The sequence below is a fragment of the Chelmon rostratus genome, chromosome 9 (genome assembly GCF_017976325.1).
Source record: "Chelmon rostratus isolate fCheRos1 chromosome 9, fCheRos1.pri, whole genome shotgun sequence".
Taxonomy (NCBI): Eukaryota; Metazoa; Chordata; class Actinopteri; order Chaetodontiformes; family Chaetodontidae; genus Chelmon; species Chelmon rostratus.
This window is the reverse complement of record NC_055666.1, coordinates 50,201-122,289: the sequence shown is the minus strand read 5'-3', so window position 1 is coordinate 122,289 and position 72,089 is coordinate 50,201. Positions and strand designations below refer to the sequence as shown.

Sequence of the window (72,089 nt, the reverse complement as noted above, 5' to 3'; positions counted from 1 at the left end):
GTCTTGGCCCGCAGGCTCTGCGGTCTCCTCCCTGATGGCAGCAGGCTGAAGAGGCTGTGTGACGGGTGGGTGGGGTCTCTCGCAATGCAGAGGGCGAGTGAGGCGGGAGGTGTAGAGGTCGTCGAGGGAGGGGGGAGAACCAACGATCTTCTCAGCTGCTCTCACGATGTGCTGTCCGCCTCAGTCTGCCTCATCGTCGTTGCTGATGAGACCCACCACAGTTGTGTCATCGGCGAACTTGACGAGGAGGTTGGAGCTGTGCGACGGTGTGCAGTCGTGGGTCAGCAGAGTGAAGAGGAGGGGGCTCAGCACATATCCTTGGGGGGGCCCCGTGTTCAGTGTGGTGGTGCTGGATGTGTTCCTGCCGACCCGAACTGCCTGAGGTCTCCCAGTCAGGAAGTCCAGCAGCCAGTTGCACAGTGAGGTGTTTAATCCCAACTGGTCCAGTTTTGTGATGAGCTGTTGTGGGATGATTGTGTTGAATGCTGAGCTGAAGTCTATGAGCTGCATTCTGATGTAAGAGTCTTTTTTGTCCAGATGTGTGAGGGCTGAGTGGAGGGCAGTGGAGATGGCGTCATCGGTCGAGCGCTCATATACAGATAGTGTTGCTGATTTATATTTTAGTTTCCTTTCACATATTGTGCAAACAATTTTTCAGTTTCTGGACAATAGATTACATCAATCTATTCACATACATATAATACATTACATGTTACATTCAGTAAAAGAGAATCTTGGCAACTGATGCATAATTAATTAAGGAAGTGTAATTGATATGATTAGTTGTTTAAAGGTCAGTGATTTAATTGATGATTGAATACTGGTATGGTGGATTTATTCCTTGGTTTTTCAAGTTGATCAGACCACTCTGCTGATTGGATCAATTAATTTAATGATCCAGTCCAAGGTTATGTTTTTATTATAATCATGGTTTGAATTATTGGGGTTTAAACGTTACTAAGAGTTGCAAGTAGTTGGTTTCATTGTTTGAGCATGGTCCAATTGGATTTAAGGTGATTTGGGATGAAGATATTGAAAATTGTTCAGCGACTTTCAGGTGAACAGCAGAGTATCAAACAATAAGTAATTGCTTGGTTACACCTGTTTGTACATTTGGAATCAGTTTGTTGGTTCCTTGTTGGAAAGCATGAACCCTTGAGCTTCTATTCTCATTATACTGATCTTGACTTCTCTTAATGAGAACCTTTAAACTTATAAACTTATTAAACTTAAGTATAATACTTAAACAAAGAACAAAGGATATATCAGAGTTTGATTTTAAAGTATTATACTCTGTGTGGTTTTCTGCTTTTGCATCAAATTCCGATTACTTTTCTTTGAAGTTGGTAGAGCTACTCTGCCTTTTTTGGTTGGCTGTGGTAGTACAGTGCCTTTTAAATATAGGTTAATTGATTTGATTGCATTTGAGTAGTTTTGTAAGAGAGTTTTGTATTGTCTTTATACAATGTTAAAGCGGACACTTTGGCTGCGAAGGCAATTACCCCAGTGGAAGTGGTGCGGAGGAGTAACCCTCTTATTAAAGGTATTGAAAAGATATCGAGAAAATGGCATAAACGGTGGCCTGAAATTGACCAACCTTGGCCTATAGAAGGAACGCTTAATCCAGATGTAATGAAAACCATACAAGATTCAAGATTTCTTTATTGTCATTGAGCATGACATGTCAATGAAAGTTAGAAACAAGATAATAAGAAAGGATCCTGCCCTCTTCCTGACCTTCATATATATAATTACAGAATAACAAAAGATGTTTAGATACAATGGTGTTTCTGCAAGATACTGGTGAACTGGTGTACTTTATCTTCCCTGGACATTGGGGAGACCAAGTTGAGAGTGATTGGATGTTCAGGGGCCCCTGTCTTGTAAATGGAATCAGAGACTAAAACAGGGACGATGAAAATGGACGGTGGGCCCAGAACTTGTATATCCTGTTTCAGGATATCATGGACAGTAAATTACATTAGGAGGCAATGCTGCTGAAGCATTAGTGGTTTGGATGACATGTTAGATGATGTGTAATGGTTGATGCACAAAGTTGATCTATTTTTATGTGTATTTCTAGTTTGTTTGTTGTTTTTAGAATCTGTGAACATTTATGTAATCCTTTGTCTTTATTGTTATTAGTCTTTTTCCCTGCATGAGTAATATGTAAGTTTATGATACTCTAATAGTGGACAGTTGTGAAGTTGAATGACTGGCAAAGGGTCATCAAATAAGTGTTTGGTAATTGTTACTTTTAATAATAATAATAATAATAACAGTAATAAATTTAATTTCTAGTGCACTTTACGGCAGGATCTCAAAGTGCTACAAAGTTAAAAACGTAGACAAAAAAAAGAAAAAAAACGTTAAAGCAATGCTCAATGAAATTAATAAACAGGTTAAAATCAGGCTCTGACTAGCCCTCAGCTGGGTTGGGAGGCTGTTCCAGAGGCGTGGTGCAGCCGTGCAAAAGGCTCGGTCTCCCATGGTGGAGAGCCTGGTGCTGGGGACTTGGAGGAGCAGGGTGTTAGTGGATCTGAGAGTGCGGGTGGTGTACTGGAGCATTATTAGCTGATCCCACAAACAAAGATTTTAAAATGATTTTGAAATTAGATATAGGATGGGTTGAAGAGGACTTTGTTGAGCAAGTGTGTTCAAGATCTATAACAGAAACCACAAATTTTTCCTTTCACATGCCATTACACTGTACAAGAACAGCTTTAAAAAAAATCTGTTTGTACAATACTTTTTATTACTACTGTTTGCTATTTTTGCTATTTTATAATTATGTATATAATTTTTACTGCTTACTATTTTGATATTTTATTATGTATATTATTTTCTTTATAGTCCTATTTCACAAATTTTCACTTTTTTCACTGTGTGTCATGCTTACAGTCACAGTGTCATGACCCGTGCCATGCACACCGTTTTTGTTTAGTTTTCCTCTTCTTGATCCTTGCTGTTGCCCCATTCTGTTATTAAGTGTTTGTCCATGTGCTGTCTTTGTTCACATCCAGGTCACGTTTCATGTCAGTGTATTCCTAGTGTTGTCTCAGCCATGCCTTGTTTCTTGTAAGTGTTTCTCCTAATGTCTTCTAAGTCATGCCATGTTTTATGTGCTTGAGTTTCTAGTCTTGTCTTAGTCTATAGTCATGCCACGTTTTATGTAAGAGAGTTTTTGTATTGTCTTAATCTCTACCCTTGCCCTGTCTTGTTGGTATTTTTGTTAAGTTTCCCATTGTGTCTTGTCTTTGCCTGGTTTTGGTTACTTCCTGTTTTATTTTGAAGGTTCATGTTATGTGTCTTTGTGTTGCTTTACTTCCTGTGTTTTCCCTCCTGTGTGATTGTCTGAATGTTTTCACCTGTGTCTCATTAGTGTTCCTCCCTAGTGTATTTAAGTCCGTGTCTTCCCCTTTGTCCTTGTCAGGTCGTCGTCTGCATTACCTTGTCTTGTCCCCTTGCCATCTACCACAGCCACAGTCCTTGTCCTAGCCTTAGTGTCCATAGTAAGTGTTTGTCGTGTGATTTCTTTGTCTTGTCCGTGTCGTGTTTCAGGTAATTGTCTCCTTGGTTTGTCTTTGTCCTTTGTTTGCTACAGTCCCCGTAGGTTTGTTTCTTGTCTTTGTTCTAGTCCATGCCTTGTTTCATGTTAGTGTTCCTCAGTCTTTAATGTTTACCATAATCCCTCAGTGAGTGTTATTTTGTTGTGTTATCTTTGTTCATGTCCGAGTCTCTGTTAATGTCTGTGTCAACCCTCGGTTTGTCTGCGTTCATGTCCATGTCGTGTTCTCTGTGAGTCTTCCTTTTCTTATAATTTGCATAGTCAAGCTTTGTTTTGTTTTCGCTAATTATAGCCGAACTTCAGTTCTTTCTTAGATTGTTCCTTGGTTTTCTTTTATTTTATAGTAGTGTTGTCTCCCTCAAGGTCCTTCATAGCATGCCGATTTGTTCTCCTCGTTAAAGAGTGATTTTCTGTTTTATTACTTTTGTTATTTAGATTTGTGTTCCTCCATTTGCCAGGAGCGTATTTTGAGTTGTTTGTCTAGTTCCTTCAGTAGTCAGTTCTGTTTTCATAGCCCATTGTCCTTTCCTCCGTCGGGAGTGTTTTCTGTTATTTTCTATTTGTTGTTAGTTATTCAGTCTTGTCCCTAGCTCTGTGTCTCGTGTTCATGTGTGTACATTCACTGTGTTGTTTCACTGTATTGTTTTTGTGCAATACTTTTTATTACTACTGTTTGCTAATTTTGATATTTTATTATGTATATACGGAGCCCCTAAAGGGACATGGTTAAAAAAAAATAAACGTTTCTCGTGCACACGAGAAAGTATCGCGTGAGCACCATAAAGTATCGCGTGCGCACCAGAAAGTATCTCGTGACCACCAGAAGGCATTGCTTGCGTGAATGATGTCTTGGAGACCATCCACTGCGTTTCGGTTTGTGTTTGTGTGTGAAAATGACAGTACAGGAGTTAGTTTGGCTATATTTTAACCTGGGACTGCATTATAAGGACATTGCCGCATTACTTGCAAGTTGTCACAGTCATGTTGTGTCTGAAAGACATTTATCACGTCGTTAATTTCATTCATGATCAGTTACAAACATCTGGCCAACTATGTGGGTATAGGTGGATGTACACGACAAGAAAGAAGAGGTACACTTAATTCTAAAAGAACTTGACCCGAGGGGTGTTGAACTCAGAGGAAGGAGACGGCTCCATCGCCGAAGCTATTTTGCAAAAGGGCCCAATTATATTTGGCACTTGGACTCTCATGACAAACTGAAGCCATTTGGTATCTGTATCAACGGCTGCATTGACGGCTTTTCACGGAAAATTATCTGGATGAATGCATTTACCACCAGCAGTGACCCAAAAATCATCGGAGGCTACTTCATGGAGGCCGTCCAGAGATTGGGTGGTTGTCCAAGGATTGTCAGAGGTGACCGGGGCACAGAGACTGTTAAAGTCAGAGACTTTCAGCGTTTTCTCCGCCGCAACATTCACAACGGCTCCGCGATTGACAGCTACATTGAAGGGGCAAGCACAGCAAATCAGCGAATACAGAGTTGGTTGGGCTTCCTCAGAAGGGAATCCATGGAATTCTACATCTCTCTGTTTAATGATCTGAAGGACCGTGACTTGTTCGATGGAGCACATTTGGACAGAAGTCTAATTCAGTTCTGCTTCAAGGGAATCATTCAGGTACAAATATATACTTTAAGAACATTTGCAGTGATAGAGTTTTTCAAGCTACTTGGCAGAAAGGTTTTGCTTGTTATGGATAACCTTTAGTAGTTCTTGTGTGGATTTAGGTTGTCTCAGTTGCCTCTGTCTCTTCAAGTAATCCCAGATTGTCTGGGACTGATTGTTTGTTGATGAACAGGAAACAAATAAACTCACAAAAAAGACAAACAACATGGAATTACATTTTTATTCAACAACATGCTTGACAACTTGACTGTTATTGTCTGTATCTTAACCATATGATGCTCTAACAAAAACAGCCACAGAGCTTGTTTTCTTAATAACTTTCTTAGTTACGCAAATATGAAAATGAAAAAGGATGTTCACCTATGAGAGCAGACTTTTCTGACTTATCAAAATGAGTCTTCTGGAGTTAAACAAAATGTAAAACTGAGTGTACTGACAGATATTACAGCAACATCATTAACAATAATAAAATAACAAAACCAAAAAAATGTAAAAACTGTTTTTTTAGTTTGAAGTGTAATACAGCAATGTGATCAGATAATGCATCTGATTTTATCTCCTCTCCTTGTGGATTTTTTTTTCTTAGTTTTAATACTTGAATGAACAAATAAAGTTTTCCCAAACGTAAATCTGCAGAAAAAGTTTGTTTCAGACAAATGCCATAACAATGCCAGTAGAAGAGGAACATGTGTAAGATGCCTTACATTCATTACACAATATCCATTGTAAAGCAATCACCTGACAGGACATTGTCAAACTCTTGAGGAAACTCTGGGTATGAGCTGTAGGTGCATGGTAACTCAAGAACTGCTCCACATGTGTGTGCAACAGGCCTGCGACTTAAACCACACAATCTATTAAAAATTACCTCGATTGTGTCTGTGCACAGCACAGTGGATGCTGTGCAGAACCGTAAGAAGATCTCCAGTTTTCTTTGGTCGATGCTTCTCACATACCGTAGCAGGTGGTTAAGAGCTGTCTGCTCCTGTGGATTTAGGCTTTCAGTTGATGGCTTTATCATCTTGGCCACTTTCTTGTTAGTTGGCCGCTTAGATTCATAAAGCTCCATAATGCTTTCTTTGGTTATGAGTGTTAGCACAGCATTGTGAATGCCGGAGTGGAAACAGTCAATTATGAACTTTGGCTCTTGAAGAAGAGCTTTGTGTGCCATTGTTAAAATGGCAGCCCGTACATTGTCTTTAGAGGGCAGGCAGTGTGAGCCCATTCTTGAGAAGACGTCGAGTAAGTCCTCTTCAACAGTTTCATCAATGTTGCCCTGTAGTGCTTTTTCAAGTGATGCACGTTCATTCTCTGACAGAAATCTGGCAAATGACATCATCAAGAGTTCTTCATCCACTGAACTAAGTCCTCGACAACAGGCAAGAACAAAAGCCGGTGAAAGCCTGATTGGTATGATTTTGTGGTCCAGGTATCCTTTCAACCACACTCTTCCAAGAGCTTGCCATGCTCTCTCAGAATAGTGGGTGTAGTCTGGGTACTCGTTCATCTTCCCCCTCACACTGTTCCAAGAAATGTTCCCAGAACGCGGAGTATACCTCTCTTGTCACACCATCACTGTCCACAGCTTTCTCATTTGCAAACTCCATTTTTAGGTTAGCATTCAGTAGTTTTGGTTCCATGAAGATATTAAGGACATCTTCAACTATGTTAACTCTTCTTAATTTCACAAGAAGGACTTCTTTTTCAAATGGGTCTGGTGAGGCATGTTAGATCAATGTCTGAATCATAAAATATCGTTGTTCTGGTGTCACTGAATGTATGGATTTCACAAAAACATCCCCACTGATATTCTGTTTGTTGCCCACAGCTTTTTAGAGCATCACAAGGCAGCTGAAACTACACCCCCCACCCCAACCCTGACTTCACCCTTAATATCAATCAATATAAAATCAGTATCTACAGTATATATTGACAACAGAAATATGTCTTGTCTTGATCTGGTGATATGTGCCATTATCAAAGTGGAGCCATCCCATTTCAACGCGCTGGGTGGTTTTGACTGCATGTTTATTGCCAACAATACCAGAGCCTTCTGCGTCTCTGTAGGCAGAAGTTTTCCGTTGTTCCCCGAGCCTGTCTCTTACTCTCTGCATGAGAGCAGACTTCATTGACTCCACTCCATCTGACTTTTCGTTTGTCACAGTTCTTTGACGACAAAATGCTCTGAGTGCAAGTCTGTCTCCATATCGCTTGATATACTGTTCTAACTCCTCATCTGTCATAACACCTATGACGTTGATGTCGATCTGAAATAAGCAAGGCACACATCAAAAACGCTTGGAAATTACATTAACATGGCAGGTAGAGAAAGCTAGCATCATTAGCATAGACATCTATTGCTTACTTTATGTCAGTAAGGTCAACATCTATCTTTACCTTATCATCTTTTAGTTGGTTAATGACACTGTCAGGTATATTACGCGTTTTCATGAAAGAGAGTAAGTCCACCTCAGCAGCCATTCTTCGCCCGTGCTTAAACCGACGTTTCTCCAATGCACAAGATTTCTGGTGCTCACGCGATATTTTCTGGTGCGCACGCGATACTATCTGGTGCGCACGCGATACTTTCTTGTGCTCACAAGATACTTTCTCGTTTTGTTTTTTTTTTTGGAGCAGATTTTTTTTTCAATAAAACTTTATTGAATGCTGAACAGAACAATACAATTCAAGAGAAAAGGGTTTTGCCAGGGGGCCACATACAAGTAAAGACAGTCTACAGAAAAATATTAAAAAGATTACACAAATGCACAGTCTTCACAGCCTTGGTGTTGGTTGAGTACTTAAGGGTCTGAATATACTGTTTGGTTTCATTGTTAAAAAAAAATAAAAGAAGGATTTTTATTTATATATCTGCATTTGTGAATATGATATTTAGATAATAAAATGATAAGGTTGATTATATAATACTGTTTGCTTTTGGAAGGAATAAAAGAAGTGAAACCAAACAGTACATTTTCAAAACAAAGAGTAAAGCTATTCTCAATAAATATAGAAATAAAATGACAAACATCTTTCCAGAAATTATTTGAAACAGGGCACGACCAAAATAAATGAGAATTATCTTCAGGGCATTGTGAACAGAAAGAGCAGTTGGTATCAATATGTTTTCTAAAACGCTGTAAAAGAAATATTTTAGAAGGATAAATTTTATGAATTAATTTAAAAGATACTTCTTTTATTTTGTTGTTAATCATATATTTGGTTGGTAAGATCCAGATTTTTTTCCAATCAAGGTTAGGTAATAAATTATTCCAGTAAAATGTTATATAAGGAAGAGACACTTTGACCCTTTGAAACAAAGTACGTATAACACGATTGCTGTTGCGTGTCGTCGAGAAACAAATCCTGCCTACTTCGCTTTTTGATGGATCCAGAGGCAAAGGGGCTGGTATTTGGTTCACTGAGCTTCTAAATAATAAAGAGACTCCAACAGGAATTGCCTTAATAATTATGTTAAATTCCTCAGCAGGGATTGAGATGTTGTATTTTAAAATAAAATCTTCGTAAGTAAGTAATAGACCATTGGAATCAAACAGCTGGTGAACCAGTAGTATATTATGAGAAAACCAGGCAGGGTAAAATAAGGGTTTTGTTTCTGTGTGTTATGTCTTTGTTGTTCCATATGTAATATCTGTGTGGAGAGAAGTTGTGTTTATATATTAGGAACCATGAAAGAAGCATCTGTTTATTGAAATGTGATAATTTCAATGGGATTTTTTTCAATTTTATAGTTACACAGTAAAAGAAAGTGTAGGCCGCCTACTTTAGAGAAAATAAAATTTGGTATAAAATTCCAAATTGAGGAAGGGTTTTTAATTAATTGCTTCAGCCAATTAATTTTGAAAGTACTGTTAATGTTTGGAAGTCTAAAAAGTTGAGGCCACCTTTGTCATAAGTATTCATGATCACTGATTTTTTAATATAGTGAGTTTTTGTTTTAAGATGTTTTGTTGACACCAAGCGATAGGGCAGCATAGGTGAGCCGGGAAATGCCTTCAGCTTTAGTTAATAAAATTCTGCCCCTCAAAGTTAAATCCCTTTGCAGCCATTGATTAAGCTTTTTCTGAGTTTTGTTGAAAACAGGGTTAAAATTTAAATCACATCTAGTTTTCCGATCTTTATTGATAAGTATGCCTAAATAGGTGACACAGTTTTTTTACAGGTATGTTACATATAGAGGGGATATTACAAGTCTTGAGGGCGAGTAATTCACATTTATTAATGTTTAAACAAAGCCCGGAGGCAAGAGAGAAAGTGTTGACCACATCAATAGCAAGAGGTATCTGACAGCTATTTTTTTAAAAAAGTGTTGTATCATCGGCCAGCTGACTGATGACAATTTCCTTGTCTGCTATTAGGATACCTTTCAATGGACTAAGCTTAATAGAGTGGGTGAGAAGCTGTGTGCGAAGAAGAAAAAGATAAGGCAAGATCGGGCATCCTTGTCTTACCCCACGTCTGCGAGGAAATCGAGGGGAAGTGCCAGCATGCAGTTTGATAGAGGAGTTTCCATCTTTATACATTGTTTGAATAGCACTTCTAAAAAACGGGCCAAAATTGAACTTTTCTAATGCATGGAATATAAAGTTATGTTCAATTGTATCGAAAGCCTTGTAGAAATCTAAGAAGAGGATGAAACTTTTGTCTGGACATAAATCTGCATAGTCAATTAAATCTAGAACTAATCTTATATTGTTGGAAATATGTCTATTTCTCATGAAGCCGGATTGGGTCTCATCAATTATATAATCTAAAACAAATTTCATTCTATTCGCAAATATTAAGGCAAAGATTTTGTAGTCATTATTAAGTAATGATATTGGGCGCCAGTTATCGATGAGGAGTAAATCTTTTTTGGGTTTGGGGATTAAAGTTATAAGGCCTTGAGTTAGAGTGGGAGGGAGGGATTCATTATGAATACATTCTGAGAAGAGAGCAAGGAGGAAGGGTGCTAATTGCTTAAAAAAGGCTTTGTAAAATTCAGAGGTAATACCGTCTGTACATGGAGATTGATTTAATTTGAGATGATCTATTGCAAATAGAATTTCTTGTATTGTTAGTGGTTTGTCACAAGATTCTTTTAGGTCGAGGTCAATAGACTTAGTGTTTGTGAGAGATACCATAAAGTGGCTGGTCAGGTCTTCACAGTACATCACAGTAAATCATAGAGTTTAGTATAAAAGTCCGAGCAATATTTGGCTATCTTTTGGGGGTCGTCTGTGATGTTGCCATCAATGTTTAGTTTTTGTATAGTATTAAGTTTGGCATGAGATTTTTCAAGTTGAAAAAAATAAGCAGTATTCTGTTCTCCTTCCTCCATCCACCTCCTTCTACTTCTAACAAAAGCCCCTTCAGCTTTCGCCCTATATAATTCATCTAATTTGAGTTGTAACTGTATTAAAAGATGAGATTCACTTTCCGATAAGTTAAGCTGTTTTTTTGCGTTAAGGCTGTTATATCTGAGATGATGTTTTCTTCTTCAGCTTTTTTTGCTTTAACAACTGAACTACTGTATGTTCTCAAAAATTTTGATAGTTCGAATTTTAAAAGTTCCCAGTTACTGCAAACCATTTTTTTGCCAGTAATGATCAATTAAAGATTGGACAGTTTAGATACAGTTTCATGTTTAAGAATAGTGCTGTTTAATTTCCAGTAAGAATTCCTATAACAAGTATGAGGGTTTAGAAGGATTTGTATTGATATCGCTTTATGGTCAGTAAGAGGAGTTGGAATGATATTGACATTAATGACATTTTTGTCAAAACCATTGGAAATTAGCCAAAAGTCTATTCGTGACAGGCTAGTATTGGTTTTATTATTCCAAGTATATAATGACATTCCAGGATTTTTTTCTCTCCATATGTCAATCAAATCAAATTTATGGATGAATTGTATTAGAGTAAATGCTAATGAGGGGTTAGAACGCGGAGGCCACCTATCTTGGAGACCGTTAAGGGCAATGTTAAAATCACCGCCCATTATTATCATTGCGCTTGGATATTTAGAGAGCCAATATAGGAAGCGAGATTCTAAAACTCCGAACAGTGTATCATTTTCATTTTTTGAATTGTATCCATATATGTTAACTAATAGAATTATGGTATCATTGGCCTTTAGTATCAGCTTCACTGTGCAAAATTTTCCCATTGAAAGATTTTTCAGGATAGCTGTACCTGCTGCTCTTTCTGAACCATGAGATAACCAGATGTCATTGCCCCATTGAACCTTCCAAAAAGTTGTATCATTCTTAAGTGAGTGTGTCTCCTGAAAGAAAGAAAAGTCATTTTTTTGTTGTTTTACAAATAAAAATAAAGTTTTTTTGCGGACAGCAAACTGACTACCTGCCGACGTTCTGTCTTAACCCCCTGGCATTAGGAGAAACAACAGAAAAAGACAATGTAACAAAGAAATACTAAGAACAAGTACTGTGTGAAAGAGAGTTTCAGGTAAATAGAAAAAAAATATTTCTATCCCCGAAAAATTAGAAAAATATCAGTTAGTATATAAGCCAGTGTTAAATATATCGTCCATGAGGTAGAACATATAGAAGTTTAGCAACACTTAAATTTTCAATTTAAAAAAGGACAAGAAGTCGTGTGGGGAGGGGATAAAAGTCTAAAATTGTCCTCTGAATTATATATGTATATATATATACATACATATATATACACATATATATATACACATATATATACACATATATACATACACAAAATGTAAACTATCCCCTTTTTTACACTTTCCCCTTATAAATTTAACCATACTTATAATAATGAGTCATTGTAATGACTCAGTATTCTCAGTATTCCACAACCTGCTAAAGGAAGACAAAAAGCAGTTTTTCATTAAACTTGCCCAAAAAGGCCGATGGTCCTGAATTTACAAAAAGAAAAAGTTTTTTTTTTTTTCGTTTTTCACAAAAAACAAAAATCAAAACTCAGAGAGAAGAACAGGCCAAAAAAATTGAACAAAAAAAATCTTGCAGGTTGAAATTTAAAGGAATAAAATAAAAAGTAATATTCCGCCTTTTCCAAAAATTTCAAAATCAAAACTCAAAAAGAAAAAGAAGAGGATAAAATAGTTAAGTAAAAATAAAGGCTCCTCTGTTCCTCCTCATTCTACTTCAATCTTCTTCATCGATCATCCTGAGTGAAGTTGTGTTGAGATCTGCATCCCTTTAACTGTGAGTAGTTGCACTGCTGGATGGTGTGTTGGTCTGTGAACCATCAACGTTCTCTGGGCGTGTTTCTTTTCCATCGATAATGACACAGGTGCCTGCAAAGTGAGCCTTTTTCCCATTTTTCCTCGCTGCTTCAATCATTGGCCACAGCTTGTTGCGCATTGCCTTGTCTTCAGTTGTTAGATCTTCAGTGAATCTCAACCTGTTGTTTTGGAGGTATTCGCTCTTTTTTGCCACTCTCCAGAGAAGATCTCTCATAGATCTGTTTGTAAAGCGGATAATGGTGGTTCTTTGTCGGTTTTGGGAACCCTGGTATTTCCCTAGGCGATGAACAATGTCAATATTATCTGTAATTTTTTGCTGAGAGCCAGGTAACATAGCACAGCAAATATTGACAACTTTGGCCTAGATATCTTCTGGGTTGTCTTCAGGGATGCCGTGGAGACTGAGATTCCATCTGCGACCATATCGATCTGCTTCATTGACCTTTTGCTGCAAGTCTGCAATCTGTTGTTCATATTTTGCACTGGCAGCCTTGACTTCATTCATTATCAGATTTTAGAGATTCCACTTCGGCAAAGGCAAAGTCAACTGATTTTTTAAGGGCATCAATGCTCACCGCGTTCTTAGTGATCATGCCTTCCAAGTTGTCAGCGCGCACATTAATTGCAGTGAGGATGTTAGCTTGTAACTCAGCTAAAGACATCTCTGCTTTTTGTTTTTTCTCTTTTGGTTTGACTGGAGTGTCTGGGGCGGAAAGTGGCAGAGGAACTGCATCAACATCTCCGTCAAACTGGGTTTGCAGTCCTGTGTAGTCGTGGTCCATAGTGAATGGAGAGGGGAGAGGGGAGGGACGGGAGGAAGTTTTGGATGTAGCGTTAGCAGGAGAACTTGATAACGTTTGATTTACGTTAAGGGGCACTCCAAAAACCATTCCCTCTTGGTAGGTAACTTTATCTTTGTCTTTGCACTTTGTCCCTTTATCGTTTTGCATGGTCAAGTTTCGTCACGTTCGGTACAGTCAAGCTGTAGTTTACTTGAGATTACCTTTAGCTTGTTTTTAGCTTAGCCGTTAATCGTCCGCAGTGGAAAAGACAATTGTCCTTTTATTGACAATGGGACAAGCGTGTCAGACTTCGGGGGGTTGTTTGAACACTATTCGTAGATGTTTATAGGAGCATGGTAAAACTTACGTAGCAACAGTGAGGGATAGAGATCCAAAAAATGCTCAGCTGCGATAACAAGCGTCTGCCTCGGTCGCCATCTTGGCCGGTTGGCGAGATACTTTCTCGTGCGCACAAGATACTTTCTCGTACGCACGAGAAACGTTTATTTTTTTTTTTTTAACCATGTCCCTTTAGGGGCTCCATATACTGCTTGCTATTTTGATATTTTGTTATGTATAGTTTGTTCTTTATAGTCCTATTTCACAAATTTTCACTTATTTCACTGTGTGTAATGCTGCACTGCAATTTCCCAGCTTGGGATAAATAAAGTCTATCTATCTATCTATCTATCTATCTATCTATCTATCTATCTATCTATCCATCCATCCATCCATCCATCCATCCATCCATCTAAAATGTAGACCACTCTTAGTTGTGGTATGTGAGGCCGTGCAGGCCCAAGTAGGGTCAGATCAGGAAAAGGGAAACCAGAGGTGGTAATGTTTATAGAGGGACTATTAGGATGTAAATCTGCTATAGAGGTGGATATAGATTGTCGCAAAGGAAAACAATGTCCAGAACATGATCTGGTCTTTGAGAAAAGAAAGATATGGGTGGCGTAAGACAAAACGCCATGCTATATATTGTGTTGTCTGTATGTTAAGGGCAGAGTTTTCTGATCCCTGAAGCTCTCTCACATGGCCGGCATCTGATCTGATGCTGCTTGTTAATAAAGTCCCCTTAACTCAAGCTTGTATCAGCGGAGTTCTTCCTATACCATAGACACACCACTGCTCAGCAGGACCTGGCTGATAAACATCACATACAAATACTAATAAAATGCTAAACATTAAACTTTAATTGAAAGCTTGTTTTCACCTCTGACCACACCTAACACTGATGTTAATCTCAAATTTGGACTCATCAGACCAAAGTACAGTGCTCCACTGGTCTAACGTTTCTTGGCCCAAAAAAAGTCTCTTTTTCTTGCTGTTCTTCTTCAGCAGTGGGTTCTTTGCAGCTATTCAACCATGAAGGCCTGATTCACACAGTCTTCGCTGAACCGTTGATGTTGAGATGTGCCTGCAGCAGAGGTATCTCTTGGTCTTCCTTTCCTGGGGCGGTCCTCATGAGAGCCAGTTTCATCATAGCGTTTGATGGTTTTTGCGACTGCACTTAAGGATACATTCAAAGTTCTCGAAACCTTCCAGATCGACCGACCTTCATTTCTTAGAGTAATGATTGACTGTCGTTTCTCTTTACTTAGCTGAGCGGGCCGTTAACTGTGTATCAACCCCACTTCTGCACAACACAACTGATGGTCTCAAACACATTAAGATGGAAAGAAATTACACAGATTAACTCTTGATAAGGCACACCTGTTAACTGACAACCGTTTCAGGTGACTGCCTCTTGAAGCTGATTGAGAGAAGGGCAAGAGTGTGCAAAGCTGTCATCACAGCCAAAGGTGGCTACTTCGAAGAATCTAGAATATAAAATATATTCTACCTTTTTTGTTTGCTACACGCACACACAGAGTTTTTTCCCCTTTCTTTTTTCAGTAGTGACATTAACTGGTCGAATGTGGTAATGGACAATACTGTAGATCTAGCTCACACTGATGTTCTGTTGTCATTGCTAACAAATTCATTATTAAAACAGTTTTGAGGGAAGAATGAAAAAATCAGACAGCATTCTTGTTCATGATTTATTGTAACGTGCGTATTGACAAAAATAAAATTCAGCATGACAAATTCTTAAATTAATGTTAGGATAAATTTTTTCATTATGCATAGAAGGGAGAAAACACAACTCAGCCAGAATTAAATACCTAGCCTGTAGGTCTGAATTGACAAGACTAAACTGAAAGGGTGCATCAATCAAATTTTTAACAAATAACTGTCCACAGTGACTTCGTGCTTTGAAACAAATATACTATGTTGCATCTTAACATTTATCACTTAACTTTACTTCGCTTCAGGGAATACAACACTGAAAAGTGGGTATATGAGCATCAAACACTCTACCCTTGCTGTTGTGAATCCAAGCTAAGTACAGGTGCTTTCCTCCCCAACGGTATAAGATATAGCCTCTACTGAGCTACCTTTCACACCTACAGTGGGTAGCTACTTGATACTCAACATTGATTTTCCTTTAAGGATTACAAGTGAGTGAGAGTGGCAGCCTATGGAACCTGGGTGGTTCCTAAACCCACAGCATTTGCATAAGCGGACAGCAAACTGACTACCTGCCTGGTTTCCAATGTGAGTCTGGCTTCAGTCAACCAGTCCTCAACCACTCTCCTGGCCTCTCCTTTCAACTGGTTTAATAGTTTAGCTGCTAACTCCAGATCCCCATGCTCTAAACAGTAGCTTGCATATGACAGAAGCTTGAATGGGTCCAAGTCCTCACTGCACAGCTGGGCAGGCGGGGCTTCCTGTTTGTCCTCAAACAGCAGTGCAGCTTGAAGGTAGGACAAGAAATACTGGTACAAGGAGTTGTGAGATTCATCAATGAGGGCGACCCGACGTGCCAGCGGTCGTAGGGAGTTAAAGCGGGCCCGGAGAGAGGCCTCGCTGTACACGCCGCGGTGCAGGGATTCTTCTGGGAGAGCTGATGACAGTGCCAAGGCAAAGTCATTCTCGTTGCAGCTGTCTCGCACAGCCTGAGCAGCGCTTTCTAGAGGCATGGTGGGGAAATCAGCGTCAGCAGTTTTTAAAGTGTAGCTGAGAGCCTCCACAGAGAGCCAGAGCTGGTGAGCTTTCCGGGCCTCCTCCTCTGCTATCACATGGCCTGGATTTAAAACAGAAGACGGAGAACTTGTGTAATATCAAGATGTAATTTTCAAAGCTCCTATTCTGCCAAGTGCATACCTTTATATATTTTGAATAGATCAAAACTACTAATTACACCACTGAACACTGTATATACTGTATGTGGTCTATAGCTTTGTTTTGCGCTGCACTCTGATGGGTTAGCAGGTTTGAGCCTGTTGACCCTCTGACCACACAAATCACAGCTGGGTGTACAGCAATTGTGACACACAGCTGTATGGTGGGGGCTGCTAGCTGGCAGGAATTATAGCATGGCCAAACGGCCAGTGCCGTGGATGCCCCACGGGTGTGGCCGTAATGCCCCTGCTTCCACATGGCATACCCTGTTTTGAAATGGGTGTTGTGCCCTTACAATAAAGTTGTGATATTCTGCATTAAAAAAAATCTTCCCTTTTATATGTGACATTAACAAATATTCACCCAGAAAAAGTTAGAATTTCCCTGTATAATATGACCTCTTTCTGTCAGCTGCTGTGTATCTGCAGTGTATTTACAGATTAAGGATTTCTGTCTAATTTTCAGATTCATCTTCAACATAGATGAATATAATCATAATTATTATCACATAAAATCCAACATGAATTAAACAGTACAATTTGTGAAATAAACCCCAATATTTTTATTGGGGATCCACTCAGCTGAACATTTCTTGGCCCTAGGGACTCACTACATGCCCTAAATTATGGCCACAAAGCCCAACAAATTTGTATTTATCAAAGGCAAAAGTGGCCTAGATCAAACTACAAAACAGTAAATAAAATAGTTGGCAGGCAGCACATTGTCACCAGATGAGAAAGGAAGTAGCTACTGTTAATATATAGCAACTTTTCACACAGTATTGGTATGACAATATCACATTGTCTCAGTATATACTGTTCATTACGATGGTATTTCTTAAACCTTTTTCCAGAATGTGGTGTGTGCAGGTCTATCTTACTGTCTATGGCCTCCTCTATCCCCTTCAGTCTTGCGTAGGCAGTGTTCATATCCAGAGTGAAGTTATCCAGCTGTTCCTGGTTCAGCTGATGGTAGCGGGTCTCCTGTTCCAGCAACTTACTGTTCAGGACCTGAATACAACCCAGAGCAGAGCATTGTAGGAAAGTTTGCAGCTAGACAAGCTGTCAGAGAAATCCACCATGACAAGTGAGTAGAGTGGATAGGTGGACGATACAGACACCAAACTGACTCAATCTTCTTACCTGTCCTGGTCATCCAGCATCCAGAATCCTCACTTGGAGTGTATGAGAGTGTTCTCATTTTAACAATTTAATAGGGGTGCACGATAGTTATCGGTCCGATAATTATCGGCCCGATAACAGGAAATTATGACGTCATTCCGATAAGTCCGATATCATGACGAATAGCTCCGATAACATATGTGTTTTTGTCAGCACGGCAGTACCTCGCTCCCACGATGAGACCCGAATGGCCTGCAGTGAATGCTGCGTTCATGTGACGTTGGCATAATCAGAAAAACTCATTGCACTGGAAAAATGTAAGAATACCTCCTCATGCCAGAAAACAACTCGTTAACTTGGTCATAATTTTGGTAGTTGCTGACTTGAATTAACATTCGCAGCATTTTTACACGTTACACATAAGAAATAGAAACATTAACTTAAAAAGGCTGGCCGAAAGAACGACTACCAAACGAGGGAACGGGGGAATGTACGTGACACATCTTACCTTAAAATATCTAATCTAACTTGTGTCAGGGCATTCATTTTCTATGTATATTTATTTTCTGTAAACTTCTGGAATGCACTTTTTCAGTTTCTAATCCATGTATTTGCATCAGTTCAAGTGGCCTTTATTTTTTATATCAGTAAGTAATACACCTTATTTAAATTGATGTGAGATATCAAATAGGTTTGTTTGATAGCTTTAAGAAATTGTTTGAGAGGCTTGCCAGTAGTTTTTCGTTGGAAAAATAAATATCTCTTCATTTAAAGAGTCAAACTGTTTTTGGTTTTGTTTGTGGTATTGATGTCATGATGTTAGGTATATGTGTGTGTTATCGGTTATCGGTTATCGGTATTGGCCTTTAGGAGCTGAAAGTTATCGGTATCGGTTTTAAAAAACAGTTATCGTGCATCCCTACAATTTAATATGGAAGTTTGTGATCAAGAATAAGACTACTAAAGATATGACAAAGCATGCCAAGTATCACAAACTGACTAACCTCTAGTTAGTCAGTTTGTGATACTTGGCACCCAAAACTGTCAATACTCAAACAGAACTGACATTCAACAGACAGCCATAAACATAATATATAGAACTGTATGCTATGATGTTTGACTTAGATTTGTAGAATCTAGGGTTATGTGGACACCTGCTCAGCATCAGCTCTCAGTTCCTGCTCCTGGACTTTAAGGACATCTTGGACATGGTCCGTGTGAGCAGCAGCCTGACGCCGGAGCTGAGTCCTCATCTCTGCCTCCATCACTTCCCTAAATTCAGACAGCTACAAACACACACAGAAACTTTTAATTATGAAACAGTAGGTCCTCCTAGTCATCTCCTGGCATTAGTTGGCAATGCACTGCATGTATGTGGCACAGCACTGTTATTCAATCTCGTCAGCTTCAAATGAAGATCAAGGTCAGCAAACCCTGAACCACCTTCTACCCCTTCCATACCTTCCTCTCCTGCTCCAGTCGGGCCTCTTCCTTGATGTGCTGCATGGCAGTGTTTACAGCTTTCTCCAAGGCTATCTGGTCTTCCAGCTTCTGTTGCTCCAGTGCTGCATCAATGTGAATCTGTTCTCTGACTCTCTGCTCAGCCAGCTCTCGATTCAGCTGGTCGATGCGACGGTGTGCATGGGCAATCAGGGCGTTCAGGTCATCAGCTGACAGTTTACCAGCTTACATACAAAGACATACAATTATTTTACAAATACGTCTCATTTATCTAAAGAACTCAATATCAGGTGTTTATCTTGATTAGGAAGTGCACCAGCGGGTCCCAATTCCATCTCGTATACATAATATAAAAGTACAGCATATACACTATGTACGAACATTGACAGTACATCATTTTGACAGTTAGTATAAAAGACAAGGGTGGGGTGAGTGGGATGCAGTTACTTAATATTTGAAATATGCATTTACTAGGTAAAGGATCGTGAGAACTATGAAAGAAAATCTGGGGAGAGGATGGGAGGGGAGATAGATAAATATCATGTTTTTCCTGTCACTCCCCATTGTCAACGATCTCAAAAAATTAAAAAGTGTTATCATATTGAATCACTGTGCTAGGGCTGCCTGTGTGTATGTATGTGTATAGTCTTACTGAGCCCCTTCCAGTTGGCCTGAATCTCTGGGGTAAGGCTGCTCACTTCCCTCTGGAACTGTTGCTTGGCTTCATTAACAAGTTCACTGTACTGGGAGACAATCTTAGCTTCTGACTCTGCAGAGTGCACCTAGACACAGACACAAACATACACACATAAACACATACACACACACACACACACACACACACACACACACACACACACACACACACACACACACACACAGATTAAGCTTTTAATTAAGCAATACTGCCACACAGCCAAAACAATTGACCATCACGGATATAAATAATAATAATAATAAAAATAATATATCCAGGGGTAGCTATATATAGGGTAGCTACTTGCAGCCTTGCAGCCAAAAGCTGCTGACTAGGGCTTTGACAGGTTAGTTAACAAAAGTGCTTGGGCAGGCTCAGATGACAACAGACAGTGCACACTCACAGGATACGATTCAGCCTTGGACCACAAAAACTGTTTAGTCTAGCTCTGCAACAAAATGTCACTCACTTCATTCATAAGTGATTAAGTGTTACAGTTTAGGTAGCTTTTATGCTTTTACCCATCAGTGCAGCTCAGATTAATATGAGCTGAGACCCTGATTATAAATATCACATCTTTCATATCTTAAAACCTTTGCTTTGATCAATGTGTTCAAATGTGTTTCCTTTTTTAAATAGTTTAATCCTTTTGTGACCAACCTGACTACATTTCGGTGGGCTTCAGAAACAAGGAGACCTGACAGACAAACCAGCAGATTCCTAATCACAGATCTAACTACAAATACATCAGACACAATGCATGAACTGACCTGAGCTATAAATTGGTCAACCTATGACTGTTAGGGACACCATTTTTTAATTAGAAAAAACAAAATGCAATCCATATTGTTAGGATGCAGATAGCACATACAGTAAGATTGTACCAGTAAGAGTCTACCTTACATCTTATGTTTTTAATGCTGATAAATTGGTTGGAGAGCGCTGCATCATGGTGGGTTTTTTTTTTTTTTGTAATGTTTACAAGTCATAATAATAACACTTCATACGTTTCCAAGTTCAACATACCAGAAAGACTTTCAGAAAATTAAGTTTCATTCCAATCCTCAACCCTCTTCTGTTTCCATGTGACATATGTTAAAATGAGAACCATGTAAAAGGGTTTGTCTCCACAACTCAAAAAAACCCCCTCACATTTGCAGGAACAGTGTTTGATGTGTGATTAATGTTGTATCTTACATAGTACTTTTAAAGTCTTGTTCTCCATGAACATTTTCTAACTTATGTGAAGTGTCTTTGAGTATCCTGAATAGAACTCTTTCAATAAATGAGGCTAAAAAAAAAATGAGGCTAAAGCATCATGTCCCAGGCATAACATTAAGCGGCAACCTCTGGGGCTGAATCATAAAGCCAATGCGTTTTTGGTATTTCTTCAAGCACCAAAAACTGGTCCTTGCCAGTTGAGACAACTCAAAAGCCTGCACCAGGTTTAAAAGCAGATCCCCACAAAACCAAATCAACTGTGACTTGATTTTTGGAAGGTTGTGTGTGTTACCTGTGGGAAACATGAATAAAGTCTTGACAGGTGGGCAGTGGTGTAATTCTGATGGCCAGTCGCTACAACACTTGAAGATGACACTATGGTTGAAACAGCTGCCAGACACTAAGCACTGCTCAACAGTGCAGAGGACGAGTTCAGGCCAAGGACGGAATTTTAACAAAAAAATCAAGAGGTGTGCAGATTTACAAGTAGTAACTACTACAGGCAAACACACAGGTATAAATCAGGTGAGCCTAGATGTAACTGGTCTTGAAGTAAACTGCTAGAAAGAGATTTTAAGACGAATTGCAATTGTTTTTCAAGTGCTGGTGCATCTCAGGGCAAAAATAGTTGATACAGATGTTAATCCATTAGTTTATATAAAGGGTTATATTTTCTATCTTTTAGTATTTTGATCTGCCTGTCTTTAAGGAGGCAAAGGATTTATATTAGATTTTTTTTTTCACTTTTAGAACTTACTGATATTACTTACTGATTACATCATTAGTGCTGTACTATGTTCATATACTATCTGCTATTAATATGTTAATACATCACATACATAAATAAATCACACAGACATATACCATGCCATATGTACTTTGTATACCTATAAATCCATTACAGCTGCCAAAACTGACTGACTCACTCTCCAAGACACCAACACCAAGAAAAACACAGCATGGGCGATCAACGTGCTAAGACTGCTTAGTGGAGACAGAACTGGAAACAGATGTTTTAATGTATGATGCTAAACGCCTAAATGAGCTGCTGCGGGCCTTTTATCCATCAGTACAAAATAGTAGCGGTAAACCAAACTCTGTCACCAGCTACGTCTCTCTCAGGTGTGGGATATCCTGCCACTTCTCCAAATTTGACATGAGTACGTGAATAACTGTAAAGAAATAAGTTATCCTGCCTGCTGACCTGCACACAGTGAAAGGCGGTTGCTATGCAACATACATGTTTACTTTCAGACCCCCTGCGCAGTGAGAGCAGTGACAGATGAGAATAGGCTAATTTTAAATCAATAAAATAATATTAATCACTATTTTGTCAGGCTTTATTTTTTCCATAGGAACCTGCTCACTATCCATTATACCTTACATATTAATCTTAAATTAAGTGCACCTTTTTAAAATTGCATGTGTTGACAATTTTTGAATTCAACACTCTTCAAAGCTATAAAAAATAGTTTTTTGTTTTAGATATTATTTTGTTAATATGTCACAATTCCATAATTAGCAAACAATCTGTATCTTCTTTTGTATAAAACATCTCATGGTCCTACTTGTGTTTTGTACTTACGTATGCAAGGCAAATAAAGAAATAAAATGAAAAATAAAAATGTGCCCAATACCTGCAAAACTAATGACCATCAGCTTTGTGTTGCATGTTAGCATTGTAACTGTGAACATGTTGCCATGTTGATGGCTGTAGATTCTTAATCTTGCAATTACATGTACCATATCTAACACAAAAACATTTCTACTGATTTTTTTTGCTGGGCAAGTTCCTGCAACTCCCCTGGAGTTGCCACAGGTTGCCTGGCAACAGGTCCCAGCCAAGGATTCATATAACTCCCTGTAAAATAGTGAATTGCTGTTTTAACCCTTCTGTTTTTGAACAGATTAAACAAACAAGATATAATGTGTTAATAAGTGAGCATTAGAGATTCAGGTTTTACTGAAAAGGCAGGCTAGCTGCTTCCCTCCGTATCTAATCATTGTGATAAGATAAGCTAACTGGCTGCTGGCTTTGCTATATTTACTGTACGGCCATGAGAGTGCTATCAGTCTGAACATCAATCTCTTAGCAAGAAGGGGAATAAGTTGATTCCACCTACCTTAGTGACCACTTTGTCTAAGTCCACCACCATTTTATGTAGATTCTCCTCTGCTGCTAAAACCAGTGGGCGAACAGCAGTGACCTTCAAACTTTTAGACGCGTCTATCACTGATTTAAGACTGTCCATGGCTTCACTACAGTGAAAGAGAAATGGGAGAGTTGAGGGGAGGAAGAACACATTTTGAGATGAAAACTGGTTGAGAATTGAATCAGGGTAATGTTGTTGTATATATCCAGGCTTAGCAACACTTTCCTGGATGTGTACATGTTCATGTGAACTATGGTTGATCAGTCAACAGTATACTCAAGAGGTTCAGCACAGCAGGCGAACAATAAAAAAAAAATCCTTTTTTACATCGAGTGTGTCCATGTGTGCATGCATTTAGCCATATGTCTTACTTGGCTTTCAACAGAGCAGTTGCAGCATCATTCACAGCGCAAGTTCTGTCAGCAAGAGCAGTTTCTAAATCCTTCCACTGGGCTGACTTCTCCTGCGGTGGAACCTGGATTAATAAGAACTGTAATCATTCCACTGCAAAACAATTATGTTGCCTATTAAAATGGTCACGGCATAAGAAGTACTGGTAAAGGTTTTGTTGTTAGGTCTACGGGATTTTGCTACCACTAACCCTTATGGTTGTACCAGTTACTTATAGGCCGCAACACACGCTTTGTTGCATTCGGCTGTATTACCTGCCGAGTGGGTTCTCGCACGTCATCATGATAACTGTGTACACCATGTGTACCATGGCCGACGCTGCAGCAGCATGCGAGCACTTACACACTGTAGTCTCACAAGTGCAGACATCGCACCCCCAGGCCTTCCTCCTCATCTCTGGAGATTTCAATCATGTTTCCCTGTCTTCAACTCTCCCCACCTTCACCCAGTCAAATGCCACCCCAGAGACAATAAAGACTACATTACTGAAAACTTTTTATGACTCTGTGGTTGCATCTACAATCTTTTATGCAGTGGTCTGCTGGGCTGTGGAAGCTTTGAGAGGAACAGAAAGAGACTGAACAAACTGGTCAGGAGACCTAGCTCTGTCCTGGACTGCCCTCTGGACACCACTGAGGATGTAGGAGAGAGGAGGTTGTTAGCCAAGCTGACATCAATCATTGACAACCCCTCCCACGCATGACAAAGTGGGGGCCCTCAGCAGCTCCTTCAGCAACAGGCTGCTGCATCCACTCTGTATGAAGGACCAACAGCTGTCAGAGCGTTAAACTCCAGCGTTGCTTAATGTAGCACTGGGTCTTATTCATACTTCAGTATTTTTTGCACTGATGTGTGATTTATCATACACAAATTACCTTGTGCAATATTACTTTTTTCACTCTCATTGAGTACTCAACCTATCTATACATACTGGTATTCTACTGTAACATATACTGTATAGATTTATTACTGTGCAATAGCGTCAATGTTGTACTCACTTTATCCATACCCACCATGTGTAATTTCTACCCATGTGCAATTTGTGTAAAAAAAATTCTATAGAATTTTTGGCAGCATATTTTTATGCCAATTTTTACTTGTAGTTCTTTGTGGCAATGTATATTTCTTTTACTTTTTTTATAGTCCTTTATATAAATACATTATACATTTTTTATAGTCCTTCATATAACACGTATATATATACGTAGTCAGCTTTCATTTTGTATTTTGTATCTTGTATTTCTGTATTCTGTTGCAATTTTTTTCCAACTGCTATTACCGGCTGCCTGTAACACCCAAATTTTACCCGGCTAGGGATTAGTTGATCTTATCTTACTCTTATACACTTGAGTCGGTCTGAATGGGATGATACTTATGTTCATTCAAATCGATTTCTATTTCAAGTGGCATGGTAATTGTATCCTGCTCAAGTAAAGTTACGTCTTAAATTTTTGTGACTGTGGCTCGGGAGGTAGAGCGGATCCATCTCCGGCCTCTGCAGCTTACATGTGTATCCTTGGGCAAGATACTGAACCCCAAATTGCTCCTGATGCTGTACGTCGGTGTGTGAGTGTGTTATTGCTAGCAATGAGCAGGTGGTCTAGCTACTTGCTAAGTGCTTTGAGTGGTTGTCATGCTAGAAAAGCACTATATGTATACAGGAACTAAGTCACAAGTCTACTGCTACTTCTTGTTTCCTTCACAAATAAAAGGTTTGATTCTCCAGGTTTGGTGTCATGAAACTTTCTCCTATAGGTGTCATGAAACTTTATGAAACTTCCTCCTATAGGTTTCTGGAACACTATCATGTATGACCAGCACTGCTTTCCTCAAATCACTGTTGTATAAACCTATGCAAATGTCTAGCACTGCTGCGGCTCTCTGAGCTTTCTCCACTTAGACCGTCTGAATCCCAAGAGCATATTTTCTTCTTGCAGTTGTGGGTGTACAGCGTGAACAAGAGGGGGCTGAGAGTCCTGGTTCTCTGTAGGATCAAATCTGAAGCCATTATGCTAACATTATACTTGCTGACATAGAAAGGTCTCTTCCAGCCAAGAGACTGGGACAAAGAACCTTCTTGCTATGAGGTGTAGGAGTGTAGGATGGGTTAGGGTTAGGGCTTTTCTTCACCCTACTCACTGGCATATGAAGTTTTAACAAAATACTTCACTTTGGTTTCGCTGATCTGTTCCACCTTTTTACTTTATAATGTTATTTACAAACACAGCACATACAGTGGTGGTCAAAAGTTTACCAACCTGTAAAGAACATTATGTCATGGCTCTCTTGAGTTTCCAGTTATTTCTACAACTCTGATTTTTCTCTGATAGAATGATTAGAACAGATAATTCTTTGTCACGAAAAAACATTCATGTAGTTTGGTTCTTTTATGACTTTATTATGGGTTAACAGAAAAAGTGGGTCATAAATATACATACAGCAATGCTAATATTTGGTTACATGTCCCTGGCCATTTTTACTTAAATTAGGTGCTTTTGGTAGCCATCCACAAGCTTCTGGCAAGCTTCTGGTTGAATCTTTGACCACTCCTCTTGACAGAATTGGTGCAGTTCAGATAAATTTGTTGGCTTTCTGACATGGACTTGTTTCTTCAGCATTGTCCACATGTTGTCAATAGGGTTTAAGTCAGGACTTTGGAAAGGCCAATCTAAAACCTTAATTCTAGCCTGATTAAGCCATTCTATTACCACTTTTGATGTGTGTTTGGGGTCACTGTCCTGTTGGAACACCCAGCTGCGCCCAAGACCCAACCTTCGGACTGATGTTTTTAGGTTATCTTGAAGAATTTGAAGGTAATACTCCGTCTTCATTATCCCATTTGCTCTCTGTAAAGCACCAGTGACACCTGTGTTCCAGCAGCTTCTAATCTAATTCTTGGCAGATCTGCTTTTTGGTGGTTGCCTCTTCACCCTCCTGACCAATTTTCTCTCAGCAGCAGGTGATAGCATTTTCTTCCTGATCGTGGCAGTGACAGAACAGTGCCATGCACTTTATACTTACAAACACTCGTTTGCACTGTTGCTCTTGGGACCTGCAGCTGCTTTGAAATGGCTCCAAGTGACTTTCCTGACTTGTTCAAGTCAATGATTTGCTTTTTCAGATCCGTGCTGAGTTCCTTTGGCTTTCCCATTGTAGCGTTTGTGGGTGTTTGTATCCATTGAGGCCTATTTAAATGGCCTCAGAGAAGTCACAAGCTGTAGTCACTCATAATCACTGACAAGAAGTTGAGGCCATGCTATGAAGCTCATTTCATTGACACAACTTTCTAACTCAACAAAATTGCTAATTTATGTTGCTGTATGACCCAGCAGATTTGGGCATTTTTTCTGTTAACCCATAAAAAAGTCACAAAAGAACCAAACTTAATGAATGTTTTTTGTGACAAAGAAATATCTGCTCCAATCACTCCAATCAGAGAAAAATCAGAGTTGTAGTAATAACTGGAAACTCAAGAGCGCCACGACATTATGTTCTTTACAAGTGTATGTAAACTTTTGACCACAACTATAAATCAATTTTTGGAATCTGTGAATCGATTCATGGAATATAAAAATCACGATTCTTAGGGGTGCGTGATAGTTATCGGGCTGAGAACAGGAAAATATGACGCCATTCCGATAAGTCCGATATCATGATGAATAGACCGATAACATATGTGTTTTTGTCAGAGTGGCAGTGCCTCGCTCCCACTATGAGACCTGAATGGCCTGCAGTGAATGCTGTGTTCATATGACGTTGGCATAATCAGAAAAGATCAAGATCAAGAATACCTCCTCATGCCAGAAAACAACTCGATAACTCGGTCATAATTTTGGTAGTTGCTGACTTGATTTAACATTCACAGCATTTTTACACGTTACCCATAAGGAATAGAAACATGAACTTAAAAAGGCCGGCCGAAAGAACGACTACCAAACGAGGGAACGGGGAAATGTACGTTACACCTTGAATGCGGCATGCGGCACAGCGTGCTTGTGAAAACAGAGTTCAGACTTCTTCAAAGTTTCTGAAGAAGACTGTTCGCTGTTTATCCGTAACAAATGTTCCAAGCGAGTTCCACGAGGAGGGAGAAATTGCACGAGCTTTGATACTTCAAACCTGGTCAGCCACCTGAAACATAACCACCGCTTTGGCGGAGTTTGGAAAAGCGTATGAGGATGGCCGGCCTGCTAAAGACGCTAACGTTAGCAAGCCAGCCACAAAGAAGCCACCGGGACTTACTCAAATCGGCGAAGCTTTCGAAAAATTGAAGAAATTTGCCAAAGATGACCCACGGGCTAAGGTTATTGAAGATTTTATCATGAACATGATGGCGCTTGCCTTACTATGGACTGCCCTTTTTTCAGTTTGTTTACATAGATAAGTCTAAGTAAGGGATAATGTATCTTTCTTCAGAATGACATAGAAGCCCGGTGGGGTTTATTTCTCCATAGGAACCTGCTCACTATACATTATCCCGCTTAGAACACGGCTTACTACTAAAGTATTCAATAATGTGACATAAAATAGGGATCAAAACGTATTTTATTGATTTAAAATGAGCCTACTCTCGTCTGTCGCATCTCTCAGTGCGCATCGGCACTGAAAGTAAACACGTACGTTGTGTAGCAACCGCCTCTCACTGTGCGCCGCTGTTTTTGGTTTTGTTTGTGGTATTGATGTCATGATGTTAGGTATATGTGTGTGTTATTGGTTATCGGTATCAGCCTTTAGGAGCTGAAAGTTATCGGTATCTGTTTTAAAAAACAGTTATCGTGCATCCCTAACGATTCTTATGTCAATCAATTTTTTCTCCCTACCCTAGCTATGATATACAAAACTACAAAACAGGCCAGAACAAATGCTAAATGCCTTTGGTTGCTAGCAACAAAGGAGAACGCGGCCTTACTTGAACCCCAGTGAACTGAACTAGTTTCTCACTGCCACTCTACTAGCTGCATGGTTCAGCCATGCACTGAACTGATTGACTGATTTAAGTTCTTTTACAATAACGAATAGAGACAGACAGACACTAAGTCACAATACTTCAGCGATATAGTTTATCACTGATTGCCCATCATGGTCTCAACAGAGTTCCTCAGCAGCACGCCTCATGTGTTCGTATTTGTACTCCCCCTCTGACATTTGCTTTCGCACAGGGTCATATTAGTTAAGGCCTGCCCTCTTGAAGTTTGGCAACTACATAGACAAACCTGTGATTTTTTATATATAACAGCATATTTATAATTTAAAAGCCCCTTTCTGAAGCTACTACGTTTGTTCAGTTGTAACTTCTCCTAACTTGGCGTTACAGGTACATTAGTTACACTAATTCTATTCTACCATGGATTATAAAAAAGAAAACTGATCATACTTGGCTCCTATTTTGTCTTTTGTTGTGCGTCTTCACTGTCATGAGATTTAATGAACAGTGGATAACAGTAAATATTAGAAAAACAATCTAAATGAATATTTAGTGGCATGATAAATTCTCAGTCAGGAGAAATAATACATGTATTGTTGAATGAGATGCATCATTGATGCGATTGAATTTTGGTCAGTGGAGATCCCTGTGTAATGATGACCTGTTTGATTCTCATAACACTGGGCAGTAAATTGTAATAATGATAAAACTGAATCATTCCAACCCCGATTATTCTATAACATTTGGAACAGCACAGTACAATGCCCACCCACTGGCTCTAACACAAAAACAAACCAATTCACATATGTAAATCTAATAACTTAGCATTACTGTAACATCCTTGGTCAGTGGCACTGTGTTCTGTACCTCTGCTTCCATAGCCTCCTTCAGTTTGTGTGTGTGCTGTGTGATAGCCTGCAGGGCTGCCTCCTGAGCTCCGATGGCCTGCAGTGTAGCTTTAGCCGAGCTGGCCAGTGAGTCTTCAAGACTGGCTGATACAGCTGAAAAAAGGGTCAGAGATAGACAGACACACAGGAAACATGAAACATTGATAGAGAATGTTAGGTAGGCTGGAGAGCAGTAGAGGAGGCAAACGAGAATTCAAAAGTGATGCAGAGGAATGCTAACATTGCCAGCCAAGTTCAAACAGTACTAATTAAGCCCATCAGCGGCAGATATGCCAGTTTTTAAATCTGGTGTGTGTGTGGTGATGTTCCTGCGCTGTCATACCAGTAGTAATGTGTTTTTATGTCAACCAGCAAAGACTGGTTTGCAAGAGCTGAAGTGGGCAGCAACCATAGCAATACCAATACCTCAGATATAAAAAAAGCTGAGTAGGGTTCACTGTTGGGGCATGGATGGCAAAAGTTTCAGTCACAAAGACTGTTCATGCGGCTAGTGTATCAATAGCAACAGTGACTAAACTGACATCTGCAATTAGATCTACGGGAACGGTTAGTTAATAGGGTCACAAAATGTTTTAGACAGCGCACATTTGATGATCATGATGCCTGCACATTAGATTGATGTGTAAGGAAAAACTGAATAGCAAGTCTTCCCGAGGTGACTGAGAATCTCAGTGTAGGACATGATCAGACTGTGGCGAGCAGGAACAGTCTGTCAACAATTATGTAGAGAGTGTGGTCACAGAGAAATAGAAAAACATTGTATGGGTGAGTGCATGTGTGGCATACACCAAGCAGAAGAGTACAGGCCTGAATGCTCAACAACTACAGTGAGGGGATCCAGCAGCCCTGTTATGCTGCGGGGGACATTTTGCTTGCATTGTTTGGGTCCACTTGTTATCTTTTAGGGAAAAATCCCTGCAAATCAATACAAAGTTACACCGAGTAATCACCTTCATGAAACATTTCTAAACTGATGATAGTGGTCTCTAGCAGGATGACAATGCCCCCATCCATAGACACGAGTGGTCAATAGATGGGCTGATCACTATAAAAATGATGTGAATCATATGCTATGGCCTTTGCAGTCACTAGATCTCAACCAAATTTAACACATGTGGGACATTTTGGACCAATGTGCTAGATAGTGCTCTCCACTACTACAATCAAAATACCAAATGAGGGAATATCTTTTGAAAGAAAGATGTTCCATCGCTCCAGTAGAGTTCCAGAGACTTGTAGAATCAATGCCAAGAGTATTAAAGCTCTGTAAGACACATTAAGTTGTTTTTCATTTTTTTCAGTCTGTACATCTACACACAATTTTGTTGTTGTATTGTTGTATAACAATCATATTGCCAGTGAGAGCCATTATGTCACTTAAATGTACAATTTGTGACAGATATACTGTATAAGGGCATAAACTGCACAATAATATGGTCAATAAAATGACAAAAATTAGGTCAAAATTACAGTTACACATGTGCTCACTAATTCAGGTGGTACGAAACAGATTTTCTTGTGTGTGTGTGTGTGTGTGTGTGTATCCTACATGATAGGATGTCCATTTCCTCCTGCTCTCGTTGAGCCAGTCTAGCTGCCACTTCTTCTACTGGACGTTCTTTCAGTGGTTCCATTGCTGAAGGTGACTCTGCGTCAGGGTGAACTACTGTTGTCACAAGTGCATCCTTAAGGTCATGGCAGTCTTGACACTCATCTAGAAGGCACACACACACACACACACACGCACGCACGCGCACGCACGCACACACACGCGCGCGCGCACGCACGCACACACACGCACACGCACACACAGAGAGAGAGAGAGAGAGACATGACTCAGACATATTCTGCTAGAGCTACATTTATACTAGTTATTGTGTAGTAGAGAAAAGGAGACACATTCTTTATCTGCGATTTAGGAGGTGATAGCAAATTCTCTGGTGTAACGTTATTTGTGAACTCTCCAGCAACAACACACACACACACACACACAATATATATATATATATATATTTAGTGTCTGTGTGTATGTATACATAGTATGTAGACATTTATTTTTTGCACTACTACATTCTCTTAATGTGTCATTGTTTAGATTGTACAGTTTTTATTTATTTCTTTTTAATATATGTATATATGCGAAATTTCGATTCTCTGTTTGTCTTGTACATACTGCAGAATTGACAATAAAGCGGACTTTGAATTTGACTTTACTTTGGGATATCAAAGTATACAGTAGTGGACAGGTGTAGCTTGATGGTTACCTTTAACTGCTGTCTCTGTGTCACATGGAGCAGGGACTGATGTGACCTCACTGATGGCTGAGATGATATGAGTTGCCTCTGCTGAAGCCTCTGGGGGAGACACAAGTACAGAAAGACAAAGGCAGTTTGTGAGGCTGCATGTATTTGATTTTGTGTGACAGACTTTTCACAAATTCAAAGGAACAAAAGTGCTGGATGCAATGAACGGTACAAAGTGATGAGATCACTACAAACATTGAATGTCTGAAATTAAAGTGAAATTATTTGGCTTGTTTTGTAGACAAAATTTTGATGAACGATAGCAGTCAGTGTTGATCTTACTGACAAACTCCTTGCATTTACTGTGACTACTTCATATTAAAAGTCAATTCCTGTTGTCTGTTAAATGTTTTGAATGTGAAGCTGCAGCAAGAGGAAATGTTCAGCCTGCATTAGCAGTTACTTAATATAGCATTTTTTCTTGAAATGTCAGCGACACCTAGTTCGTAATACTGCAAACTGCAAGCACTTTCATCAGTGTGCCATAAGCTCCATCACTATTGTGTGACCTCATTCGTCAATAGACACTTAACAGACATTTATTTTAAATAAAAATCTTTGAGATTAATACTTAATGAAAATATAAGTTATTACAACATAGTTAAGTTAACAAAAACTACTTGGTAATGGTTAGAGAAAGAATGTGGTCATGTTGAAAAGTAAACATACTGTAAACTCTAGTATAAAGTATGGCAATATCTTAAATAAGATCACAATAATATCAAATTAGACTTGTGGTATTATGCTGCAAAGTACAAGGCATAATGTATCTCAGGACAGCAAGGTGACAGACTGAAATGGCTTCTGTAACAGCAGTGGTCAATAACTCAAGAAATTTCCAGCACACAATGTATGAGTCCAAACCAAACCAGAAACCTACCCTCTATGCTCTTTCCAGGCTGCATTGGGACATGACCCGTTTCATTGGCTGGACTCTCTTCTGCCTCTTTCATCTTATTCTCTGATTTGGTTTTGGACGCCTTCACCTGTTTTTCCATCATAGAGGGAGGCTGCACCAACTCCATCTAAACAGCAAAAACAGCAGCCATTTTTGTGTTTGTACAGAGCCACATATCACAACCACTAATGTACAAAGTCTGTGATTCTGAGGTTTTAGGAATAGAACATAGAACAAAAACATTTTAAGTAATTCATATTCGCAAATCAAAGCAGGGATGTCCTGCTGTCATTAACAGCTGATACATAGGTGTCAATAACCTGCTGTCTGAGGAAAGATAATTACTAATGAGAAAAAGAGTGGATAAATACAGTAAAGAAACACAGTAGAATACTTGCACATGGGGGAATTAATTTGTAGATTAAAAGTATGGTCCTGACCTGTTCTAAATGGAAAGTGACCTGAGACAACTTCTGCTGTGATTTGGCTATATAAACAAAATTGAAAAATTTAATGAAATTAAGTAAAGAAGGGATCAGCTATTGATTTGCTTTATTTGAACCAATACTGATCCACTAAAATATGCCTGAATCAGCCCTGACACTGATTCATAGGATCGGCTAGAGACATCTATGTTTCAAAGTAATTGGATTTATTTTCTAGTTCTCTTCATGAATGTAATTTTTGTATGTTATTTTTCTTTCACATCCTGTAGTATTCTCAAAACCCTGTCTAGTCTAATGAAGAAGAGATTCCAACTAGTCTTAGCACATTGTCAAAACATGCTGTGAATGCATCTTGACCTGTTTCTTCATGGGGAGGCCGCCATCTTGAGAAGCAGGTCCCAAAGCCAGACCCAAAAGCCATTCGGAGTATGGAACATTGTTCTCAACGGCTGCTCTGAATTTATGGTCCCATTTGGCATAGAGTATTGTACCTCCAATGCCGCCGCTTACTGTCACCAGGCCAGCAGCAACAACTTTAGCAGTACCCCTGCGGTTGAAGAGGACACCAAAGGACAGACAAGGATCTGATGTCAACAGTGTTGATGTTCCCTACAGAATGACAGCGTAATTGTTTGTGTGTGTCAGGGGTGGGGGAGCCCTACGTGCCCTTCTTTTTCTCTCTCACTGTACGTGTCTGCTCTGTTACTTTCTTCACCAGTAATGTTTATAATGTCACTAAAAAACACAACTCACATTTTAGATTTTTTCACCCACAATTCTGCTTTCACAACAGCAGGTAAGCCATGTGTGGGGTAAGCTTACTTACAAGCTTTTACTTGGCAATAAAAAAAACAATGGAATAAGTTGGCCCGCAGTAAACAGGAGTTCATGGATGCCTCTGTTCTCTTGGCAGCATAAAAAAATGAAATGTTAAAACAGGTAGCCAAATATACTTTGGTGACCTGTAATACACCTGGGCAGCCTGCCCAAGTTATGTCTTTGTGTGGGAAACACTGTCAATGTGTTTGTGAGAGACAGCGAGAGTGAGACAAGGAGGGGTTAAGTGAATCAATACACGGTATGAATGTAATGCACAAACTCTCTATTTGTCTCACTTGAAATTTTGCACAATTCATCTCTGTAAAGTGTGTGTGTGTGTTACCTGGTCTCTCCTGCTGTGTAGTGCCGACAGTGTTGCAGATTGGTTAGACGGGTTCTCCCGAAGTTCTTCTAAAGAGCAGGTCAATATTGGAAAGTCAATATTAGACAGACAGCTAGTTCATGTCGTGACTATTATTGTGCGCTAAAGTAATCACTACCTGATGTATTTTGCATTTCAAAATTGCATGATGACAAACATACAAATTTAGAGGTTAAATAATGTGAATCAGAAAGCATTTATTACTAGGCATGCTCTAATCATGTTTTTTGCCACGATACCGATGCCAAACGTCCATGAGCTGTATCAGCCAATACAGCTCATTTATATATACAGATCATCAAAACAACCAGACACAAAAACAGTTTCTTCCCACAAGCAGTCACCCTGATTAATAGTTAGGTAGTATTGCAGTGTCACAAGTAGTCTGACACCAAAACATCCACTGAAAGGCCATTTGTAATGCATTAACACTTAGTTCTTAACATGTACATTAACCATTAACTCTCACTGTCAACATAAATACCTGCAATTTGTATATGTCATTGTATATTGTTTATTGCCTCACATTCTTGTATATATTGTTGCTTTTTGTTAAGTCTTTTTTTTTGTCTTTTGTTCTCATTAAGCCATATGTCCTTTTTTCCCTTGCAAGGACATGTGTGCAATGTTTAAACCTGAGTCAAATTCCTTGTATGTGCACACATACTTGGCCAATAAAGCCAATTCTAATTCTGATACAGATATTTTGTTTGGTCAAAGCAGCTGATACAACAGTATTATTGGCAGCATAACCCAGGCTATAAATGCTGTATTATTGTACAGCATGATGTAAAAAAAAAAAAAAACGCCTACAAAAAGTCATGTTGGTCTCTTACTATGTCAACACATTTTATGTAGTCCGTTAAATAAGCAGAGCAGTACAAAGAACTTCCAAGGAGCAATGCAACAAGTAGCCTGCAGTAAGTCTAGAAGGGCAACTGAAACAATAACAATAATAATAATAACAATTGGCAGCTGATCGGTCTGAACATTCCTATTTAATGCCTTATTCTTTACATATTTTCCATGCATCTATCTGACTTCTTAACTGGGTGGTACTATAACAAAGGGGTGTGCAGTATACTCGTGTTGTCACATTCTGCCATGACATGAATTTTGCAACACCATCATTACCACGTTAAATGTTTTCGCACATTAAAAGTAAAAGTAAATTTGCTTTATTGTGGCAGCAATATTATGCAGGTAGAGGGCTATGCACATACTCATTGAACTGGAATTGCATCCGCTATCATTTTCCTCACTATGATGCCACCTCCAGCAATACAAAGATATGGAAGGTAACATAAGGAACAACCAAAAGGCAACCTCCGGGGCTGAAAAATAAAGCCAATGCAAGAGTGCAACAAACTAGCCACTAGGTTTCTGCAACCGAGCTTCATTCTGCCTGCCTCAGCTCCACTCACGTTGGACCTCATTGCACATTTTCTGAGTAGCTCTGAGTTTGTCAGTCAGCAACTGCCAAGAAGGAAACGGCCACCGTTACTGAACCTCACAGTGGCTCTACGTGTTACGTATTTTATTCTGTTCTACTGAATGTAACCCAAGCGTCTGCACAACTGCGGGACATGGTGCACAAACCCCACTAGAAGAAATGTGTCACACGCTTGAAATACACATACGCATAACAATTTTCACTTGAAACGAACATCGTCAAAAATCAGTGTAATGACCAGTACAAAGTGTTCTAGCAATATTTTAGCTATACACATAAACGTATTGTCCTGTGCGCTCAACAGCTTTACCGTATTAGAGACAGCACTGTGGCCCATTATTACTTACATGCATTACATTAAACAGACCGCAAATTATGCGAAGCAATTGCATTGTCGATTTTTGCAACGAGGTGTGTGCTCAGTGCTGGAGACTATCGGTTAGACATTAGCCATATATTTACTGAGTCCCTCCTGGTAAACTGCAGTGGTGACTTTTAAGAAATTTTAAGCATTTTCCAACGTTACACCGATAAGAACAAGCACATTTATGGGAGTGAAGGGCACGTTTGAATGGAGCTCATCAATGACAACAGGTAGGGTGATATAACAAATGTAGTTATATCACCCTACCTAACATACATGGACCAGATATGAAGTTATTTCATTACAAAAAGATCAGTGGAACTTTTGCTAGCATCAGCCATATTTTAAAATGGTAGCCAGTTAATTGTTACGGAACATTAAACGTTTTCTCTTCTTCTGTCAAGAAAATAATGAAAAAGAAAATGAAGAGACAGTTGACAGTAGCGCACTTTTGCTAAATTGTAGATGGGCGTTTGACAAGACCTCCCCACTAATGTTAAAACATAGCGTTAGCTCAACTCGTTAGCTTGCTAAAGGTTGAAATGGCTTTAGCTATCGGTCACTGGAAGCTAACGATCTAGCACTTGACATTAAGGATAGTTCTTTGAACATGACAACAAGGTAAAGAGTCGCGTCATTTATAAATGGTTGGTAGCATTTTAGGGTTAACTATTCAAACTTATTCCCATTACAATCCGTTAGGACACCTTGAGGCATGCTATCGGTCACTGAATGACAACAAGCTAATGCAATATGGTGGTTCACTGCTGTGGTTAACTGCGAAGGCACGCGTCTTACCCGGGCTGTGGCATTAGCTCCTCTAAGACAAGCCCTCAGCATGATCCTCAATCACTTTTTATCTACTCCAAGTCAATTTAACCTTTAAAATTACTTAGCGGTAACTATTTTCCTCTATCCTCCTTTTCGCTGTTTCCTTATCTCTTCTTCTTTGTAATTTTGGTATTTTAAACGCTTGTGTACGCAATACTGCCTCCCTCGTCAAAAATTGAAACTGACGCATATGTCTCAGAAACTCAAACCCCCAAACAGTGGCATGTCGCGCGCGCATTTGGTAGACTAACAGATATCAAAATAGACGTTCAAGTACTTAACCTGTCATCATCTCTCTGAGGAGTGAAGATTGCTAGCTGTTTCAGATCATCTCAGATTCAGGTTTGTTTTCTTCAAACTTGAGTTTTAACATGCACAGCTCTTCTGTGGCCCAAGAGGGAAATTATGATTATGAGCCACCACATCAAACAAGATTACTGCAGGAATCCACTGAGTCAAGATATCTTACAAGCCAGAATGGGGCATAGATGACCTCATTAGGTCAGTTAATCTTCCAACTGGAGTCACAAAGAGCATTCAATCACTTAGAACATCTTGGTTTAACATTTGACATTCAATTACTTTAATCAAACCGAATCAGGAAGTACAATAGAAGTGAAATTTGGTACTCAGGTAAAAAGCATCTTAATTTACAAGGCTAGTCCTCATAAACTTAATACAATAGTATACGTAGAGCAATGGTGAGTTGAGTGCTTCCACTGTACAGACATGATTGGTAACAAAGCTGACACACTGCTCAGCAGCTACTCATATGTCAATCAGTGACACTGGGAAGACACACTGACTATCAATCCATTAAAGTTCTGGTCATAAAAGACAATGAGACATTTAGTTGGTTTTATTTGAAATTCTTCACCACGAAAGAAACAACAATAAGAACAGTAACATTTGAATTAAAAAAACAACCAATGTAAAAACAAACACAGCCCAATATAACTGAAGTAATGCTAGTCAATACTTGAAAATGTACATACTTGAAAAAGAATCCTGTCAATATGAATCATTAAAAGTAAATTCCTTTGCCTTTGGTTTGTCTATCTCCTTTAAACTATTTAGAGAGCCCTTTTATTTCAGCCAGTTTCTATATATTCTTGCATTCTAAAAAGCAATTATGTGATTTATAATTTACATATGAGCGAAGCCTGCTAGACCACACCACAGATCAGTGCTGACTCCCTGAGTGGATTAACTGCTGGAGCAGAGTCATTCGGGCTAAAAATTGAGGGCGGAGTGGGGGTGAATCATTTGAGATGTGTGTGTACATGTTATACTTTCTTGGAGAGGGTCTATAGTGACCTATGCCATGTCACGCTCTGCTGTACTTTCTGTCTTCTGTACCTTCACTGGAGTACCGAAACAGTCTTCACCCTGAACAAGAGAGCACAAGCAATCAGGGTCAATAAAATCTCTGCTATCAATAAGGATCTTGACCTCAGGTTTAGTAGTTCTATTTTCTGAATAATTGTTCCACATGACAGATTTACTGTAACAAATAAAATATACAAGAGATGGAAAGACTGCACATTGTATGTCTACTTTCCCCCCTGCATTTGTTTGAACAATTCTTCATAATGAAGATTCTGCAATATAATATTTCACTGGGTAAATTACATATTCACATAATTTAAATATCACAGGGGTTTTCTTTGGATTATTTTGCAATAACTACCTTTCTTGGAAAGATCTCTAATTTGGTACTCATTCTACAGAAACTGGAGACAAGGTTCTGACAAAGTTTTAGAATTACATTAGCCGTGTTGAGATTATTGATTTCTTCAAAAAAATATTATTTGTTATGTAATGTTTGGAATGTGCCATTGTGCCGTATCTATATATGCTGAATTCTATGTTTCTAAATCTTCCCATGTTCAGCTGACCTACTGTGCTCTGGCAAAAAAAAACTCTTACTCTTTGTAAATGATTTTATTGGATGTTTATCAAATGAGGGCAGTACTAAATAACAGTAACAGTTATTTATTGGAAACTTCCTTTTCTTTGAGTTTTAGATGTGATGTAATGCAATTCTACTAAACAGTCAAACTCACCTCCAGTAAAAGGCTGTGTGTGGTGAGAGAGGCTGGGGCATTCTGGGAGTCTGACAAAGTTGGGAAGTCCAGCTCAATGTCCATTACATCATCCAGACCCAACTCCTCACTGCAGGCACAAACAATAAAACACATGACAAAACATGACCAACATCTGATTGATAGTGGACAGACTGTGTATAGGATCTCGTCACTACAGGCCTCAGGTGACTTGTATCCTGTTGAAGGCCAAAAATATCTTCCTACATGTTATTGAGGACTTTGTCCTGGCCGTCCTCTGTTGGGGGGTCCCATGCATGGAGCTTGACCTTCCACAGTTTGATCTGCTGATCCCAGGATCGACGGCTGTACTTCCTGAACTTATTTGGAGTCTTTGGGTGAACACCTGGCTGACGCATGTGTCTGGAAAACAAAAAGGGAAAGAGAAAAACAATGGAACCCAAAAACTTAATGTTTTACTTTTTTGCATTGATTGTATTAACATGACTCTTTAGAGCGACATGTGATGCTGCTAGCACTTCAACCTTGTGAGTGTGTGCGTTTTTGTAGACCTACTTTGGAACTTCTTTAATGTATCGGTCGTAAGCCAATGTGTTCTTGCCATAGTTTATCTGTTTCTGTCGTCGTAGTAAGACAGCCTCATCGGTCTCCATGTTTTCTCCCTCTTTGGAGTCACAGCTGCAGCAGACCAGACAGACAGGCTTACCACTTGCATACATACAGACTCAAACAATAAAGGCGCGACATGCGGCTAATAATTGTGAATAGAACATCTAAATATCAGATGTAATGCAATTTATAGCATGCAGGCCTACGCACAAAAGACAATGTTTTCTCAACAAGTGAATTTTCTGCATTTAATGGTCAATAATAGACATGGTGACATACCTCCCAGAAGAGCCAGAGGAGGTCTTCCTCTCTCTTTGGGTGACCTCTGCACCCAGTATCCTTCTCCTGTAACTAAACACACAATCAGTGAAGTTGGCACTCAATAAAGATGGTGCTTGGAATCAAAGATAAAACCACTGAAATAGAAGCAGAGTTTGGTTACCGCTGCATGTCTCTGTGTACATCTCTCCTCATCTCAGCATCCTCCACCTGGCTGCCCCAGTCAGCCTGTCTACCACAGCGAGACACTGGGCCTGTGCTCTCGGGAGTGGTGAAACTAGGGGGAAAACACATGTCTTAATGAGCTAACTCAGTTAAGGTTCTCAGTTAAGGTATCATAGAATACCACATGACTGATGACAACAGTTTTTACACATTTTCAGCTTAACTATGTGATTGGCATATTACTGGAGAATAATTAGTAAATGTGGTGATAGTAAAAAGGCCTAATCATAAGTATGAGAACATTTCCACCTGATACACAGTGGTAATGTAATTAATGTTATAAGCAAATTTAATTAATATCACATAATATTATATTGCAAATAAAATGAAATGCTTCATTTATACCCAAGTTAAAATGCATGTGCCCACAGCGGACAGTAGGCCTGAATTACACTAATAAGGTACATCTATATTTTGTATCAACAAAAACATTTTATATCTAGACTTTTTGGAAAATACATTTATTATCTAGTTTACAGAAACACACTGCACAATAACACATATATTTAATGCACACTTCTGAGTGAGAGTAAACAGATGTAATAGAGAAAACGCAGGCTTCTTAGGCTTTCATTAGACACATGAGACTAAAACAGTTAAAATCTTCAAGCTTCAGCCAAAGCCTTGAAGGGCTGCTTTAAGTTGTGCAAGCAACCACATGTCACTGGACATTTTTTGATCACAGCCCATAATTTCAAATATTTTTACTGCAAAGATATAAAAAAAAAATGCCAAAAAGCCAAGAAGAAGCCAAAAGTCACCTGTACAGTCACTAGGTACAACTATGTGTAGATTTATTAAAAAAGACAGTTCAGTTGCATATGTAAATGTAATCAACTTCTATTGTAGGTATACACTCTTACCTGGTATGTCTGTTGTCAGAGTGGCCACTGGTTTCCCTACCATGACTGTGTACCTCTCTGTTGGCCCGCAGACTCCCATCAATTCCTCTCTTCCTGCAGTGGGACCACCGAGAAGGGCCATAGCTCCAAGGCAGGGAAGACACAATAAAGAATTGTATTTAAATACACAAGCATGAGTTCAACTTTATTTTATAGATCTTCATTACAGGCATATCTCACGCGAAGGTTTCTACCTGTCTCGAACAACCAATACAGTACCAAATCACGCAATACACACCCAAATGCGCATTACCTAAAGCATCAAATACAGAATTGACTTGCAGACTACATGTAGCGTCTTTATTTAACTAGCTAGAGTAACCAATGGGGACGTTTCCGAATCAAAACAAAGATGGCAGTCCGTCGGCTACCTGGGAGCAGTCGCAAATTAGTAAACAGGTTAAGAATCTTTGTTGTCGTGTAACGTTAGCGGACGGAGCATTTGTTTCACCCAGATAAATCCTTTGTGGATTATGAAAATAAAGCCAGAACAGTGGTTTTTGTGTTTTAAACGGGTTTCTGGGTTTCGCTAATATCATGGGTTAATTGAGGTAATCTGTTAAAGAAATCGATAGTGACTTTTGTGACTCGGGTGTAACGCCATGCTAATAAGCGAGAGGCACATACTACATAAATAAACCAACTTTCGTTTGTTTAATAGAACGTAAATAATTCGTTCGAAAGTTTAGCCGCCACGTAACGCTACTTCCCATCACAGGAAGTAGCTATCTCCACACATTATGACATTTTTTTTATTTATGCGGTTTTATGTTACTCGAGGTTAGTGTTTACCGCCCCTCTCTCAGTCTTTCCTCCCACGCCACCAACAACTGAACAGGTTGTGTGCGTCCCAGTGTTAGAAGTGGCTCGCCACTAGAAATAGCTTAAGTAGTAATATTATAGCAGTAGATACAAGCTAACGCAGGAAAGAAGGTGTAGGATCAGCGGTCGCTTAAATTATAGAACTAACCGATACTACGTTACCGACAGATGTGTTTTGCTACAAGCAAAACATCTACTAAAATATTTTTCGAAACAAGGAATTCAGCCTAATATAATGTCCTCCATTAAGTAGACGAAGACATAATGGAATCTCGTAATAACGGTGTTTTAAGTAACGACAGGTTAAACTACAAAATTAAACACGTACCAATTGTCGTGTTGGCTGTTCTGAGCTTCGTGTCGTCTCCCTCCAGTCCAGTCACACATTTTCTTGATGAATATCTGGCGAGTAAATTATTTCTGTGTTCAACAACGAGGCTTTACAGCAGGTTCGCAATCTACAAATACCCGCCAACACTGAAAAACGCGCGACCCCAAACAATCCAAGAAGTCACATGGCCGGAAAAGGCGGCTGTGCACGTCCGGGTTGCAGTCGAATCCATATGGTCGAATCATGTTCTAGTTCTAGCAGGTTCCTGTCTGACTGAAATGACCCGGAAGTATATCAGTGGGAGCTGTAGGGGAGCCTCAAGCATGCCTTAAATGACTGTAATGGAAATGTCTTCATGTGTTGAAGTGTCCTTAAGCATCACTTTCATGTGTTTGAACTGTGAATGTAATGGGAAGAAGGACTGTCTCATGGCAAAAGATGGACTGCCTGCTTTATTTAGTTTCTTTTCTATATTATGTTATCTTCTATTATGTCTTGGTTAATATATAGAATTTTATTTGCCTTGCACTTGTTTATGTTTCTGTAAGAAGTCATAGTGGAGATTCTTACTGGAATTTATAAATATTGTCAAGTTCAATAAAGTTGAAAAAAAAAAAGACTAAACTGCCTCAAGCGGTGTGTATCCCAGCATACCTTGCGCGGTCCGGAGTCTTTCGAAGTCTTCCGAAGATTCTCCCGTCCCTCTCACTTCAAATCATCAAGTTTTAAATTAAAGTTGGGGCTTGTGATTAGTGTGATTAAAGATTTTAATCAGATTAAAAATTCAACGTGATTAATCCGAGTTAAAGTGTCAATTTTTCACAGATCTACTATTTAGTGTTAAACACCAATGGTCGAAAACATGTTCCTAGTATGAGTAAAAACCTGATTCTGATATATGGAATTCAGACACAGGGATATAAAGGTTTATGTTAATCTTAAAAACAGCCCATGTGTTCTGATCAGTGGCTATGATATTGGTCTATCAGACAGAGTTACAGCCTAATAACAAAACAATGTACCCCACAGGATAAAAGTCAAAGTCAGCTTTATTGTCAATTCTGCAGTGTGTACAGGACTAACAGAGAATCGAAATTGCGTTACTCTTCAACCTTTTGTGACAGGACATATATTAAAAAGAGATAAATAAAAACTGTACATTCTAAATAAAAACTGTAGAATCTAAGTAAGAAAACTGTGCAATCTAAACAATGAAACATTAAGGAAATGTAATAGTGCAAATGTACATGGTCGTGCAAAAAGAAAAAGCTTAACAACTGGTGGTGAATAAAGTGACTGTGTGTTGTTTCCTGAGGGGAGGAGTTCACATCAGTGAGTGAGAGTTTGTAGAGTCCAGGGTGTGTACGTGTGTGTGTGTGTGTGTGTGTGTGTGTGTGTGTGTGTGTGTGTGTGGTGGGGGCATTTCAGAGTCCAGGGTGTGTGTGTGTGTGTGTGTGTGTGTGTGGTGGGGGCATTTCAGAGTCCAGGGTGTGTGTGTGTGTGTGTGTGTGTGTGTGGTGGGGGGGCAGCAGGGGGCATTTCAGAGTCCAGGGTGTGTGTGTGTGTGTGTTTGGGGGGGGCAACAGGGAGTTATAGTCCAGGCTACTTCCCATCACAGGAAGTAGCTATCTGCACACATTATGACATTTTTTTATTTATGCGGAAAAAACTGTTTACTGTTTTATGTTACTCGAGGTTAGTGTTTACCGCCCCTCTCTCAGTCTTTCCTCCCACGCCACCAACAACTGAACAGGTTGTGTGCGTCCCAGTGTTAGAAGTGGCTCGCCACTAGAAATAGCTTAAGTAGTAATATTATAGCAGTAGATACAAGCTAACGCAGGAAAGAAGGTGTAGGATCAGCGGTCGCTTAAATTATAGAACTAACCGATACTACGTTACCGACAGATGTGTTTTGCTACAAGCAAAACATCTACTAAAATATTTTTCGAAACAAGGAATTCAGCCTAATATAATGTCCTCCATTAAGTAGACGAAGACATAATGGAATCTCGTAATAACGGTGTTTTAAGTAACGACAGGTTAAACTACAAAATTAAACACGTACCAATTGTCGTGTTGGCTGTTCTGAGCTTCGTGTCGTCTCCCTCCAGTCCAGTCACACATTTTCTTGATGAATATCTGGCGGCGTGTGTGTGTTTGGGGGGGGCAACAGGGAGTTATAGTCCAGGTTGTGTGTTTGTGTGGAGGAGGGGGAGAGCAGGGAGAGAGCTCAGCATCCTGACAGCCTGGTGGACGAAGCTGTCCCGCAGTCTGCTGGTCTTGGCCCGCAGGCTCTGCAGTCTCCTCACTGATGGCAGCAGGCTGAAGAGGCTGTGTGACGGGTGGGTGTGGTCTCTCGCAATGCAGAGGGCTTTGCGAGTGAGGCGGGAGGTGTAGAGGTCGTTGAGGGAGGGGGGAGAAGCACCAACGATCTTCTCAGCTGCTCTCACGATGTGCTGGAGGTTCTTCCTGCAGGACTTGGGGCAGGCGCCATACCACACCATGATGCTGCTGGTCAGAACGCTCTCGATGGTGCCTCTGTAGAAGGTGTGCATGATGGGGGCCGGGGCTCTTGCTTTCCTCAGTTTGCAGAGGAAGTAGAGGCGCTGGTTTGCTTTCTTGGCCAGCGATGTGGTGTTGGTGGTCCAGGAGAGGTCCTCAGTGACGTGCACTCCCAGGAATTTGGTGCTGCTTACCCTCTCCACCATTGATGGTAAGGGGGGCATACTGGGGGTGTCTTCTCCTGAAATCCACAACAATCTCCTTCGTCTTCTCCACATTCAGAGAGAGATTGTTGTGTTCACACCACAAGGCCAGGCGGCTCACCTCGCTCTTGTAGTCCGCCTCGTCGTTGTTGCTGATGAGACCCACCACAGTTGTGTCATCGCCGAACTTAACGAGGAGGCTGGAGCTGTGCGACGGTGTGCAGTCGTGGGTCAGCAGAGTGAAGAGGAGGGGGCTCAGCACACATCCTTGGGGGGCCCCCGTGTTCAGTGTGGTGGTGCTGGATGTGTTCCTGCCGACCCGAACTGCCTGAGGTCTCCCAGTCAGGAAGTCCAGCAGCCAGTTGCACAGTGAGGTGTTTAATCCCAGCTGGTCCAGTTTTGTGATGAGCTGTTGTGGGATGATTGTGTTGAATGCTGAGCTGAAGTCTATGAGCAGCATTCTGACGTAAGAGTCTTTTTTGTCCAGATGTGTGAGGGCTGAGTGGAGGGAGGAAGTCATTTAGCTCATTTAGCAGGGGGGTGGAGCTGTCACAGGTCTGCGGTGGGGGTTTGTAGTCCGTGATGGTCTGTATCCCTCGCCACAGGCTCTGCATAGCCCTGCTGTCGCTGAAGCGATGAGCTATCCTCCTGGAGTACACCTTCTTGGCCTCTGTGATGCCGCGTGACAGGTTGGCTCTCGCTGTTCTCAGGCCCTCCTCGTCTCCTTCTCTAAAGGCCGTGTTACGGGCCTTCAGCAGCCTGTGGACCTCTCCTGTCAGCTGTTACTGTTACATCATTGATGCATTTGGTGATGTAAGCAGTGACGACGTCTGTGTACTCCTGGAGGTCGGTGATGTTGTTGTAGGTGGCACCCTGTTGAAACACGTCCCAGTTTGTGGTGTTAAAACAGTCCTGAAGTTCCTCCAAAGACCCTTCCGGCCACACTTGCACCTCTTTCAGAACTGGTTTGGTGACTTTAACCAGTGGTCTGTATGCTGGGATTAGCATAACAGTGATGTGGTCAGAGGCACCGAGGTGTGGGAGGGGAAGGGCCTTGTAAGCTCCTCAGGGTGGTGTAAACCTGGTCCAGTGTGTTATGTCCACCTGTTGGAAAGTCTGTGTGTTTTTGTAGCTTCGGAAACACCCTCTTTGGGTCTGCACGGTTGAAATCCCCAGCCAGGATGAGGAAGGCATCTGGATGGGCAGTCTGCTGCTCACTGACGTGTTCGTGCAATTCATTCAATGCCTCGCTCCTGTTGTTTTCATTGGAGCTCGGAGGGATGTAAACAGCAACAAGCAGAATGGCTGTAAACTCCCTCGGGAGGTAAAAGGGTCGGCATTTTATGACCATAAACTCCACCAGTAGTTTTTTTTTTTTTTTCTTTTCTTTATTGATAAGTGTCCACCATACCATATATACATTACAATATACAAACACCAGTGGATATACAATATATACATTATATACAAATGTACATATATACATAAACGCTTAGGGTACCATACCAGAGAAAATTAATTAAACATATTGAAGGATTTGCAAATGTCTAGAGTCTTCATTGCTCTTTTATCTTTTATGTTGTGTAGGGAGGTCATATAAAACTCTACTTCCTTTATAAACTGTTGTATTTTTGGAGGGTTTTGACTCCACTTGCATTTGTGAATATAATATTTGCCGTACAATATGAATAAATTTAGGATGTAACTCCTTTGATGATCGTTAGTCCTATTTCCATAAAAAAATAAAACATCATTTTTCCTTAGTCGAATGTTGGAGCCAGTCTGTACATTGTAAAACTGCTCTACCTTTGACCAAAATGTTCGACAATAGAGACATTCAAAAAATAAATGGCAAATAGATTCCGTCTCATGGTTACAGAACACACAGTTTCTCTCCACAACTCCAAATCTTACGAGAACATGATTTGTTGGGTAAATTAAGTGTAATATTTTGAAAGCTACTTCCTTGATTTTATTTGTTACAAAGAATTTCTGATTGAACGTCCATACAGATTTCCATTTAATATTCTCAAATTTTGAATTCCAGATGGATTTTGACTGAGGGATTGAGGTTTGGTGGCACAGATTCCTAATATGTTTATTTGTACATTTGTTACTTGTTAATTGTATTCCACCTAAATAGAGCTCTAATGAATATTGTGTGTTCTCCACCACTCCCCCTTGCAGAAGTGTTAATAGTCCAGTAGGAATTGCATCAAATACTATTGCATATTCTTTAGGAGTGATGGGAATTTTATATTTTATTAGAAATTCTGTATAGCTGTACAAGTGTTTGTTTCTATTTAATAATTGTGTGACAAACAAAATGTTGTTTCCAACCCAACCATCAAAAAACAATGTTTTATTTTTATATTTGATGTCTTTGTTATTCCAGATTAATGATCTGTGTGGAGAGAAATTGTGCTTGTATATCATTAACCATGACATTAAGGCTTGTTTATGAAAATTAGAGAGACTGACAGGAATCTTACCCACATCAAAATTACAATGCAACAAAAATTCAATCCCACCTACCTTCCTGAACAACAGTTCTGGGATGATAAACCATAATTTATCTTTTTCTTTTATGTATCGTTTGAACCAATTAATCTTAAAGATTGTGTTGGATGTGCCAAATTCCAATACATTTAAACCTCCTTCAGAGTATGAATTGCATAATACCTTCTTTTTTAAATAATGTGGTTTATTTTTCCATATAAAGTCAAACAGATTCCTGTCAATCTGTCCAATTAATTCTTGAGGAACATCCATAACCATTGCTGGATAAACTAATCGTTAAAGACCTTCACTTTTAGACAATAAAACACGTCCCATTACAGATAAATCCCTTGACAACCAAAAATCAAATTTCCTTTTCACTTTTTTTACCAGAGGGTCAAAGTTCATATTAGCCCGTTCCTTTTGATTTTTACAAATTTTGATACCCAAATATAAAACCACATCTTTAATAGGAATCCCACAGATTTCCAGTACGTCATTAGGCTTCTCTTTTAAAGCAAACAATTCACACTTTCCAATATTTATTGTTAACCCTGATATGTTTGAAAACTTATTCAGGCATTCAATGGCATTTTCAACCTCGTCTACATTTTTTAAGAAAATTGTGGTGTCATCTGCTAGCTGGCAACACTTAATTTCTTTCCTGCCTAATTTAATACCACTAATGTTGCTATGATTGATGTGCACTAACATGGTTTGCATAACTAACAGAAATAAAAAGGGTGCAGCAGGATCTCCTTGCTTAATTCCTCTACATATATTAAAGCTCTGTGTTGTGCCTGTAGACAGTTTAACCGAGCTTTTACAATCTTTATATAACAGTTGAATGTAAGATTTAAAGTAGTTACCAAATCCAAACAGGTCTAAGGTTTTGAAGAGAAAGCTATGACCTACTGTATCAAAGGCCTTATAATAATCCACAAACAGGATGTAGCTGTCGTCTTCAAGCAATTCATTATAATCAATCAGATCTAAAATTAAGCGAACATTATTACTTATGTGTCGTCCTTTCATAAAACCTGACTGACACTCATCAATAATTGTGTTGAGGCAAGATTTAAGTCTCTGAGCAAGGATCAGTGAAAGTAGTTTAACATCGTTATTAATTTAAGTTATAGGTCTCCAATTTTCAACCATTAACAAATCTTTATCTGGTTTTGGTATTAAAATAATAAGTCCTTGAGACATAGTAGGCGGTAGTTAACCAGCCTCAAGAGCTTCTTCAAATACACATAACAGAAAGTCTGCAATTTCATCTTTGAACTCTTTATAGAATTCGCTGGTCAATCCATCATTGCCCGGAGATTTATTTCCTTTCAACTTAGATATACAAAGTTTTATCTCAGCCGCCGTTATTTTTTCATCACATATTTTCTTGGAGTCTTCATCAATACATTTTACTACTTTCTTTATTGAAGAAAAAAAGGTTTCATCAGTATTATGAAGCTTCTCAGCATAAAGCTCTTCATAAAATGTTTTAACATAATAAGAAATTTCCTTCATGTTTACTGAAATCTGACCATTAATGTTAAGTTTATGGATGGAGGAGAGTTCAGCATTTCTCTTTTCCAAATTAAAAAAATATTTTGTGTTCTTCTCTCCCTCCTCCATCCATCTCCTTCTGGATCTTATAAAAGCTCCTTTGGCCTTTTCCTCATATAACTGATCCAGTTCTAACTGGAGTTTAGTTAAACTAATTTTATCCTCGTTGGAGAGCTGGTTCTTTCCATGTATCATGATTATTTCTTTCACTATACCATCTTCTTTGCTGCGCTTATTTTTTGCTATTTCCTTACCTCTCTGAATTGCCAGTCTCCTAATTTTATACTTCATTAATTCCCACTGCCCACAATATGAGTTCAAGGTTTTACCTGTTATCCAACTTTCTTTAATAATTAATTTTGTGGTATCTAAGAATTGTTTATCCTTTAATAAGGTGCCATTGAATTTCCAGTAACTAGTGTTAGGTCTTTTACCTTGTAATATATTATTTGAACTTATTGATAAATAAATAAATTTGTGGTCTGTGAGCACGGAGGGTTCAATATATGTCTCTATAAGTTGTTTTTCTAATTCTCTAGATATTAACCAAAAGTCTATTCTGGACTGTTTACTGAGATCTTTAGTATTCCATGTAAAGAATGATTTATCAGGGTTCAAAACAATTTAAATTAACACATATATTTTCAAATTCTACTTTTTTATCCATTCGTACAGAACGATGTGGTAAACAATCCATTGATGGGTTTTGGACTGTGTTCCAGTCACCCCCTAAAATTAATTTGGCTTGAGGAAATAAGACCAGAATTTGTGAAATATCCTCCTCATATTCTTGAAATAACATTTTATTTTTTACACTATTATTTGTTCCATATATATTTCCCAACACAAAAATATTATCCATTAATTCAACAACTAAAATAACCCATCTTCCAAAAATATGTGTTTTACTTTTCAAAATCTTTCCTTTAAAGTTCCCTTTTAAAGTGGCAACACCCACTGATCTGTTACTACCATAGGACATCCAAATGTCCTCTCCCCACTGGTTTTTCCAAAACTTATAATCCAACACTAAGGCATGTGTCTCCTGCAGAAAATAAAAATCAGCCTTGAACTTTTTGCAAAACAAAAATATAGCTTTCCTTTTCAATAAATCTCTGATACCCCTAACATTAATTGAACACAATGACAGTGACACTCTTGTCTGTATGTAGGACTTTCACACCTTTTACTCATAAACAAATTAACAGTCATAGTACCTTGGATTACTTTTCCAGCGGGGGCTTCAGTGTCTAGTCTTTCAGGTAGTCCCCTTGTCAGGCCGTAGCTCCTTGCCGTCAATTATGGCTCTGACCCCAACGAAGAATGCTTTCCTGCCCTCTCTCCGAGCTGCTTCAATCTGGGGCCACAACCTGCCACGGGCCTCCTTGTCCCTCGCCGTCAGGTCTTCCCCGAATCGGAGTCTCTTTGAGGACAGGTATTCTGAACCTTTGCCTTTCTTCCATATCATGTCTCTTGTTGATCTTGTAGCGAACCTGATGATTACTGGTCGAGATTTGCCTTCCATACGCCTTCCGATCCTGTGGCTGATGTCAACGTGGCGGAGAGGGTCCCCGACCTCCGGTGCAATGGCCGAGCAGATCTCCATCACCCGCCGTTTAACGTCCTCTCCTTCCTGCTCCGGTAGCCCATACAGCCTCAGGTTCCATCGTCTCTGGTACCACTCAGCGTCATTTAGTTTCTCCTCCAGCTCAGAGATTTTCTTCTCGTGGTCAGAAGAGGCCTTTTGGATCGATGTAACATCTTTTTTCATATCTTGAATTTCACTGAACAGGAATTCGGCATTTTCTTTCAAGTCTTTAATATTTTCCGCATTTTGTTTAATGACTTGACCAAGCTCATCTGCCTTCTTCTCCAGGCCGTCAGCTCTTTCATTTATTTTGTCTGCCAGCATTCTTACAATATTTTCTTGTAGGTCGGCAAGAGTAGGCTGGGCTCTGTCCTTCTTTGACTCCATTTTCCCCTTCTTAGCCGCCGGTGTTATCGGTGCAGAGTCAGATTCAGGTAGGGGAATCCGTTCAGGGCTGTGAGTCTTTGCATAGCTGTGCATGTCCAGGGCGCTTGCTTCCATGTCCTTAACAGTGTCGTTGAAGGAAGGTGAGAACAAGGTTCTACTAACTTTACTAGGCCTGGGTCTTATTTTTCCGCGTCCTCGTGCTCTTCCTCTACATCGTTCCATAGAGGAGTTGGATCAGTTCCAGCTCTGCACGTGAAAAGTTTGCTGGCTTAGTAAGCTTACTGCTAGCTTTCCTTGTTCAATAAAAGTTTTTTTTTTTCCAATATATATATATTTTTTTTATTTATTTATTTTATATATATATATATAGTTTTAGCTTCCCCCGTTCTCTACTTAATCAATGTTCCATTTCCATCAAGGTATGTTGATTTCTTTTAGGTGTGGAAAATTGACAGAGTTGTCTCACGCCATCATGCCCCCACTAATCGTTGTCAACTCCACCAGTAGTGAGCAGTGCTTGCAGATCACAACAGCGTCACGACACCAGTCATTGTTGATGTAAACACAGAGTCCCCCGCCGCGTGTCTTACCTCCCTCTGCGAGAGCTCTGTCTGCTCGATAGCAGGTTAGCCGCTCGAGCTGAATGGCGTGGTCCGTTACGCTGTTGTTGAGCCAAGTTTCCGTAAACACGTAAACACAGCACTCTCCCGCAGACTTCTGGGTTGTCCGTAGAAGGCGTAGGTAGTCCAGTTTATTGTCCAAAGAGCGTACGTTGGCCAGCATGATGGTGGGGATAGCCGGCTTGTGTGGGCTAGCTGCAAGCCTGGCTCGGATACCTCCGCGCTTACCCCGCTTCTGCTTCCTCTGACGCCGCTTGTGTCGCCTCCACTGTGGGCGAGGTGCAGGACTGGGGGTCGGTGTTGTAGCAGGCCTCCGGAGCAGACCGCAGTCTCGTAGCTCTTCTTCTTGCACGGCGTTAAACAAGGCAGATAATCACAGGGCACCCTTTCTACCAGTAAATTAATGAAGTTATCTGTATTGGTTAAAAAAATAAAACATAAAACCGTATGAACAGTCACTCAATTTTTAGTCTTCAGTCCCTCCTTTTCTGAATGTCTGAATATAAGTACCTCTTCAACTGACTAGAACACCACATTTTGCTTAGAAAACTAGAATAAAAATAAAAAACAAAAAAACAGATGGCATTAAGTAATCATGATGCATTGTGTTTGGGTTTTTGGGCATATTAAATTAAAAAACAACAACAACGACAAACACGAAAACAGCAGATCTGTAAATGAACCTGTAATCAATAAATAATAATACATAAAAAACATGAATCTGCAAATAAAACAATATTAATAAATAAATAATATTAAAACAATAATACATAATATAACATTAATCTGTAAATAAACTTTAATAATAAATAAATAATAATAATTAAAAAATATTAATCTGTAAATAAAACACTAAACAGGTGTGTGTGTGTGTGTGTATTGTGTTGCTGTCCAAATAGTTATGGACCTAAACTGTGTAAGTGAATAGGTGTGGTGTTGTGTCATCCAAACTGTCACAGGTGCTTTGCTTTGCTTTTCTACTGGGATAATAACTTAACTGTATCAGCTTTCATTCCATACCTGCCTCGGTAAGTGTAATCACTCCTGTCCCCTGACTTTGCAAGTGGCAAAGCTGCTAGGTGTGTTTCCATGTCATTATGTTTGTGTTTGTTCCTGTGTGAGTGTGGGTCGTTGTGTGGCAGGCAGTAGTATCAGCCCTTCAGGCGATGCATCAAGGGATTCTTTAAAGGTTAGCTGCAATGCTTCCAGCCCTACTGTCAGAGCATCCAGTGCTGGGACACTTGTACAGTTTAGGATATCTTAGGATGGAAGGATGGAGGCCTCATCACAACACTATACAGGAAACCCACTGACACTAACACTTTCCTTCTAGCTAGCAGTGCTCATCCTACAGCCTTAAAGAATGGCTTGCCTAAAAGTCAGTTTTACAGACTGAGACGCCGTTGCCACTCTGATGAAGACTACATAGAAAAATCTTTAGAAATGAAACAACGCTTTCTAGAAAGGGGTTACTCTGTTAAGTATGTTGAGGAGGCCTACCAGGTTGCTCTATCTAGAGCTAGATCTGTTAGTTTGACAAAGAGTATCCAGAAAGAAAAACCTTTTTCTGTAAACTGTATTACCACCTATACTCCTCAGGCCCACATTTTTAAGAATACTATTCTCAAATATTGGCATATTCTGACCCCAGACCCAGCCCTCATTCAACATTTCAAAGATCCACTGCTTTTTGTTTAAAACGAACACCTTTACACACCCCAGGACAGGGAAATCTTTTCCAATAAGAGGAGTTATCACATGCAATACCACAAATGTTGTATATATGCTGAAATGCACCTGTGATAAAATCTATATTGGTAAAACTATTCGCCCTCTGAAACAAAGGATTAGTGCACACAAAAGCTCAATAAGATGGAATGATATTAATTACCCTGTTGCCTGTCATTTTAATAACCACTCCCATCCTATCTCCTCCCCCAGGTTCCAGGGAATAGAACAGGTTACTCTTCAGAGAGGGGGTGATGTTGGCAGGCGACTATGTCAGAGAGAGCTGTATTGGATTCACACCTTAGAAACTTTGCAACCACTGGGTCTCAATGAGGATTTTGAAATGAGTGTTGTTCTTTAATTCAATCACAATGGACTTTAGGCTACACTATGCTCTATGATGGTCATTACCCGATGTTTGCATAAAAATTGTCGCTTCTTTCTATTGTGTTGTTACAATTTACCCTTGTAAATTATTTTGAGGTACTGATGTATTGATATATTGATGAAATGATGTATTTATGTTTCTTGGTTTCCGTAGACCCTGGATGGATCCCATTTCTCAAAATTGCATCCTCGTTTCCCTCACTTGCGTCTTTTCTTTGCGTCTTAGTCCCTCCCACCAGGGATGCATGAGAGGACGCAAGGAAACCACGCAAGGAGAGAAGAAACGAGGAAATATGTTTTATGAGAATTGAGACGTCCTTTCCTCTGAAGCGTCACGTGAAGCGGCGTCTGTTTCTGATGACGCGACACAGCTGGAGCTGCTGCAGTTACCGTTATATTCACACAGACGGACAGGTAAGCCGACACCGGCCGCCAGAAGTCAGGTGATGTGGACGGAGCGGGTGATGGAGTCTCAGTGAGCTGACTGCACCAAGCCCTACGACATGAACCAAAATTAAATCATGCTAAGAAGAGCAACCACCTGAGAATTAAAAGTTACCCGAACTGAGAGTAGACACGACGGAAAGGAGACTAAAAGTTTTTTTTTCTGAAGCTTCCTGGCCCTGACGGGTGACTGCCCTGCGAAACTAGATCAAACCTTTGTCTCTGTTGGATTTATGAAGTGAAAGCCATTAAGGTTGTTTCCAAAAAAGAAAAAGAAAACCAGTGGTTTACTCGTCTGTCACCCTCACTTTCCCGGCTGCTGAGAAGAAATGAACAAAGACTCTGCCATCACGATGCACTCATATGCACGCAAAGCCTTAGAAAGCCAACTCGAGGTTTTGGATGACTTACTTACCTGCGAGAACCCATCTACAACACCTGATGAAGACACTGTAGATAGACAGCCCGGAAAGAAATCCAAAAAATCGTCCAGTAAAAGAGAGGACGAACAACCTGTGACAAACTCTGCATTAATGACAGTGATGGAGAGAATCGAAAGAATGCAGGAGGAATCCCTTAGAAGACTGCAGTCTCTTGAAACCACCGTCAAAGACAACACAAAAACAATTAAAAGTGTTACCGACTCTCTGGAGTTCCTGGGGAAGCAGGTGGAAGATGTGACTCTACACGTGGACTCCCTGCAGAGCCAAGTTGAAACGCTGGCGAAAGAAAACGCGGAGCTCCGCGACAAATGCAGTAACCTGGTGTCATGCCCTCCACCTCTGGCTCCACCTAGCGGAGTTTCTCCCTCTCTTCTCCTTCTCCCTCTTTTTCCATACAGGTGACGGCAGACAGGGAGAGTGGCTGAGCGTGGGCAGGTGCAGCAGATGATCAGTGATCATTGAGTGTCTCCAGCTGCGGCGGGGAGTGGTTCTGCCTCTGTCATTGTTTCAGCCTCCCTTAAAAGACGCCAGCAGACCACTACACGACGCCAGACCGTAAACTTACCTCGTGTCAGTAGTATTGGCTCTTAGTGTTTAATCTCAGTCACAGTCGTAGCTTTTGTAACTCCGTGTTTGTTTCTCCCACAGTTCCGACCCTCCTCGCTGCCTTGGTTTTCCTGCCTCATACCATCATCATCCTCCTGCTCATTGACTGGCTTTCCTCCACCACCGACATCCACGCCTCTGCTCCTGCCCGGCCGGCTCACCACTCTCCCCGGTCATACCACGCCTGCTGTCTGCCTACCTCCCCTCTACAGTAATCCCTCTGCTGGTTCACCCTCTCTTGCTTTGTCCATTTAATGTCCTTAGTCTTAGTCTTGTGTAGTTATTAGTACTTTCTCTGTTGTGTAATTTGAATCCTGGTTAGTTTTAGTTTCTCTCTCCCTTGTTGTAATTTCTCCCCTCCTTAAGAGGGTGACTTGCCTACATTCAGTTATTCCTGTATTTTGCTTCCCCTCCTTATGAGGGCGACCTTAGTTTACATTCAGTTCCCTTCCTGCATTTCATTGTATCCCTGTGTAAGTAAAATAAATTGTTATCTTGTGAACGTTTGGTCTGCTGAGTATTGTGTCTGCACCTGAGCCTCTGAACCTGATTCGTAACATTACGGTCTGGCCATGATGAGCTCAGCAGACATTTCGTCAGACCCTGACCAAACGTCCTCAGGACCTGCCCTACAGCAAGCCATGGCCAGTCATGGAGCTTTGCTCGGGCAACATGAGAATATTATTAAAGCTCTTGTTGATAGTAATAATGTCTTGATTAGTCAAGTTTCTCAACTCACAGCTAAGGTTTCAGCATTAACTGCCCATATGGCAGCTTCCTCCAGTGATAGCTCAGCTGTTGCTGCCCCTGCTAACGATGCTTCTGCTAGTTCCAACTCCGCCCCCCAGGTAATTCGTGAGCCCTTCGTACCAGTTCCTGAGCGCTATGATGGTGATTTAGGTACGTGTCAGGCTTTTCTCACACAAGTTTCCCTTGTTTTTGACCTTCAACCATTTTCCTATTCTACTGAGAAAGCAAAGATTGCATATTTAGTCAGTTTGTTGAAGGGGCGAGCAAGAGAGTGGGGGACGGCAGTGTGGGAGAGGCAGTCTGTGGTGTGTTCATCTTATGCTTTGTTCTCCTCTGAGATGAAGAGAGTTTTTGATCACCCAGTCCGAGGAAGAGAGGCTGGCAACCGCCTCTCGTCACTCAAGCAAGGGAGCCGGAGCGCAGCTGAGTTTGCAGTGGACTTCAGAACCCTTGCTGCAGAGAGTGGATGGAACGATGTTGCTCTTCAGGGAGCCTTTTACAAGGGCCTCAACGAGGGTTTAAAAGATGAGCTTGCCACACGAGAAGATGTAGCAGATTTGGATGCATTAATCTCTCTCGCCATTCGGTTGGATAACCGAATTCGAAAGCGGAGGAGAGAGCGTGGCCAACGAATCACCTCAGCCCCTGTCCGCCATCTTGACACCCCCACTACCCAAACCTCGGCAGCCCATCCATCGGAACCTGGGTCAGAGCCCATGCAGATTGGTCGAGCGCAACTGTCACAGAAGGAGAAGAATCATAGACGCGCCACCCACCTTTGCATGTATTGTGGCAGTGCAGATCACTTTGTTGCCCGCTGTCCAAAGCGATCGGAAAAAGAGCTGGCTCATTCGTAATGGGAGAGATACGGATGAGCCAAACAACTTCAGCCCCTCTCCAAGAACTGCAACTTACTGCTACCCTGTGCTGTAATGGCCGTTCCCATTCCACCTCTGTTTTAGTAGACTCTGGGGCTGCAGAGAATTTTATGAACAGACAATTAGCGGAACAGTTGTGTATCCCCACGGGTCCTCTGGAAACCCCTCTGGAGGCCAGGGCCCTGAATGGTCAATCTCTGGGCCGGGTAAACAGAAGAACCGTTCCTGTCACTCTGATCCTAGCCGGGAATCATCGAGAGAACCTGTCCTTCCTCCTTTTTGACCGGTCCAACCCCTCTGTGGTGCTGGGTTTTCCCTGGCTGAAGAGACACAATCCCCAAATTGACTGGGTAAAACAGGAAGTCAGTTCTTGGAGCCCCCAGTGTCATGCCAGTTGTCTCCAATCGGCCCTAACCCCTGCCAGTGGGACAGAAAAGCCCCCAGCAAGACCCATAGACTTATCTTTAGTTCCTTCTGAATACCATGACTTAGCCCCGGTTTTTAGTAAAGACAGTGCTTTGTCCCTACCCCCTCACAGACCCTATGACTGCTCTATTGAGTTTTTGCCTGGAGCCACACTGCCTAAGAGCCGTCTCTATAACCTCTCAAAACCTGAGCAAACTGCCATGGAGACATACATCAGGGACTCCCTGGCCTCAGGAATCATCCGCCCATCCTCATCGCCTGTGGGAGCAGGCTTTTTCTTTGTGGATAAGAAAGATAAGACTCTCAGACCATGTATTGACTTTAGAGGTATCAATGACATTTCAGTCAAAAATACTTACCCACTGCCATTGATTAACTCTGCTTTTACCACCCTCCACAACGCTTCTGTTTTTACCAAGCTTGCCCTAAGGAATGCCTACCACTTAATACGAATTAGGGAGGGAGACGAGTGGAAGACCGCTTTTAACACCCCCTTAGGTCATTTTGAGTATTTGGTAATGCCTTTTGGTCTGACTAATGCTCCGGCGGTTTTCCAAAACATGATTAACGATGTTTTGAGGGACATGCTTAATAGGTTTGTTTTTGTTTATCTTGACGACATCCTTGTTTACTCTCGAAACCAGGAGGAGCATGTGCAGCACGTCCGTCTGGTTCTTGAGCGGCTCCACAAGAACAGATTATTCGTCAAGGCCTCTAACTGCCCTGACCTCCACCTCTCGGCCTTACCAATGGACCACTGAAGCAGCTCAGGCTTTCCAGTCCCTAAAAGAGCGATTCACCTCTGCCCCCATTCTGATTCAGCCTGATCCCTCTCTTCAGTTTGTAGTGGAAGTTGATGCCTCAGATACTGGGGTGGGAGCTGTTCTCTCCCAGAGGGCCAAAGCAGATAACAAGCTCCACCCTTGTGCTTTCTTCTCTCGCAGACTTTCCCCAGCAGAGAAGAACTATGATGTGGGAAACCGTGAACTCTTTGCCGTTAAACTAGCCTTGGAGGAGTGGCGGCATTGGCTCGAGGGCGCAGAACACCCATTTATTGTGTGGACTGACCATAAGAATTTGGAGTATGTGCGTTCAGCCAAGAGGTTAAATTCTCGCCAGGCTAGATGGACATTGTTCTTTGGGAGGTTCCGCTTCACTTTGTCTTACCGGCCCGGCTCTCGCAACGTCAAACCTGACGCTCTCTCTCGCCAGTTTTCCGGTGAAGACTCTGTTGAACCTCCAGAGCCCATCCTGCCAAAGTCCTGCTTAGTTGCCTCACTCACCTGGGACATTGAAGACAAGGTCCGTCAAGCGCTGGAGCTCCAACCAGACCCAGGTAAAGGTCCACCTAATACTCTGTTTGTTCCTGTCCCCGTCCGTTCCCAGGTGCTCCAGTGGACTCATACCTCTCGACTGTCTAGTCATCCTGGCGCCTCTAGAACCCTGGATATCCTACGCCGACGGTTTTGGTGGTCCACCATGCGCAAGGACGTCAAGGAATTTGTTGCTGCATGCTCCACATGTGCTCGCAACAAGACTTCAAGCCAGCCAAGTTCCGGAGTTCTCCAGCCCTTGTATGTGCCCCATCGCCCTTGGTCACATATTGCCTTGGACTTCGTAACTGGGTTACCGCCCTCCAGAGGTAATACAGTTATTTTAACATTGGTGGACCGATTTTCCAAAGCTGCTCATTTTGTCGCTCTTCCCAGACTCCCCTCTGCCAAGGAGACTGCAGACCTTCTTGTGCACCATGTCCTCCGCCTACATGGGATCCCCATGGATGTGGTATCCGACCGTGGCCCTCAGTTCACATCGGAGGTCTGGAGGGCTTTCTGTTCGGCCTTGGGAGCCACAGTCAGTTTGACTTCTGGGTTCCACCCCCAGTCTAATGGACAGACTGAACGGACTAATCAGACACTAGAATCTCTACTCTGATGCGTTACTTCAGAGAATCCGTCTGCCTGGAGTGAACAACTGCCCTGGGTTGAGTATTCCTTTAATTCTCTCCCTAATGCTTCTTCTGGTCTGTCACCTTTTCAATGCTCCCTAGGTTACCAGCCACCCTTGTTTCCTTCACAAGAGGAGGAGATCTCGGTGCCATCAGTCCAGGCATTTATAAGGCGCAGCAGACAGACATGGAATAGGGCACGGGCATCACTCCTGCGAGCCAGCCATCGTATGGAGGTCCAAGCTAACCGTCACCGGCGTCCAGCCCCCACGTACGTGCCTGGACAAAAGGTTTGGTTAAGGGCTAAGGATCTTCCTTTAAAAGTGGAGTCCCGTAAGCTGGCTCCACGTTTTGTGGGCCCCTTTGTTGTTCAAAAAGTGATTAATCCTAGTGCGGTGCGTTTGACCCTCCCTAAGTCCATGAAAATCGGCACAAATAAAACCAAAGAAGTATCCCTCAAACTCATTCACCGAATCTACCCTTCCAATTTATATATGCAAAGATATAAAAAAAAAAACATCAGCGAACTCTGCTCCTTCTGTAAACAGGCTCCAGAGGATCTTCACCACCTCTTCTGGTCATGTCCCCACCTGCAGATTTTTTGGTCAAATCTCACTACCTTCATCCGTCAGCATATTGACAAAAACTTTGCTATGGACTATCAAAATGTATTGTTTGGTTTCTTTTCAGTCCCACCCTCCCAAATAGACTGATATTACATAATTAATTTGATCTTATTTTTAGCTAAAGCTCATATTCACAACCGGAAATTCACCAACCAAATACCATGTACTTATCGTCTTGAAAGGGAAATCAAACAATACATTAATACAATTACTCAATCTGAAAACAGGAAAGCCATAAGGACTCTAGAATTACTTTCTTTGTTTCCGTGTTTCTAAACTGATTTTCAATTGGCCTGTAAAAGATATACTGTATATTCTGCTTTCTTTTCCTGCACTTTTTGACTTCTCAAATAAATGTTACATACATTTATTTGAGACTTCCTTATTTGCGCATGTAACCCTCTCACTCCCTAGTTTTTCTCTGTTGTCAACGTGAACAACATTAATAAAGGAAAAAAAACAAACAAAAAAAAAACGTTATATTCACAACCCCACCGCCCCCCCCCCCCCCCCCCCCCGATATATTTACATTTTATACTTATATTTACATTGTTAAAAAGTCTCCAGCACTAGCAAATAAATATGAAACACTTTTATTAACACACATGAGAATTAATGAGTTCATTCTTGGCTGGACGCCTCTTCCAGGTGAACAGGTGGTCATTTTCTGACCTGAACTTTATCAGCCTCGCTGTGTCTTCTGTCCTGTTCAATGAGACACATTTCAGAGCTGTCAGTGAAGGCAAACTGACACTGCCATGAAACACATTATTTCACTCAGATAACACGCAGAACGAGTGACGAGAGGTCGATGTGTTAGTGTTAGAACAGGTTGTAAATAAAAGACTGCTGAGTGGAGACAAAACTGAAGACAGATGTTTTAATGTCTGACACTGAACGCAGAAATCAGCTGTTGCGGGACTTTTATCCATCAGTAGAAATAGCAGCGGTAAACCAAACTCTGTCTCCAGCTATGTCTCTCTCAGGTCTGGGATGTCCCGTCACTTCTCCACATTTGACATGATTTCTCTGAATATCTGTAAAGAAATAAGTTTTCCTGCCTGCCGGCCTGCGCACGGTAAGAGGCGGTTGCTACGCAACGTACGTGTTTACTTTCAGAGCCGCTGCGCAGTGAGAGCGGTGACAGACGAGAGTAGATTCATTTTAAATCAATAAAATATGTTTTAATCATTATTTTGTGTCACTTTTTGTTGAACGCTTTAGTAGTGAGCAGAGTTCTAAGCGGGATAATAGTGAGCCGGTTCCTATCGTCCCTGCTCACTATACATCATCTCTTACGTGATTGAAACATGACGGATCCTCATGTTCTTGTATTATCGCTCTTTGGAGAACGTAGCGTTAAGTTAGGCTCATCTGAATTACAGCCATTCACTGCAGGTTATTTACACTAGCGCACTTTCTCCTCCACCTCGTTCAAACGTGTCAGTTGTGGGGGCGAAGTCTTCATACCGTTCAGTTGACAGACTTCCGGGTAGGATGCACTGATGTATCCTCGCTCATAGCTCCTCCGAGGGCCCTCATCGCTCCTCGATCCTCGCTCCTCAGAGCCGCAATTTTCGCTTTGGGACGGCCGGCAAGATGGCGGACCAGAAGTACTTCCGGTTTGAGCGAGGATCGAGGAGCGAGGAAACGACAATTTTGAGAAATGAGATCCACCCCGTATCTTAACAGTTAGCATTGGCATCTAGCAGTTAACATTAACAGTATAGGTCGGGTGTCGGCAACCCACGGCTCTAGAGCCGCATGCGGCTCTTTAGCGCTGCCCTAGTGGCTCCCTGGAGCTTTTTCAAAAAAGTTTGAAAATGGAAAAAGATGGGGGAGGGAAATATATTTTTTGTTTTAATATGGTTTCTGTAGGAGGACAAACATGACACAAACATTCTTAACGTTTTCCAAGGCTGTAGAACAAATATTAAATTTCAACATTTCTGTCAACGAAGATTTGCGTCATAGCCTGCGACACACGTTTCTATCAGCAGGGCGGGACGCCGGGGAGGTGGCTGTGTGATGGGCCATGGATCCCAAAGGGAAAAAGAGAAAAATAACTGAGGAGAACAGAGGATTCAACGTTTCTTGGACCGAATCATTTGCATTCATTGCCAACGCGGAAGGATTGCCTGAATGTTTGCTCTGTAGTGAGAAGTTGTCAAATAACAAAAAGAGTAATGTGGAAAGACATTTCCAGGGAAGGCATGCTACATTTGCAGCCGAGTACCCAGTTGGGAGTGAGAGAAAAAGTGCGATTGCATTACTTCTGGAGAAATTAGAAGAGCAAAAAAATAGATTTAAGTGGATTGCATCTCCAAACACCACTACTGCTGCAAGTTTTGTTGCAACCCGGGAGGTAATAAAGCGTGGAAAACCCTTCACAGATGGTGACTACATGAAGGAGTCATTCATCAACATATCAGAACACCTATTTGCAGACTTCAAAAACAAAACCGAGATAATACAGAAAATTAAAGACATGCCTCTCTCCGCTAAGACAGTGAAGGAAAGGGCCATAAAAATGGCAGGCAACATCACCGATCAGCAAATCAAGGACATTAATTCAGCGCCAGCATACTCAATTGCCTGTGATGAGTCCTGTGATGTGATTGATATTGAACAGACTGCGCTTTTATGCAGGTATGTGAACTCTGATGGGCCACAAGAAGAAATGATCCAATTAATACCACTGAAAGGCCAAACACGGGGGGAGGACATATGTGAGGCTGTGCTGAAGTGTTTAAATGGCAATGGAATAAACACCAACCACCTGATTTCAGTGGCTACAGATGGGGCACCCAGCATGAAAGGATCAAAAAGGGGGTTTGTGACTTTGCTACAGAAAGCATTGGATCGAAATCTGCTTGCATTCCTCTGCATCTTGCATCAAGAGACTCTGTGTGCACAAACATTCCCATCGGAGTGTATGGCGGTGATGAACCTTGTCATCGAGATGGTGAACAAGATAATTGCAAAAGCATTGAACCACCGTCGGTTCCGTGCATTGCTTGATGAAGTTGACAGCGAATATTCCTATCTCCTGCTACACAACAAAGTCCGATGGCTGTCCAGGGGTGAGGTTTTGCGTTGCTTTGTGGCTTGTTTAGAACACGTGAAAACATTCTTGAAAAGCGAAGACCTGAACTACCCGCAACAGGAAGATACCGAGTGACTCGAAAAACTGCACTTTATGGTGGATATGACAAGCCACCTAAACAAGCTGAATGAAAGTCTCCAGGGACGGGGAAACACTGCACTGCAAATGCTGGAAGCTGTTTTGTCATTCGAGCGCAAGCTGACTGTCTTTGCCAGAGATGTGCAGCGAGGCACGCTCTCCCACTTTCCCTCCCTGAGAGAATTCAAAGAAGCCCATCACGATCACACACTCAACTGTGATTATTTACAAGGTGCGATCGTTAATATGCAAACTGCATGTGGGAGCAGATTTCGCGAGTTCCGAAAGGAAAAAATGACACTGTCTTTCCCTGTCACACCCCTGGAGATTGACCCGTCCTTGTTGAGCACATTCCCAGGAGTAAATCAAGCTGACCTTGAAATGGAAATGGCTGATATAGCCGACAAAGATTTATGGGTGTCCAAATTCAAACGTCTGACAGCCGAGCTTGAAGACGTCACTCGCCAGAAAGCCCAGCTTGCCCAAAGCCACAAATGGAGTGAAATGGAAAGCCTCCCAACACCCGAGAAACTTGTCTATGACACATGGAATGCTCTTCCTGACAGTTATAGGAGCATGAAGACATTTGCATTTGGAGTATTATCCATCTTTGGATCAACATACCTGTGCGAGCAGATATTCTCAAACATGAACTACATCAAATCAAAATATCGCACCCGCCTCACAGATGAGAGCTTGCAGTTACATCTTACATGCCCGATGTTGAGAAGCTGACCAGTGATGTCCGAAAACAGAAGTCACATTAAACGGGTAAGAACACAATCCTGTCATAGGCACATATTTAGAAACAAAGTGGCTGTTTTTATAAAGTGATTTATGATTTTTGTCAGTATATATTTGGAATGACACTTAGGGATGTTATTGTGTTTTGTTGCTCAGGTCCGACGATAGCTGCGCTGGTTGCGTGTCAAAAGAGAAGAGGATGCTGCTGCGTTTCACCCTTGCACTGACTTGCTTGGCATTTGCACAGAAATCAAACTTAAACTGTATTAATTTGATTTTATATACTTTATCTTTTCAAAAGGCTGCTGTTTTATTTTTATAAATGCAGGCTGTGTTTTATTGCACTCTGTTTGTTGCCCAGATAAGGGTCACGTTATGCACGTTCCATTTTGATGTTGTCATGACCCGTGCCAGGCACGCCGGTTTTGTTTAGTTTTCCTCTTGATCTTTTGCCTTATTCAGTTTGTAAGTTTTCATTGTAGTGTTCTTAGTTCATGTTCGTTTCTCTGTTCAAGTCTGTGTATTCCTAATGTCTTAGTCTATAGTCATGCCACGTTTTATGTAAGAGAGTTTTGTATTGTCTTTGTCTCAACCCTTGCCCTGTCTTGTTTGTATATTGGTTAAGTTTCCCATTGTGTCTTGTCTTTGCCTGGTTTTGGTTACTTCCTGTTTTATTTTGAAGGTTCATGCTATGTGTCTTTGAGTTGCTTTACTTCCTGTGTTTTCCCTCCTGTGTGATTGTCTGATGTGTTTCACCTGTGCGTCATTAGTGTTCCTCCCTTGTGTATTTAAGTCTGTGTCTTCCCCTTTGTCCTTGTCGGGTCGTCGTCTGCATTACCTTGTCTTGTGCCCTTGCCGTCTACCACAGCCACAGTCCTTGTCCTAGCCTTAGTGTCCATAGTAAGTGTTTGTCGTGTGATGTCTTTGTAATGTCTCATGTAAGTGTTTCTTGTTGCGTTTCCTTTGTTCATGTCCGAGTTTCTGTTCAGGTCTGAGTTGTTCCTTGTCTTTTATTGTCCACAGTTCTAATTAGTTTATTGCCTTGTTCTTGTCTTTGTTCTTGTCTTGATTTATGTAGGGTCCCTGTCCTTAATGTTGTCTGCGTTTCTCTCATTAGTTTATGTTCCATGCCCTGTTCCTTCCATAGTGTTTGTTTGTAACGTTATAATTTGGTTTCTGTTTTCTTGTCATAGTTATAGCTTAGCCGATTTATTCTCCTCGTTTAAGAGTGATTTTCTGTTTGATCTCTTTTGTTAGATTCCTATTCCTCCGGTTCATAGCCCTGTGTTTTCCTCCTTCGGGAGCGTTTTTGGTTTTCTAGTTTTGTAACTGTAGTGTTGTCGTTGTGCCATGTTTGTTAATGTGTGTTTCTTGCACTGTCTTAGTCGTGCCATGTTTTTTGTTAACATCAGTTGCTAGTCTCGTCTGTGTCCTAAGTTGTCTTGTTCCAAGTTAGTTCTTGTGTTTTCCCCGAGATTTGGTTTTTGTTGAATTAGTTGTGTTTAATAAATTTGTTTATTACTTTGAATCTTGCGCATCCCTTGGTTTGTCTGTGTTCATGTCCGTGCCATGTCCTGAGTGAGTTTTCCTTTTATTGTATTGTCCAGAGTCTTGTCTGTAGCTTCATTGTGTTGCGTGTTAGTCTATGTTCCCCGTTGTGTCTGCACCTGGGTTCTACCCATATTTCCCCTCATAGATTCCCCCTAAGTCCCCCCTTCCTGACAGATGTTGGTTTTTCGAATCCTCAAAATAAAAATGACATCAAAAATCTGATTTCTTTATTGCATTTCTTTAATTTCATCAAAGCAATGAAACATAATTCATTAATATTGTAATGAAGTTAAACTTGAGTCGGCATCGTACAACAGAGTAGTCACGTGGTGCGTCATTCTCTACAGGATGCACTGCAGGGAAAATAAACATTTAATCCTGAAGGCTCATTATGTATTTGTAGCAAACTTAGTCATTTTGATAGTAGGCTAATATAGATACATACAGCATGCGTTACCTCATTATAAGGCTTTTAATTTTTTGCGGCTCCAGACATTTTTTTTTTTTTGGTCCAATATGGCTCTTTCAACATTTTGGGTTGCCGGCCCCTGGTATAGGTGAATCTAGCTGTAGTGTCTTCTTCTGTTCTTCTTAGCGGTTAGCAGTTAGCATTAGCATTAGCTAAATGGTAGCATCGGTACTGGCCACTACCTGGAGCATCTCCTAAACAGGCCTGGGTCAGTTGAACGTGGCAGTGCTGTTTGGATTGTGTAGGAGCAGTGCGAACTGGCACTAGGGGGGACGACTGCGGGATGCTGGAGTTTACCGCCTAGCCTCCTGGAGGTGTCGTGGGACTAAGTAGGTGAAACACTGTTGAATTGAGGTATCCACCTGATGACCCCCAGAGACGTGTTAGGAATCACTGCTCTTTGGCATGTATAGAGACAGATTAGGGCTCCAAGGTTCATCACTGAGAATGAATCCTCTTTTTGAGCACAAGTATTTTGTGTTTAAATTAACTCACAACTAGCTTGGCTAGTGACTGTTGTGAATAGAGCAGCTGACAACAAGGGAAAGACCATGTGACTGCTTGGAAAGACAGCTGACAATTCCTCCCGCTGAGGGAGGTAAGACATGGGGGACTCTGTGTTTACATCAACAATGACTGGTGTCGTGAGCTGTTGTGATCTGCAAGCACTGCTCACTACTGGTGGAGTATATGGTCATAAAATGCCGACCCTTTTACCTCCCGAGGGAGTTTACAGCCATACTGCTTGTGGCTGTTTACATCCCTCCGAGCTCCAATGAAAACAACAGGAGCGAGGCATTGAATGAACTGTACCAACACGTCAGTGAGCAGCAGACTGCCCACCCAGATGCCTTCCTCATCCTGGCTGGGGATTTCAACCGTGCAGACCCAAAGAGGATGTTTCCAAAGCTATACAAACACATAGACTTTCCAACACGTGGACATAGTGTGGCCTGGAGGGTCTTTGGAGGAACTTCAGGACTGTTTTAACACCACAAACTGGGACGTGTTTAAACAGGGTGCCACCTACAACAACATCACCGACCTCCAGGAGTACACAGATGTCATCACTGCTTACATCACCAAATGCATCGATGATGTAACAGTAACAAAGACCATCACTGTCCGGGCCAATCAAAAGCCATGGCTGACAGGAGAGGTCCACAGGCTGCTTAAGGCCCGTAACACGGCCTTTAGAGAAGGAGATGTGGAGGGCCTGAGGACAGCCAGAGCCAGCCTGTCACGCCGCATCAGAAAGGCCAAGAAGGTGTACTCCAGGAGGATAGCTCATCGCTTCAGCGACAGCAGGGATACGCAGAGCCTGTGGCGAGGGATACAGACCATCACGGACTACAAACCCCCACCGCAGACCTGTGACAGCTCCACCTCCCTGCTAAATGAGCTAAATGACTTCTTTGCTCGCTTCGTAGCACACATCAGCACACCGGCACAAAAATCCCCATCCCCTCCCGGCGAACAGTTGCTGTCGCTGTCCCCTGTCTATGTGCAACTGGCTGCTGGACTTCCTGACTGGGAGACCTCAGGCAGTTCGGGTCGGCAGGAACACATCCAGCATCACCACACTGAACACGGGGGCCCCCCAAGGATGTGTTCTGAGCCCCCTCCTCTTCACTCTGCTGACCCACGACTGCACACCGTCCCACAGCTCCAACCTCCTCGTCAAGTTCGCCGATGACACAACTGTGGTGGGTCTCATCAGCAACGACGACGAGGCGGACTACAGGAGCGTGGTGAGCCGCCTGGCCTTGTGGTGTGAACACAACAATCTCTCTCTGAATGTGGAGAAGACGAAGGAGATTGTTGTGGACTTCAGGAGAAGACGCCCCCAGTATGCCCCCCTTACCATCAATGGTGCTACGGTGGAGAGGGTAAGCAGCACCAAATTCCTGGGTGTGCACGTCACTGAGGACTTCTCCTGGACCACCAACACCACATCGCTGGCCAAGAAAGCGAACCAGCGCCTCTACTTCCTCCGCAAACTGAGGAAAGCTAGAGCCCCGACCCCCATCATGCACACCTTCTACAGAGGCACCATCGAGAGCATCCTGACCAGCAGCATCACCGTGTGGTATGGCGCCTGCTCCACGTCCTGCAGGAAGAGCCTCCAGCGCATCGTGAGAGCAGCTGAGAAGATCATCGGTGCTTCTCTCCCCTCCCTCCACGACCTCTACACCTCCCGCCTCACTCGCAAAGCCCTCTGCATTGCGAGAGACCCCACCCACCCGTCACACAGTCTCTTCAGCCTGCTGCCATCAGTGAGGAGACTGCAGAGCCTGCGGGCCAAGACCAGCAGACTGCGGGACAGCTTCGTCCACCAGGCTGTCAGGATGCTGAAATGCACCCTGCTGCCCCCCCCACCACACACACACACACACACACCCTGGACTCTACAAACTCTCACTGATGTGAACCACTCCCCTCAGGAAAACAACACACTGTCTATGTTTATTCACCACCAGTTGTTAAGCTAATCCCTTCACACTACCGTTACATTTGCACTACTACATTCCCAATGTTTCATTTTTTAGATTGCACAGTTTTTACTTAGGTTGTACAGTTTTTATTTAGATTGTACAGTTTTTACTTACTTAGTTTGTACAGTTTTTATTTAGATTGTACAGTTTTTATTTATCTCTCTTTTTTAATATATGTCCTGTCACAAAAGGGTTGAAGAGTAAAGCAATTTCGATTCTCTGTTTGTCCTGTACATACTGCAGAATTGACAATAAAGTTGACTTTGACTTTGACTTTGACTGACAGGAGGGAAAAGACCCCACAGGTGCTGGTATGTGCTAGCAACCCATGGCAGCAGTGGCAAGACTTAGCCTTGCTACAACCAGACTTAGCTACAACCAATATAAGGAAAATACCCCAAGAGTGAGCGAGAGCAGGGGTGGAAGATGACTCACAGGTGGATTGAATGGTAACGCACAGGATAATAGATATGACTATGCCTTGGATACATGACTCAGTGAGGGATGGGGGCACGGACCCATCTCTTAGGGCCAGAGGTAGCAGTACTCAGGTGACAATGAAGGCAAATAAGGAGAGCAAAAGTTGTGCAGCAGAGGATAAGAAGCTTCAAGTTTGCCCATGTGACTGGCAGAAAATAACATCAATCCGAGGCCTTAGAACTCATCAGGGAAAGAGGAAGTGCTTAGTCGTGGAAGGGCAGAGTGGCCGCATCGACCAGTATTTCTTGAGAAGTCAGTCGAATCAGTCGGATGAAGTCAAGCGACAGGTAGAAAACCACAGTTCGCAGGATATCAGTAACACTATCCCTGGGGAGGAGAAGGTACGGAGAGGGGATGCAGTTGGTGTTGAGGTCAACAGGCCAGCCAAGGAGAGAAGCATGGAGCAGAAAGCTAGAGTTAGGTGGCCGAGGGCAAATGACAGTAAAGAGTGGGAGGCAGTTAATAGAGATTTATCAGTCATATTAAGCAGGCTTAGAGGAGATGTAGTGGAGAAACTGGATAAAATTGGAGATGTGATCTACTCCTATGGTCTAGAGAGATCTGGGGTGCTTGTCAAAAGAAAAGGCGAGAGGGTGCAGGTCCACAAATCCAGGCGGCAAAGAGAAATAGAGAAGTTAGTAAGGGAAAGGAGGCAGTTAAGAAAGCAGTGAAGGAAGGCATCAGAAGAAGAAAGGGAGGGAATTAATGTGTTGCAGGAGGAACTGAGAAGCAGGTTTGCAGTACTCAGAAGGGCAGAAGAGAAAGAAAGAACGTGCAAGGTCAGCAGTTTTTAGGAACGCCTTTAATTTTCTGAAGGGCTTGTTTAATCAAGGAAAAGGAGGGCAACATAAGGCAACGAAATCAGAGATTGAACAGTATTTGAAGTCAACGTATTCAGATTCAAAGGAGAAAAGGAACGTAGGTCTTCCACCTGACATGCCACCATTGGGGGAAGTGGAGCAGGAGATGGATGTTAGCCCACCTAGACGGGGAGAAGTTGTGGAGGTGGTTAGGCGCGCAAAGGCGTCTTCGGCCCCAGGGCCTAATGGAGTCCCCTACCGTGTCTATAAGAGTGCACCTGGCATCTTAAGAACAATATGGAGATATCGGATCGGATGATTTCTCTCCTAAATGTTGAGGGAAAGATTTTCTTTAGTATCGTAGCAGGCTGGCTAATTACTTAGAAAGGAATGGTATGATAGATTCGACAGTGCAAAAAGCAGGGATACCAGGATTTGCAGGATGCTTAGAGCATACTAGCATGATTTGGCATCAGATTCAGACAGCTAAGAGGGAGAAAAGAGAATTGAATGTTGTATTTTTAGATCTGGCTAATGCGTTTGGGTCAGTGCCGCATAGCCTTATTTGGAGTTCCTTTGACTACTTTAAAGTGCCAGAGATAGTTGTTAACTTGGTGAAAGCATATTTCCAAGACATCAGATTGTGTGCAAGTATTGCAGAGCTCACAACAGGCTGGCAAAGATTGGAGGTTGGTATTATGTCAGGATGTACAGTTTCCCCGCTAGCTTTCACAATGGCTATGGAGGTAATTATTAGGGCTTCCAAGTGGGTCGTAGGTGGGGAGAGACGGCAGAATAGAATTAGGGCTTATATGGATGATATGACACTGCTAACTTCAACAGTGCCATGTACAAGGAGGTTGTTAGATAAAGTCAATCAGAATCTCAAGTGGGCTAGTATGAAGATTAAGCCTAGTAAGTCAAGTATTTTAATATACAGAGAGAAAGTAAGTGATAGGAAGTTTGCTATAGATGGTGAGGAAATCCCAACAATTAGGGAGAAATCAGTCAAGAGTCTAGGACCGTGGTATAATGTGGACCTGAATGATGTTGAACAGGTTGTGCAATTTAGAAGGGATGTTGCAGAAGGGCTGGAGAGAATAGATAAATCAGGGCTCCCAGGAAAACTGAGGTTGTGGTGCTTGCAGTTTGGCTTGTATCCTAGGTTAATGTGGCCAATGTCAGTATATGAAGTCCCATTATCTGTAGCAGAGAGAATGGAAAGGCTAGTTAGCTCTTATATTAGAAAATGGTTGGGTGCTCCCAGGTGCTTAAGCAATGTAGCTTTGTATGGGAAAGGAATGCTTCAGCTGCCAGTATCCAGTCTAACAGAGGAGTTTAAATGCACTAAGGTTAGGACAGAACTTTTATTATCTGGGAGTAAGGACATGTTAGTTAGCAAGGTGGTTCCGAATCCTTCTGGGGGGAGGAAATGGAACCCAAGGGCAGCAGTGCAGGAGGCAGAGGCAGCTCTTAGGCATGCAGAAATAGTAGGAAATGTTCAATTTGGCCGGGGAGGCTTGGGGCTTGGCCCAGGCAAACCAGTGTGGAATAAAGCAGGTCTAAAGGAGAAAAGAAAGCTTGTAGTGGAACAGGTGCGTAGGCAGGAGGAGTTGTTAAGGGGGGCAAAAGCAGTTGGTCAAGCCAAACAGGGACAATGGTTGAATTGGGAAGGTGTTGAGAAGAGGAAACTTAGTTGGAGGGACCTGTGGAATATGGAGGAAGGCCGTATTAAATTTCTGATAGGGGCGACATACGATGTGTTGCCAACCCCGCAGAACCTAAGTCTCTGGGCACAGGGCGATCAATCGTGCCCACTCTGCTCAGGTACAGCAAGTTTAAAGCACATTTTGTCAGGTTGTAGAATTATCTTATCACAAGGCCGGTATACATGGCGGCATAATCAGGTGCTGAGAAGCTTAGCTGCAGGACTTGAAGAGAGAAGGAAGCAGGAAGTTCTAGAAAGGAGAGGTTAGTTGTGCTGCAAAAATAGAGTTGCTAAGTCAGGGAGAAGGCAGGTAGGTGGCTGCCTGCTAGGGGCTGATGATCCAAATGCAGGTGGACTTGGGAGGAAAAGCTAGTTGTGCCCCAGGAGATAGTTTATAGTTATCAGAGGGTGGACATTGTTTTTATGGTCCATGAGTAAAAAGACTGTGTATTTTATTGAGTTAACAGTCCCTTGGGAAAATTCAGTGGAGGCTGCTTACGAAAGGAAGAAGACTAAGTATGCAGATTTAAAGACAGAATCTGAGCAGAGGGGATGGAAGACCAGGGTTTGCCCAGTGGAAGTGGGGCTTAGGGGTTTTGTTGCAGGGTCAGCTGTTTCACTGTTGAGGGAGCTGGGAGTGCAGGGGCAAAATTTAAGGAAGACAGTGAGGGAGATGTCAGATGAGGCTGCTAGGTCTAGTCAGTGGATATGGATCAGGAGAAATAATAGTAGTTGGGGTGAAATAAAGGCAGTGAGGGAGTAAGGGGAGGCAGAGGACATGCATGCCTAATTCAGCGGGAGAAGAAGTTAAAGTCTGAACAAGACACCTCTCCTCTGCTCGAAGCGAGGAATATGCTGTTACCGCAAGCACGCGGCAAGCTTGTCTGTAAAAGTTTGTTAAAGATGCTCCTCATTCCATGGAACTCGTAAGTCATCATCTCTGGTCCTCAGCACGGGCA

At 41.4% G+C, this 72,089-nt stretch overlaps 2 protein-coding genes across 3 annotated transcripts; both read right to left on the bottom strand.

Moving 5' to 3' along the window:
* Positions 1-15,278: 15,278 nt before the first annotated feature.
* Positions 15,279-36,981, bottom strand: immt (inner membrane protein, mitochondrial (mitofilin)). Its single transcript, XM_041944539.1, has 14 exons — positions 36,835-36,981; positions 34,181-34,248; positions 33,376-33,565; positions 32,555-32,699; positions 31,636-31,725; positions 30,921-31,085; positions 29,331-29,464; positions 23,500-23,603; positions 23,099-23,234; positions 19,710-19,839; positions 19,058-19,281; positions 18,751-18,882; positions 17,356-17,485; positions 15,279-16,377 (listed from the first exon to the last, which is right to left on the bottom strand). The coding sequence occupies exons 1-14, from the start codon at positions 36,874-36,876 to the stop codon at positions 15,770-15,772; spliced, it is 2,298 nt and encodes a 765-aa protein (XP_041800473.1). The 5' UTR covers positions 36,877-36,981; the 3' UTR covers positions 15,279-15,769.
* Positions 36,982-37,711: 730 nt separating this feature from the next.
* LOC121611591 (stem-loop binding protein) lies at positions 37,712-42,295 on the bottom strand. 2 transcript variants are annotated; one of them, XM_041944214.1, is made up of 8 exons: positions 42,099-42,295; positions 40,910-41,032; positions 39,985-40,098; positions 39,822-39,887; positions 39,489-39,611; positions 39,180-39,335; positions 38,934-39,042; positions 37,712-38,256 (listed from the first exon to the last, which is right to left on the bottom strand). In XM_041944214.1, exons 1-8 carry the CDS (start codon positions 42,155-42,157, stop codon positions 38,185-38,187), a joined length of 822 nt encoding a protein of 273 aa, XP_041800148.1. In that variant the 5' UTR covers positions 42,158-42,295; the 3' UTR covers positions 37,712-38,184. The 2 variants fall into 2 exon arrangements, with proteins under 2 accessions (XP_041800148.1, XP_041800147.1); XM_041944213.1 differs by having other exon boundaries at positions 39,822-39,893; positions 42,099-42,294.
* Between the last annotated feature and the right edge of the window lie 29,794 nt (positions 42,296-72,089).

Excerpts from the sequence above, each read along its gene's own strand:
- LOC121611591 (XM_041944213.1), bottom strand. The coding sequence starts at position 42,157 with ATGTGTGACTGGACTGGAGGGAGACGACACGAAGCTCAGAACAGCCAA. Across the intron at positions 39,894-39,984 it reads GTACACAGAGACATGCAGCG|TTACAGGAGAAGGATACTGG; the intron begins GTAACCAAACTC and ends TTGTGTGTTTAG. Across the intron at positions 39,612-39,821 it reads TCCTCTGGCTCTTCTGGGAG|CTGTGACTCCAAAGAGGGAG; the intron begins GTATGTCACCAT and ends GGTCTGCTGCAG.
- immt (XM_041944539.1), bottom strand. The coding sequence starts at position 36,876 with ATGCTGAGGGCTTGTCTTAGAGGAGCTAATGCCACAGCCCGG. Across the intron at positions 18,883-19,057 it reads GACTGGAGCAGGAGAGGAAG|CTGTCTGAATTTAGGGAAGT; the intron begins GTATGGAAGGGG and ends GTGTGTTTGTAG. Across the intron at positions 17,486-18,750 it reads TGAGAGCTGATGCTGAGCAG|GTCCTGAACAGTAAGTTGCT; the intron begins GTGTCCACATAA and ends GGTTGTATTCAG.